This window comes from Eleginops maclovinus, chromosome 20 (assembly GCF_036324505.1).
Source record: "Eleginops maclovinus isolate JMC-PN-2008 ecotype Puerto Natales chromosome 20, JC_Emac_rtc_rv5, whole genome shotgun sequence".
Classification (NCBI taxonomy): Eukaryota; Metazoa; Chordata; class Actinopteri; order Perciformes; family Eleginopidae; genus Eleginops; species Eleginops maclovinus.
Genome location: NC_086368.1, coordinates 10,156,992 through 10,227,686, shown reverse-complemented (window position 1 = coordinate 10,227,686; position 70,695 = coordinate 10,156,992). Strand labels below are relative to the sequence as shown.

General features: G+C 38.7%; 6 protein-coding genes and 1 long non-coding RNA gene across 11 annotated transcripts in view; 4 read left to right on the top strand and 3 right to left on the bottom strand.

Moving 5' to 3' along the window:
* Positions 1–9,585: 9,585 nt before the first annotated feature.
* On the top strand, positions 9,586–20,406 carry slc16a1a (solute carrier family 16 member 1a). Its single transcript, XM_063910032.1, has 5 exons — positions 9,586–9,879; positions 13,687–13,955; positions 16,635–16,778; positions 17,471–18,244; positions 19,498–20,406. Exons 2-5 carry the CDS (start codon positions 13,739–13,741, stop codon positions 19,731–19,733), a joined length of 1,371 nt encoding a protein of 456 aa, XP_063766102.1. The 5' UTR covers positions 9,586–9,879; positions 13,687–13,738; the 3' UTR covers positions 19,734–20,406.
* A 4,904-nt stretch (positions 20,407–25,310) lies between these two features.
* sycp1 (synaptonemal complex protein 1) lies at positions 25,311–35,947 on the top strand. Of its 2 annotated transcripts, XM_063911719.1 has the most exons (34): positions 25,311–25,444; positions 25,814–25,937; positions 26,412–26,496; positions 26,590–26,633; positions 26,738–26,902; positions 27,052–27,119; positions 27,221–27,294; positions 27,413–27,471; positions 27,598–27,664; positions 27,811–27,884; positions 27,957–28,065; positions 28,356–28,450; positions 28,521–28,705; positions 28,843–28,910; positions 28,988–29,049; positions 29,168–29,284; positions 29,391–29,495; positions 29,653–29,756; positions 29,840–29,957; positions 30,072–30,142; positions 30,220–30,301; positions 30,384–30,446; positions 30,531–30,593; positions 30,820–30,936; positions 31,014–31,124; positions 31,689–31,781; positions 31,889–31,963; positions 33,670–33,756; positions 33,839–33,973; positions 34,385–34,426; positions 34,553–34,624; positions 34,704–34,820; positions 34,960–35,025; positions 35,131–35,946. In XM_063911719.1, the coding sequence occupies exons 2-34, from the start codon at positions 25,815–25,817 to the stop codon at positions 35,269–35,271; spliced, it is 3,057 nt and encodes a 1,018-aa protein (XP_063767789.1). In that variant the 5' UTR covers positions 25,311–25,444; position 25,814; the 3' UTR covers positions 35,272–35,946. The 2 variants fall into 2 exon arrangements, with proteins under 2 accessions (XP_063767789.1, XP_063767790.1); XM_063911720.1 differs by lacking the exon at positions 30,531–30,593 and having other exon boundaries at positions 35,131–35,947.
* LOC134883385 (uncharacterized) lies at positions 35,084–37,224 on the bottom strand. Its single transcript, XR_010168268.1, has 4 exons — positions 37,045–37,224; positions 36,278–36,767; positions 36,056–36,199; positions 35,084–35,981 (listed from the first exon to the last, which is right to left on the bottom strand). It is a non-coding gene; the product is annotated as an uncharacterized LOC134883385 (long non-coding RNA).
* Positions 37,225–38,502: 1,278 nt separating this feature from the next.
* slc5a8l (solute carrier family 5 member 8, like) lies at positions 38,503–45,808 on the bottom strand. The gene is made up of 15 exons (XM_063912003.1): positions 44,928–45,808; positions 44,504–44,569; positions 44,257–44,308; positions 43,834–43,901; positions 43,142–43,296; positions 42,471–42,611; positions 42,258–42,387; positions 42,070–42,158; positions 41,658–41,770; positions 40,687–40,754; positions 40,495–40,581; positions 40,216–40,409; positions 39,146–39,255; positions 38,935–39,020; positions 38,503–38,832 (listed from the first exon to the last, which is right to left on the bottom strand). The coding sequence occupies exons 1-15, from the start codon at positions 45,279–45,281 to the stop codon at positions 38,719–38,721; spliced, it is 1,827 nt and encodes a 608-aa protein (XP_063768073.1). The 5' UTR covers positions 45,282–45,808; the 3' UTR covers positions 38,503–38,718.
* A 976-nt stretch (positions 45,809–46,784) lies between these two features.
* Positions 46,785–49,218, top strand: tshba (thyroid stimulating hormone subunit beta a). The gene is made up of 3 exons (XM_063909780.1): positions 46,785–47,126; positions 47,233–47,434; positions 48,070–49,218. The coding sequence occupies exons 1-3, from the start codon at positions 47,083–47,085 to the stop codon at positions 48,346–48,348; spliced, it is 525 nt and encodes a 174-aa protein (XP_063765850.1). The 5' UTR covers positions 46,785–47,082; the 3' UTR covers positions 48,349–49,218.
* A 3,104-nt stretch (positions 49,219–52,322) lies between these two features.
* On the top strand, positions 52,323–57,814 carry slc25a55a (solute carrier family 25 member 55a). 2 transcript variants are annotated; one of them, XM_063909779.1, is made up of 10 exons: positions 52,323–52,473; positions 53,161–53,268; positions 53,595–53,720; positions 54,124–54,179; positions 55,434–55,524; positions 55,619–55,737; positions 55,844–56,036; positions 56,116–56,270; positions 56,549–56,624; positions 56,715–57,814. In XM_063909779.1, exons 2-10 carry the CDS (start codon positions 53,249–53,251, stop codon positions 56,872–56,874), a joined length of 996 nt encoding a protein of 331 aa, XP_063765849.1. In that variant the 5' UTR covers positions 52,323–52,473; positions 53,161–53,248; the 3' UTR covers positions 56,875–57,814. The 2 variants fall into 2 exon arrangements, with proteins under 2 accessions (XP_063765849.1, XP_063765848.1); XM_063909778.1 differs by having other exon boundaries at positions 55,841–56,036.
* An 11,880-nt stretch (positions 57,815–69,694) lies between these two features.
* The window catches only part of tspan2a (tetraspanin 2a), an 11,224-nt gene continuing 10,223 nt past the window's right edge, over positions 69,695–70,695 (bottom strand). For 2 of the 3 annotated variants that reach the window (XM_063909770.1, XM_063909772.1), the window contains one exon: positions 69,695–70,660. In XM_063909770.1, coding sequence (XP_063765840.1) covers positions 70,595–70,660 — 66 coding nt within the window. In that variant the 3' untranslated portion in view covers positions 69,695–70,594. The remainder of the gene's footprint in view (positions 70,661–70,695) is intronic. The other variant, XM_063909771.1, reaches the window with a different exon arrangement.

Below are 70,695 nucleotides of genomic sequence, written 5' to 3'. Positions count from 1 at the left end.
TGGAGTACTCCATTATTACATGTTTTGTGTATAAAATAATTCTATGAATACAATGCATTGTTAAACTACTGTTGAGTATATTTATGGTTAATATGAGCCTCAAACAACTTTATCAATAGAGTACCACCTCAATAATTATAATAATGTAACACCGACCCTTCTAGGAAACAGACCATACTGCGAAACAAGAATGTTTTTCTGTTTACTTCTCTAATTTGAGGACAATTATGAGTAAAGAGCTTTTTCTTTTTATAGAGTCTTTAAAAGATTTGGTCTTGCTAACTTGAATACATGATGGAACTGAATACTTTTTCCACATCTCAGCAGCAGATGTAGTAGTAGCAGTGGAAGCCTCCTTGTCCTGAATGTTTAAAAAACTTTTAGGCTCATATAGTATGTACCGCACATAGAGGACGCCGGCCCTGCCCCACCACCACTCTGCAGCCTTGTCCCTGGAGGCCACCACAGCATTATGAGCTATGAGAACAGCTCCTCTCAAGCCATTTGGCTTCCTGCAGAAAGGTTACCACAAATCCTCCACGCACACAGACTGGAGGAGCTGTGAAGCATGCCTGGCTTTTACAAGAGGGTGGGATTTGTTGATGTTATTGTTGTTTCTTTTCTAAATAAATCCTCAGGCTATAAGCTGTTGTCCCATGCATCTTTACTCTGATGAATATTGCATGGATTCCAACCTGACCGACCTGCCTGCCGCAGCCCTTAATAAAATCACCGCGCAATGGTGAGGTAAATTATGCCCTAACTGCAGTGGCAACAATTAATTATTCATCAGAAGCTTTTCAGATAGCAGAGGCCTGCAATACCTTTCCTGAAAAGGCTTCTGATGTCAACTCATAATTAGCATTCAGAAAAAGTTCTTTAAGGCAGAAGTACAGGATTGTATGTACCTGTCATAGGAACAGATGTACGAAATGCAAATGGTATTGTATTACAGGCTTCTTCACCTCCTCAGAACTTTGCCTTCTCCCTGTTTGTCTCCAAATTACCATTTTTATTATCTGAAATGGGGGAAATTATGATGATGGATGTGGTCGGTTTGCATGCTACCGCTCTTTAGCTAAAGAGGACAGGAACACACATTGTACGAGGAACTGCTGTGTTGATTTATTCGTGGTTTAAATGAAATTACTGTGCTGACCGCTGCAGTGTAGGGAGGAGAGAGTGGGCTGTTCAAATAAAGTGCGTCATGGGAATTTGTTGTATATGTCAGGAATGTGTTTTGTGACAAAAGAAGTATACCTCTGTAAAAAGCCAAGCATAACCTGTGTTGTCCTTTCAAGTATGCAACAAATTGCATTTCAGAAAGAGACTGAGGTAGCGCTTCGGCTGTATAATCCATTATTTTACTCAAGCATACACAGCATTTTTATGTGTCTCCACGGACGAGAAGCTGCATCCTAAATTCCTGTACACACCTCAGTACATTAATTCGAGCGAGGAGTGCTGATGGCTTTTATTTGCAGCCCTTGGTGTCCTGTGTTGCTGAAATCCATGCATACCTGCGCCACACTCCGATGCCCTTTGTCTAACCATGTGAGTGGAAGGTGCAGCTACTTTGCATGGAGCAATTCTAACTCAATTTTGCCAACTTGCTCAAGCGGAAAATGAGAAGAGCTCAGATAAGATGCGAAAGTGCATTGTCGACTGTGTAGTATATCTGCTTTATGATGGCATACACTGAACACCCTGTATAAGCAGGGAAGCGACTGTAAATCGAATCACATTGCATAAATATTCTCCCTTGATCTCCACGGTAATGTGCCCGGCTCATCCGACCATTTTCTGGCTCTGATTCTATTTGTTGTGCTTTCATTAGGTATTAGCCAGTTTATATATAGTTCAGTCTTCAAGCTGACAAAGCTATATAGTCATAAATTCATGGATAAATGGATTTACTTAGCTCAGATAAATTCTTGCGATGCAGCCGTGGCATTGCAGAGACACTAATGGATGCAGCCACAACCAACACCAAACTAGAATGAATGAGTCATTGACCCAAGCAGTCACACAATGATGAGATTTAAATTACAATAATAAGATATAAAGGGGTTTAAAACCGTACATATCTTGGAACTATACACTTAAACACTAAAATAGCTGCTGAATTAAGTAAAACGTGTTCTTGTGTTTGGAGAATTGTCAGGGTGTTCTCCCTTTTTGCCATGCTACAGAATGAAAAGCATTGCCATGAGATTTGCACATTCATCTCATGGTTCCCAGAGGATAACTCCTACCGAGTTGTGTCCCCTGAGCTTTCATCTACTGTACTGCCACAGGTGCGGTTGGTATATCCGTTTTTAGAAACCTGTGATGATAACTATTAGATAGATTGTCTTGAAATTTACTTCACACGTTCATGTTCCCCTCAGCATAATAATGTAATGTCCACTTCTAAGGTTTCTAAGATTAGCAGGAACACAAATCAAAACATGCAGACGTGGTATAAACATAGCAACTGCAAGCTAAAGATAATACAAATTAATACAAAACATAATAATAATAATATTACTACTAATAATAATAACATATGTAAAATCAAAAATAATAATAAAATGTGTTAAACCATTTTTAAGCAAAACTAAATACTTTGTTGCATGCTAAAAATAGTAAAAATATATATATTTATATATAAATATTAAATCATATATATTAAATAAATAAATATCGGAAACAGCAATTATTTAACAAAACTAAATACTTGTAGTTTAAAGATAAATGCTGTTTGACAAAGTGCTAACTCCCAGTTCCTATTTGTTTTAAAGTGTGATAAGCCGAGAATAAAGCTGGCACCTTCAGGGTAATTATTGGCAGTGACCTGCCAATGATATACAAATGGTCAGGGATTAAGGTAACGTGATATATTCCATATTTGTACTTTACGTTAACACTGACCCGGTGTTAAATATTGTAAAGTGGTTTCCATATTTCAGGAGTATAATTAATAAATTGAGCGGCTGCTAGAAATGTAAAGTGATCTGCCAGATGGAAAGATGAGGGGGCAACAAAATCCAGACCCTGGTGATAAGTCTTGCACTATTTCTATTACCTTTATAGGAATAACTTTTTAATATCTAAAACTACTTCATTTGCTTTTTACTTTAGGATTTTTATAGGGATTAAAGGGCTACAATCTACCTATTTTTTGAGGTTTCCAATTTTCTTTTTTGAACATCAACATCGTGTAAAATAAACTTTGTCCACAAGATGTCCCCACCTTAATATAATAATGTAGCTGATGAGCATCCTTATTGGAAGTGAAACAACCCATTTCCTATAAATGAAGTTGGTTCAGTTTCGAACAAATTGCAGGAGGAAGTCCTATAAGTCTCCATCTGCATTAAATGGAGTTGCCACACTGTAAAAACTGCAGAGCATAAGAGCTGGGCTCAGTCTGTTGGCCGTGCAGGAGGAGAGGATAATGAAGGGGAATTCAAATGTTATGCTGGAGTTATGTGCTCATTCCAGCCTTCACTGAAGCTGGGACCCAAGCCAAAGAGTCCCGTGGTGTAACAGTGCTCTTGTCTCTCAAATTTTATCACTCAATAGACCTGCCATCTGGCCAGTCTCAGAGGTGCAGAGAGACTGATCCAAAATAGAAGCAGCAATAGAAAAGGTCACACAGAGTAAAGGCATCTGTAAAATTACTCTCTCTTGGCATCGCAGCGTAACACTGACAGATTTAGTGCGGATCTTTGATGTCGTTTCTATAAAGAGGAGGAAAATGCTTTAGTCGCAAATGGGGGGGTTCCGTTTTATAGCCGGTAATAATAATAACATTAATGCCTGTATCATCTAGATAATAGCCTGTTTCATGTCCTTGATATGTAAAATAATTTAAAGGAACATGAGGAAATTGCCTCTTACAAAAGATTTGATTTGGACCAGAGCCAGAGCGGCAAGGCCACAAATAGCAGGAGATAAATCTGCTGATGCACGTTTTCCTGCATCACAAATCCTCATGATTACCGCAGTCTTCTGTGTTTTGTGTGAACGATTTGCTTGGGCTTGATCAGCGGCTCAGTCATTCAAAAATGGATCCATCCTAACCTATCCCTGTGAAGGCACGCTCGGGCTCCGAAACTCTGATCTATGGTACTGCAGCAGGAATTGACCCTCATCGGATAAACCGCTCCAAATTGCCTCCCTGATATATAGCTGGCCCTTGTTACCGCGCTCCCCCCTGTCAATTTTCCACATTCCCCTCAAGGTCAGCTTTCTGTGCTGTTGGACAAAGTAGCAGAACAGCTCTCCTCTTACTGCCTGCCTTACCTCACAATCAAGCTCTGCAGGCCGCACACCTCCACCCCTCTGCACCAATCACATTTCAGATACATTAATGACAACCCCGCCTTCCTGCATCAACACCGGGGTTAGAGGAACGTGCTGACATTGCTTCAAATCAGAGCGACACAGGGTGTTGAAATACTATTAAAGCCTAAAGGCATTTAACAATCTCTGGAATGCATGTGATGCCCAATATGAGTTTTATAATGGCAATTCACAAAAGAAATCACATTATCTTAATCTCTTCTTATGTCAGTGTAGTGTACAGGGCTGCGGATAGTGATTGCAGCAACATTATGACACTTCAGTGCATCCCTGAACATATTGAGCTAAACAAGGGTGTGTTTTATTGCTTATGAGTTTGTTTGTAACAGAGAGAATGCGTTATTTTGTATCCTTTTGTTGGAAAATGATTTACTATAAAACTAGAATGTGTTTACGTTATTGTTCACAGAAAAGAAAAAAAGCTGATAGTTTCACTGTGGTGTAAAAAGAAGCAGGAAACAGAACTCAGAAGGGGATTTGTTGCCCTCCCAGACTCCCTCAATCTATTGCAGCAGTCCTCGGCTCATTTCCCTCACATGCTTCTTCATCAGACAATAGGACCCCTGTGATGACAGAACATGCCCCGCCACGGTTATTTCATCTGTTTACACAGGAGCTGCTACAGTGTTTGATGTGTGACAAATCTTCACTGGGTTGTGCATCCCCCACAATAGATGAACGTATTCTAACTTAACTTAACTTTATTTCTCTTCCTAGACAAATATTTGTATGTATTTAGATTAGATTAGATTTCAAATTTTTTCAATTAGATGCATCTGTACTGATCCCCATAGGTAAATTGGGTTGAAGGAGCTGCAGGAAATTTGTAATCAATAAGACTGAAGCAAGAACAGACAATATTGAAGATAAAATTTGAAGTAAAAACAAAATATATATTCTACAGATTAAGGAAGGAAGATGGATTTTTTTCAGCTAAATGCAAAGAGGAACTTTTTGTAGTCCGTTCAGTCGTGCATGAGTGCATATTGCTGTCCGTGGTTTTATTTCACTGGTTAACAGTTTTTGCAAAGAAGTGCAGAAAGGCATTTTATAAAGGGGGTAATGGGGCATTACCCCCTTTTATTAGTTATTATATCCAGCTTGCAAGCATGGATATAATAACTTTTTAACACGTTCAAATTTGAATATAAATGATATAAATTGTTCAAATGTTTTCATGTTTGTGTTAATTTGTAAAAAATTGTGAAAAGGGCATCAGATTGCATTTTAAGATTTCCTAATATACCTTATATGTTTGTATGAAATACGAGCCCCTATGCAGGATAGTGCTCTGGAAAACCTTGAAAACCTTGCAGATTTACAGAGCAAGAGAATAAGGAGAAGTAAGTCAGCCCAGAGCTGTAAACTAGTGCACAAGCCCTCGTTTCTGCACAACTTTTAGTGGTGTGAGGTTAACACAGGAAGTAGCCTATTGTGGAGCCTGATACCTGACAGCACAAAGCAGTACTTGAAGTGCTCACTAAGAGAAGAAGCTGTCTGTGTGTGTTTGATGCAGGGGAAGAGGCTTGTAAACAAACTAAAGATTAAAACAAAGTTCGTGTGAACAATGTTTTTATCTGAAACCCCTCAAGATTTTAAGCTTCCGAACTTTTCAATAGTCAGCACTTGGCGCCCATCATCACTAGGTCTAAAAACCTTGCGTGATAACTTCTAATTGTGCTCTGACACGCAACATAGCTTTCAAAGACTCCCCGGAAAATGTTTTGTTATTTGATTAAATACCTCCGTGCATTTGCTAAAGGCCAGGGACAAACCTGTTTGCCGTGACATCAGGATGCACAGTCATCCAGAGCCAAACAACATGGTGCAAATTAGAAAATTAAATTGTGTATTAGCGTTAATGCACTCAGGTGTAATCAGAGAACTCAGATGCACCTCTCACTAAATGTTGACACATTTGGTTGTTATGATGCATGATCATATGGTTGCCCAAAGGTAAACGCAAACGTGTTACAACGGCCCAAAAACATTTCCATTACGAGAAATGTGCAGCAGCTTCGAAATGATGAAAATAAAAGAAACACGAATGTGCCAAAACACCAACTACACGATAGAAATGCAGCATTTACTACAGTGTTTTCCAAATATCTTCAAAAACAAAACGCTGCAAATAAACGACAGCTGCAAGAAGCCTTAAACACAACAAAAACAGGGACACTAAAAAGTGATGCACACAGATGGCCACGGGGATCATACATTTGGCACAGTTAGCCTGTTTTACAAAAGCATTTTGTCAGTATATTTGAGATGACTAGGTTAGCTATGTTAGCTGTCTTAAAACAGATCTGCAATAATATCGGGAAGAGATAATGCGATCACATGGTTAAAATGAGCAAATAAAGCTTACTTTTCAGATGCCTTTCCTACAACAGTGACAGTTGGCCATTTTTTTAATCCCAAAGTCCCGGTCCCATCTGTGTTTCTATTTGCAGCGTTTCATTTGTGCAGCTCTTTTAGTAAATGCATGTTTCGTCAAGTTGGTGAATGTTTCCTAAATGCTGCGCTTTGTCATGTTGGTGATGACGTTTCATTATTTGCATGTGTTTTGGCCCATATGTGTTTGTATATTTGCATCTTTTTTATAAATGCAGCGCGTTTCTCATAAAGGAAGTGTGTTGGACCTTTGTTGCGCATTTTCCCCTGCTGTCCACCATAGGATCGGGTTCATTCTAAGAAATGTCAGGGAAGTTTTTCAAAATTGTTTTGTAATCTATAGAAACTAGAAGCGGCGTTTGATTATGTACTGTTCCCTGTTGATCATTATTTAATTACTAAAATATTACTGATATCCCCAATAAATACTCAACATTATGATGAAAATAAATAACAATATGATTATTAAGCTATCAGCCAGCATATTCATATATTTCCTTAAATCATTAACATCTAAATATATAAACCCGACCTGACAAAGCAGGTTGTTCCTAACTTTTGGTCTTAACTTTAGACATATTAATCAGTGGTTTGGTATTTCAAAACAGTGTTAGTTTAATACCCAGCTATAGTTATGTAGCCTCCAGAGATAAAACTGACTTCATTTTCAGAGTCCAAAAAGTGCGCCATATCTAAGTGTGATGATTCTATCGCCTAGAAGACTCTCAAGGATCTATTAAGTACATTACATCCTTAAGTAGACCATTCAAAAGACTACAGTTCCCTGAACTGCTTTCCTGAGAAAACGATACATTGCTGTCGAGGCCGGAGCTGGATAAACCTTAGTGTCTCAGTGCCTCTGCTGCCTGGCATTGTTCCACGGCAGTAAATGTCTGCCAAAAACTCTCCTCTGTCCTGAGAGAAACACACAGTTTATATGAGTTTGAGCTGGAGCTGTTTTTTATACACTCCACCTGGCAAAGGCGGCAGCCACTACCTGGAATAGATATTTCCCCCTACCTGTATGTTTGAGCTAATTGGCTTCTGCAACACTGTGCCCTCACCCTGACCCTTAATGAAGATCCCACTCGCTTTCGGTTCAGCACACCGCTCACTACCACTTTCATCTGCACCACCATGCCTGAGAAAAAGGTAATTGCAACTGACTTTTGACCTGCTAGTGTCAGTTTGTAGGCCATGGTGCAATAACATTCAGACCAGTCGAAGCAAGAGGTGGTGCAATGTTTATTTGGTTCCTGGTTACTCTGCTGGTGTTGTTTTTGTAAAAATAACTAACCATTATAAGACATCCGCTCTTATAGGGCAGATTTATTTAGTAATAATCTGAGAAAGAGTAGGGGTACATGCTGTGCACTTGATGACGTGGGTATACAGTACAGCCAAGCATTGTGTTTGAGATCAAGGCAGCTCCGTAAGGAACAAAGAACATGTGGAGTGTGTGCTGAATGTCCTAGTTTGATTGAGACAGTATAGCATTTCCTGCAGCTTATTATACTGTATAGAAGCTGTGTTACACATTGCTGAGCTAATCAATTTTAATCCCTCTGACAATGCTGTAAGGTCATTTGTTCCTAACAACCGCGCTACAGACTGAAACAGACCTCAGAACTTTTCCTCCGAGGCAGAGAGACAATATTAAGACATATTTTTTAAAAGGCTGAATGATCTTAGCTTCTGTCTGCACCTCTCGACATGCCCACAACAGTGCTAAACAATTTTTGCCAACTTATTCCACTCTTGATTTGCTTACTTTCTTATTCTTGCAACCGGGTCGCTAACATTATGACCGTACATAAAGATGGACGATGCACTTATGAAAATATTGACATCATTTCGAGCCAGAGTTCATACAGTAGGGATCTGGGGGCTGGTAATGCACTATCTAGGTCCCAAACACACATCAGCCTGCACCTCATGAGCGAAGCAAGACTAACAAACTAGCTGCTACAGCACCACGGTAGCTGTTTGACAATAAAGACACCTCTAACCATAATATCTCTATAATGACATTTAGCTGCAGTTTATGGTATAAGCTGAATGCAAAAATTCTCACAAACATGCATGCTAATAAACACACAGTACAGCTAAGGCTGGTGGGAATTGCTTCCAGTATATGGTAATAGTATAGAGTATAACTGCTTTTGTGCGCAAATATGAATGTTTATATCCCAAATCAATTTCCACTTCACACAGATACCAGCCTAGGAGAAAACACTGAATTAGATGTTGCTCCACTGCATCCTCTGTTTGAATAGCAGTTAAATTTCTTATTGGAGTGGGAAATATGAGGGCAACAACAAACACAACGTAACAAAAAGAAATAATGTTTAGAGGGTGTTGAAAATTTCAAGGCACTTTGCAAGTACACACTGTTTCAATAACCTCCTGTACTCAGGCCTTTCCTCTCCCAAGCTCTGATACAGACTCTCAGACTTAGACTACAATAGCACCTCAGGGAGGTTTTGAAGAAAGGCTCAACAATTTATGCCCCTAAGTGTTTAGAAATCTGTCTTGTAGGTGGACGAGGTTAACAATATGTGCTGTTTAAGTAAACCAGATTTCTTCAAGCTCTTATAAAACAGCTAATGTGCAAAACCAGCAGCTCAGAAGCATCTTATCTCTGAGGGTGCAGACATTATTCGATATCCTCTCAGGTCGCACGTACTATAGGGCCGTGCAGTGAAATGCTCTGACCTTGTGTGTGAGTTCGGCACATGACAGAGGGGTGGAGAAAAAATAATTGTAGGGGCATGGCACTAAGCCTCCCACAGCCAATAAGAACTTCACTGACCTCAACATTTAGCCACATAGTGTCCACACCGTCTATCTGTGTGATCTGGATACTGAATAAATTCAACTTTTCAGCTTCACTTTAGTCATTTTAGATTCTGAGTCTGAGATGCCACTGGCTACTTTTGGACTGTCACAGTGGATTTAGACCCACAGATAACATCTGGAGTATCTGAGAAACATATACAGTTTTTCTTTTACAGTATTTCATAAATATTCAAAGACATTCAGTCCCATTCAATGATGACTGCGGTTTGTTAACGTGCCTCGAAGAGGGGTGTTTATCTTCGGGCTCATCTGGGCCATTCGAGAGCTGCTGCCAAGGTAAGACACTTGACACACACTAAGCACAATAACCATTTAACAGTTATCTCTTTAAAAGTAATTACTTGCATAAGTAGGCTATTTTCAGCTTTATACTCATAAAAGATGTATTGCTTTGTCAATATTATAACAATGCTTTTTGTGTGAGGGTGAGATTTTCCTCTGCAAATATTTAACAAGCAATTCTCATCCATAATTAATCAGACAAATTCACTTGATCCATTAAGTATGAGAAAACCTGGGGTCATAAAAGGCCCAGAGCTTTGCTGAAGGGAGAATGAATGAAAAAGGTTTGCTAGAAGCAATAAGAAGTAATGTTCATTCAACAACCTTTAAGCTACTTCTGTTATAATACTTAACAACCTTAACGTCTATTTAATTGAGTGTAGTGCACTAAAAATGAAAAATATGTATGGATGTTTATAATATATGTATTGTTAGTGAAGTCCAACACTACATACTGAAATTTAAAAGAGTGACCAATGTCAGTCAAATTATTTCCAGAGAAAAATGTATCCTTTTAACAATGACACCAATTATTTCTGCGCAGTTACACCCACCATGCTCTGTGATGGTATGTGCTTTGTCAAGTGGCACTTGACTGCTTTTTTTAGACCTTTACAATGTGGTTTGGCTTAACATCACCGCGTCTGCCCGTTTGTCTACTTATTTTACTTTCCAATACCGGGTTTAAATGAATAGACTGCAGTATTCACTGAATTATTTGATGCTATTCTCTCCAAATTGGAGCGTAGCAATCAATCAATCAGTATGAAATCATTTAGTTTATTTATTATTTTTGTGGTTACGCCGCTTTATCTGTGTCCTGTCTGTATTAGCTACTTCCTGGATTCATCATCTAAACTCATACAATGAATTTATCATTCTTTTAAAACCCAGTGCTGTCTGTGCTGTCAGTTCAGCATACTGTCCTATTTCAGATCCTGTCGCTGAATTTGTCGTGACTTTTCTCAGACAGTGACAATCTTTTAACCAACCCTTCTTGTAAAAGTGTTAACCCTAACAGTGACGAACTAATTTTTTTGCTAAACTCTAATACACGGAGTAGGTATAGCTAAATAACAACAGCCTATTGGGGATTCCAACAAACCTAATGATTTAAAATAAAAAACTTGACATCATGAACTGCGGTTGCAGATTGTTACAGATGTACAGATTACACAAACAAAAAGCATGTTAATTACTTGATGTGTCTGGTACAGAGACAGGCTAGTTGTTTCCCCCAGCATAAGCCTTCATGCTGAGCTAGGCTACACAGATCCCTTTGATTCATGCTCTCTCAAAAAATAATCTGCATAAATCCCCAAAAGTTTTTACTATTTCTTTGACGCTGTCATTACTAGATAGAAGCCGTTACTGAACACTGACCTGAAAGGTTCCTATATGTTGCAAGCATGCTGTCAAATCACCATATTGTGAGATTATTACTTTATTAAACAATAAGCAGTTATACATGTTTTAACTCAGATAACAATTTCACCTCCTCTTGATAATGATGTCTGAGTAAAAGTGTGAAATAACCATATCCATGAATGTGAGGATACATGCAGTCATGTGATTGCAGCTTTAACAAATCGACGAATATGCAAATTAAATTCGTTACACCTAAGTGCTTATTACTTAATTATTTCAAGTCACCCTTAATGTCTATTTGAATAAATGAAAGACATACGTTCTCCAATCTCGCCTTCATTGACTATTGAATATGTAGAATAATGCCGGAGGAACATTTACAGCTCCACAGCTGCAGCTAAAATCCCAGCTCAATAACAAAAGTTCTTTAACTCATTAAATATTCACCACTGGCTGCACTCAACTGGCTTCTCCAATAGGTTTTCAGAGCAGTGAAACAATTCATCAACCAAATCAAGTCCTCCTTTGCTGGAAAACACTATATCATCACCCACTCCAGAGCGTAGCCCTGAGCTATTGAACAGTGTGAACTCAACCAGTATTCATGGTCTGATCGATGTTTTCTCTCTGTAGTCTCCCCAGTGTAAACAATACAGTAAGTTGTTTGACTCTGCAGATGGACTCTTATTCATCATCTCTAAAGTGAGACTGTGGGATGCCAGCAGGTGGGAGCTCAGTGAATACACGCAGAGAACAATTCAAAGCCAAAGAAAGGACAAAAACGGCATCCTTAATCTTATACTCTTTTATCAAGCTGGGAAATATTTTCAGACATATTTGATCTCTTTCTAAATGCGCACCAGTTATCAGGTACTCTGAGGTTTTTATAGGTCAGTGTACAGAGCATGTTCTATATTTGGCAGCACTGTATATGAGGGTGAAACAAGTAAAATGGGTCACTGAAGATGAAACACAAAGGTCAGACGTCATTAAACAAATGCAAAATTACATAACATTAATAGTGTGGTTAAATGTCCACTCAATTGTTTGGCACAAGTTAAAAGATCAAACTGTGCCTATATCTAAAAGGTTAAAAATAGTAACACTGCTGCCCATTTTGTTTTTTTGACACATTGTGTCTTTGTTTGCAAACACAGTCTTCTCTATAGTTTTGAATCCTTTGACATCAGCTGCTCTAAAAAAACTTTTTTTCAAATAAGCAAATGAAAACCTTCAGTTGAACTAGTGTGCGTCATCTGCCAACCCTCAAGGAAACACAACATGTATAATATTGTAGATGGGAGTAAGAGTTGTGTCATTTCATAGGGAAATAGTTAAATACGATTTTGAATGTATATTTACCTAGCTACATATAATTGTCAATCTTCTTAAAAGCTGAGGTTTAAAAAAGGAAAAATTAAGTATGGATTCACTGAACTTTAAAAACAGCAGAAATGAATCACATCTGATACTTTGTACCATCATGGAAAGTTCAAGGAGGCGTTTTGACATGCAGGTGTTGACAATAAAAGCTGATATAATCCCAGCCCGACTGTAGCAACAGTATTAACAAAACTTGCTCATGAAAATACCAAAGTGCATTCAAAGTATTTCTAATGTTACCACATAGGTCAATGGAAAACGTGCTGGTTAAAAAAGTATTTCTGAATTCAGTTATACAACCCGGATCCATATAAACATTTGTATAGAATTGAATTGATAATGATTTTGTGATTGAAATCCTTTTTTCTTGTCAAACTAGATAAATGTTGCTAAAGAGACTTTCTTACCATTTGCAGAGCTCCTAACGATGTGTGGCAAGATCATTTTCTTCTTTATCAGTTATTTTGTTGACGTTTCGGATGTTGAAACAAAAATGTTCCGAGCTGAAAATGTTGACTGTTTCAAAGCAGAGGAAAAAACAACAGGTTTGAAAGGACAGTTCATCCCAGAATAGATCTTTTTCAGCCTGCCATTTGTCCTTTTCATGAATCTAAATACTGTATCAGTCCATAGAGATGTCTGCCTTCTCTCCAATATCCATGGAAGTAGATGGCACTCAAAAATGCCCAAAAATGACATTTGAGAAACTTGACAAATGTGTCTTTCCAGAAATCCTGACCAAGTTTTGTTGTGAGCAGTCTCATGTAGGAACTATTTTCTTCCTACCAAACTATACTTGCCAACTGTATCACCGCGCAGAAGAAAGCATAACATTTCAAAAGGAAGCGCTTCTGCTAACTCTACAGCTCAGCTGAGGAAGACCCTTTTAATGGTTACATTTTTAATGGCATTAGCACAAGACTCTCCTTCATGAGGAACAAGCTAAGTCCCATCCAGTTCCATTATATTTGAGAGAAGGCTGATGAAAGATAAAAAGTACATATATGGTGTCCCTTAAAGTAATATTTGTTTCCATTCTCTCCTGAACAGGTCCTTGTATCTATAAAACGTGTTATATTGAAGAGGAGTTTTGTGAGTGCAAATGGCGCCCACCGTTGGTGGTCCTGAAGGCTACACACCACCTGAGGGGGGCTGGGGATGGATGGTGGTAGTTGGGGCCTTTATCTCTATTGGCTTCTCCTATGCATTCCCCAAGTCCATCACTGTGTTTTTTAAAGAGATCGAGGCGATCTTCGATGTGACCAGCAGCCAGGTGTCCTGGATCTCTTCCATCATGTTAGCCGTCATGTACGGCGGAGGTGAGCTAAAACCCAAAAATACAACCTGCCTAACATGAGTTTGTTAACACTTGACATTTAGCACAACAAGATGATTTATACATGGAATCAATCTCTGGCTCTTAGCACCACAGTAAAAGATTTATACCCGTAGTGTTAAAAGCCGATTCATTTCTCAAGAACAGACTTGCATTGTAGCCTTCAGCGTGTCTGTCCACAAAGAGTTTCAGAATTATAGTGCGGCTTAAATCAAACATTTCATACTGAGATAAAAACTGTAAATCCTCTATTGAATTGTTGTTTATAAAAGTGCAACATTATCTGTCCCTTGAGCAAGTTAATGGGCCGTGTATACCGGCCTATTGTTGTCCCATTGTGCTGTGAGAGCAGGGGGACCGTGGGGGGTAGCTTGTGTTCCTGCGCTGATGAGATGAATGAGGCGCTGGGTGATGTCACACGGGTCAGGTGATGATAAGGCTCTTTTCATGTTCGGGATATTCAACACGGAGCGAACAGAGTTCAAAGGAGCGCTCATCGCCCCTCAAGACCGTCTGCTTTGAAATCAAAACACTGCAGTTCCCTTTTCTTTTGCATCTGATAAACTGGAAAAATGATGACTACAGCATCTTTTTCTATTGTCAAGGAATTTTGAAAAAGTTGCTTTAGTGTGCCTTACTAATCTGAAGTTGTATTACACCATATACAAATACTTTTATATTACATATTCTGTACTGAATGTAAAATCTATTTGCAAAGATCTAAAAGCAATAAAATAAAAGTGGACATGGTGTTTTATTGCTAGGCTAGTATTTCATCCCATGCAAATTGTTAAACATATTACTTTTAAATGTATCTTAACATCATGTATATGTGGCACAACCTTTGTAAAACCAATGGGCCAGATGAAGAAAGCAATATACACATTTCAGCCCAATTTTGTTTGTATCCAACATTTGTTCTCGATTGGACTTCTTTGGATTCATGTTATTTATTTATTTTTTGATATTTTCTCAGGTAAGAGAAATGTTTATAAGCAGCCGAGAAAACTCTTTACAGAATGAGAAAAAACATTTTAGTTTATTCAACATAACCTTGATTTCAATACTGGTGAAGTCTTTGTTCTTAGGGCATCCTTTGTGGCATCTCTCTGATTCGTGTGCATGTGCCAGAGACACCTGCCCTTTATATATTAAATACTGGGTGTTTCCGATGGTAATTATTAAAAAACGCCTCCAATCTACTATCAAGTGGGATAAGTCTGCCGGGTGGGAGCAGATTTTAAACTTTTAAAAACTTTGATGCATCTGATTTCTTATATCTTTCTCTTTGTAGAACATTTAGAGAAAATGGAAACAAATATTGCTGCAAGAAAACCATTGGCTGCTTCTAACTTCCAACTGTTACAGCATTAAATGTTAAATACGTGCAAAACCTCACATCCAAGTTAAACCCTCAATACAGTTACAGTACAACAGAAGTGTATTTAAGGAATAAAGCTGCTTATTGTTCAGCAGCACATTCCCTGCAGTGGTAAAGGGTCACAGGGTTACAATCTGATAATTCTTAATTTCTCTTTTACTTCACAATGGGTTCAGTCACAGTAGACCGAATATGAACATCCATGTGTAACAATGTGAATAATGCAAATGTAAGTAAATAAACTCGGATGAAAGCAAGCTATGCATGGTAATTGAAAGTAAGCAAGGACATGTTTGTCATCACCGCAAGCGGATGACAGCTGAGTCTGTTTTTGTGTTACACATTCTGAGCACATCGGCAGGAGAAGTTCATTAACAACCTACTGTTGCATACCTCTGTACTCCTTCAATTTTTCATTCATTACATTCATAATATTCTACATTGGTTTGTCTCCAACCTTTTATCCTAAGCAACTCTCGCTGCACGGCGGACGGAAAGAACTCATTGTTAGTGTGGAGACTGCCTGCATTACAATTTAAAAACCCTTTGTCTCGCACTGAGCTGGCAAATGGTTCTGGACAACCTCTAAACAAAAACTGTCACTTTCCATTTAGCTTCATTGGATAGTGCAGGGATTTGGCAGGAAGGGAGAAGTGTCTTCCATGTGGGTCCTCATACTCATTTAGGCTGGTGGTTATAAGCTGTAGATGGAGATGGAGACCTGAACCCTGCATGTAATTTACTCATTTGTTTACAAGTCACACCAATTTTGGCCTGAATTGATGTAGAATTCAAGGTGAATGCATATAAATATAACCTGCTAACTAAGGTACCAAAATCTCAAAAAACTGTACTTTAAGAAGGTACCAGTTTACTGTGTTACAGTTTAAAACCCCAAGTCCCTTTACCCACACATCCACTTATACTTAGATTATCTGATAATCATTTAAATGTATTTAGAGCCCATTTCTGAATAATCCACTAACAAATTATCCCCTCTGTCAATTTTCATGAATCCCTGAACCAAATAGATGCTTAATGCATTACAGCCTTCATGTTTTTTCTGACACATCGCATTATTAATGGCATGAGAACACATCTACTGCAGTGCAGCACTGACAAAAATGATTGCAGAAGTTGTTTGATTTTGCTGAGCCATAGCCGTGACACTGGAGCCCTCTTGTGGTTAAATGCAAAACAATTAATTAAAGACCCGATGATGGGAGAAATATACCGATCATTCTGCTTCTAATACGTGCATATTTTTCTTTTCATCCTCAGGTCCTATCAGCAGCATCCTTGTGAATAAATATGGGAGTCGTATTGTCATGATGTCGGGAGGACTCATATCTGGATTGGGCCTCATTGCTGCGTCTTTTTGCAATTCTGTTCAAGCACTATACTTTTTTATTGGTGTGGTGGGAGGTACTTATATCAACTTTCTATATTTTGAAGTTTAACTATGAGTCACCCTTTCTTTTCTCTGTCATACTGCGCACTGTTGCCCCCTAGTGGTACAGAATAAAAACAACCAAGGTATTTCTTGGCAAGACATTTTAAGGCATCAACATTTATTCCCAGCCTTTTATTCTTTCATACCAGCAGCAGATCCAATAAAAGGATTCTTTAAAATGCCCTAGGGTGCGCTCTGAGGTTTACAACTGCTTCTATTTCTATGCAATTTGGGAATAGAATGAGATGCAATATATCATAACCTGAAGTACTCCTTTATTTTAATACTTTTAAAGGTCTCTAACAAACTGCTTTGAAGGAAATGTGTTTCTGTTTTAGATAACCCTTGATATTGCTTGTATGGACTGTGAAGTTCTCTCTTTTTCAATACTATTTCTCCTGTGTTGCTTTTATATATTGTACAGTTTGTGTTCTAACTTGTGAAACTGTTTTAATATCAAACTGTTTTAATACTACCATCCTGACCAGGAGTATCCCTGAAGAAGAAACAATTTATCTCAATGGGATGAACATTGTTCAATGGCGGATACAAATGTTTTTACTTTGAATCTCTCAGCACTGTTGAAAGTTAAAATCCTTCCTTTTCAACTCATATTCATAGAGGTCTAATACATTAACACATATCTTTCTATTAATTCTTTAAGGTTTGGGATTGTCCTTCAACCTCAACCCCTCCCTCACTATGATTGGAAAGTACTTCTACAATAAGCGACCTATTGCTAATGGTATTGCCATGGCAGGCAGCCCCGTCGTTCTCTGCACATTGGCTCCTATAAATACCTGGCTTTTTGAGAAGTTTGGCTGGAGAGGAAGTTTTTTGATCCTGGGTGGACTGCTCTTTAATTGCTGTGTCGCTGGTTCCCTCATGCGGCCTATTGGACCAAAACCGAAACCTCCAGAGAAGAGCACAGAGAAGAGGACTGTAGTGCAGACCATCAACAGTTTCATCGACCTCTCTTTGTTCAAGCACCGCGGCTTCATGCTCTATATTGGAGGAAATGTCATCATGTTTTTCGGTCTCTTTACACCACTTGTGTTCCTCAGTAATTATGCAAAGAGTAAAGACATCCCTAAAGAGAAAGCAGCATTCTTACTGTCTGTGCTGGCTATTGTGGACATGGTGGCCCGGCCCTCAATGGGAGCCTTGGCTAACACTAAGTGGGTTCGACCCAGAATACAGTACTTCTTTGCTGTGTCTGTTCTGTTCAACGGCGTTTGCCACATTTTATCACCATTATCAGTCGACTACAACGGCTTTGTGATTTATTCCATCTTCTTTGGGTTTGCTTTTGGCTGGCTGAGTGCAATTCTGTTTGAGACGTTGATGGACTTGGTGGGAACTAAGCGCTTCTCCAGTGCTGTTGGGCTGGTTACTATCGTGGAGTGTGGGCCTGTGTTGTTGGGACCCCCTTTGCTCGGTGAGTAAATTGACTTCTATATGAACTTGTGCGCCGGCCACATTTACATTTTTTTCTCCTCTTCTGCACATGAATTTTTTAGGGTTTATTAACAATCAGTACAATATAAAAGAAGTTGGAAACAAAAAACAGCATGAAACATACCGAGCATTTCCAACCTTAATAATATCTACTGTATAACCCAGATAACAACAAAGACAGATATAGTTACATACAAAATGCATAAGGGGTGTAGTTCAATCTCTGTTTGGTGAAATGGTTAGAAGGTCTGTTTCTCTCAAGTCATTAGAGAGAATCTTAGTTTCTCAAGTTAAATATTAATATCCAAATAACTTCAAAGGCAGCATTGCACACCCTAGAATCAGCAGAAACACACACAACAAGCATGAAGTAGATCGGTCCAACGGTTGGCAAGATAGTCAAAGCTGAGATACAGTATACACCACATATATTACCACAGAGACGTTTGTCATTATAGTATGTTAACAATGTATAACTTACATAATCTATCAATAATGTCAGGGAAAGAAGCTTGCTCCCTTTGAAGTAGAGTCAAAATTCTGACCAGTAAAGGTGTGAAGGCCAGGGCTTGTTGTGTAACTACAGAATGATGCCAAAGATGATAGATAAAGAATTATGGGCAAAATATCAAAGCATGTGCCTGAGATTGGCACTGAATTTCTGGTAGGGTTGAACGATTTTGTAAAATAATCGAATAGCGATTTTTTTTCCTCAATATTGCAATTGCGATTTAATATGCGATTATTTTTTCAAGGTCCTCTTCTCATGTATTTTTCAACAAACACAAGCAATAAATCAATCGTGATTACAATCGTGAACCTCGTGAGGTAGCAACAGTAGCGAGGCACATTCTGCACAATACCTGACGTTGCACAGCATCTTCCTTTTTAAAGCCAAAATAATTCCACACAACTGACGTGCCGCCCCTCTTTGGTACCAAACTTCCAGCCGTGCACTCTTTTGACGAGCCTGAGGCCATTGTGCGACAGGTGCAAGCGCAGCGTTGACTTCTTTCCCTGCCTCGCGATATTATTGCAAATGCAATTAATCGTTCAGCCCTAATTTCTGGCACAGTCAAAAGCATGATTGTGACATTTGTATGTATCATGGCAAATCCGTCATTAGTATAGGGGATTCTGTTACCAAATTGTATTTATTTAAGTGTTGTTAACTGCAGCCTCATGTTGACAGTGACTAAAAACTATGCAATGCACTTCTTATTCTCTTCACAGGGAAGCTGAAAGACATCTATCATGATTACAAGTACACCTACCAGGGCTGCGGGATCCTCCTCATCGTCTCCAGTGTTATTCTGTTTGCAGGGATGGGACTCAACTATCGACTGCTGGACAAAGAGAAAAAGGAGGAAGAGAGACTGGCCAGAGTGGGAAGTAGAGAACAAAAGTCCATCATGGACAATACTGCCAAGGATATGTCAGAAGATAGTAACAAAGAAGACATTCTCTAATATTGTGTCTTTTCTTATGTTACATTTGAGTTTGGGTTTAATAGTGCCTGTGGGGCAAATATATAGTCTACAACCACCACAGTAAGCCTTACCTGCAATGCAAGTTAAGCTATTTACACAGCTATTAAAGGCCTTTTAACTGAAATAAACAATCCATAGGGACTGTTATATGAATTTGGTATATAATTCAAGTTTGTGCTTATATTGTTAGGATATGAATGTGTTTTTATAAATCCTGAGATGGTATCACTATGAGTTTTCTGTTACTGTTGCAGTACAGACTTCGCAAACATTTTTTGTGAAACTGCCTTATTATAGTCTTACATCACTATTTTTGACACCATCTCTCAAAAACATTGTATAAAGATTTGTTGCGGCCTACAATTATATTCTGGCTCTGCAGTTTTTGAAGGTTTGAAAACCTCTACATATATGGTAAAACGATAACTTTACATATATGTTACAAACAAATATTCATACTATTATCTATTTCAACTTTTATGTTTTGCTTGGTTGAATTTTGATGATGGATGATGGGAAATATCTATTATACTGAGGGCATTAAACCTTGTTGCAACTAGCTATGTTTGCAAATGATAAAAAACAAACTACAACTTCCTGTACATTGAAGAAGTCCAATAAACATTTATCCTTTTACTAGGATAAAAAAGTAGTCTGTTTTTAATGTTTTTCATAAGTCGGAGATGCACTTAATCTATTTTTCTTTGGAACGACACCAATATAATCTAACTAACCTTTATTAAGCAGAGTTGGGGAAAAAGTGTAATTATATAAAATAAGATTTTCTGTATAGTCAATTGTGAAAAATATTTCCACATAATGAATTGATTTTTATTCATGTTCAAGCCATTTTAGAAGAACCATAGTAAAACACAACGCTAAAAAAGGGGCCTAGGCTTAATAGAATATCGCTAAGACAATAATAACCTTTGACATTGTTTTTCGCAGGTTGAACAATGTAATTCAATGTGTTGAATGGATTATACATTGTTGATATTCTTAAAGATACAAATCAGTACAATACTGTAGTTATTCTTAAACATAATAAATTAAATTGAAGCAGCAGAGCTTAAGCTTCATTTAATGAAGGTCTTTTTTTCAATTAAGAAGTCGTTTTTCAGCAATGATCACATTTGTCTATTTTCTCATAAATGTATTGAGCAAAATGAGGGTATGACAGATTAGTGTATCTCTTCACATTCCACAACATATGCCTCATTTGGTTGTTATACAATATAATAAGATGTTTTCAACAAACATATTCTACCTTCAATTGAGTTATGAGTTAACATGATACAACTGCAGTATCACAGCACATAATTTGATTGAGTCTCTCAAGATTTGAGGACTAAACAGTTGCATTGACAGTATACACACACACACACACACACACACACACACACACACACACACACACACACACACACACACACACACACACACACACACACACACACACACACACACACACACACACACACACACACACACACACACACACACACACACACACACACACACACACACACACACACACACACACACACACACACACACACACAATCTAAATGAAGCCCTAAAATTATATTTCCCTGACCTTGAGGACTCAGATCTTGGCTGCACTGCATGCTAAATATCAGGACTTTGTGGAGGAGTGTTGATATTGCTGAAAGCTTCCCTTTCCTTCTGTCTTCTTGTAGCTTTTCTCCACATCTTACGCTTCTGTCGTTTAGCTCTGTCACTCAGATCACTGATAGTTTTCTTTTTCCCTTCCTCAGCATTCCTTTTCCACCTCTCGTGCTCACTCCTGAGATACTTTTCCCTGCTATCTGGGTCTGCATTCCTTCTTGCCCTGTACTCTCTTTGCCTCTCTGCTGCTGTTTTTGTCATTATGATGTCTGAAATTATTAAACATTAAAAAAAACATTAAGAATGATTACAGTAACACCAAAGATTCAACACCTGTCACAACATTTCAACCCTGTTACAATAAAAAATGTGACGGGGTTGAGGTTTTAAGGACATCATCAAGTTATTTAGCAAAACTATTATTTAATTTTTCCTAAACAATCGTGTACTATCATTAATTTATATAACAGAGTTGAATTGTTGAGTTTGACAATCTCAATCTGACAATACAATTATGAAATATAGGTAAGAAAAGATACTGACGTGTTTATTTGCCGCCTTTTCTTCATAAGACTTTTGTGATGTCATTTCCTCAATCCAGATGTCACTTGGACCGATCCATTATTTTAATATGGGGGTAAATGTTATGGTGTGACGGGGTTGAAACAAACTGGGGAACGTGTGTAAATATTGCAATTTCGTAGATAATTCATGTACTTTTTTTCAGCTCGCCCCCCACCACCACCCCGCAGTTAAAGTAGACAAGCACATGATTATATTAGCAGGAACATTTTGGAATAAATGGCCATTTGTATTTGTTGAATATTGAATAATATGTTGAATAATTATATTACAAAGAAAACCAATTCTTTTAAAACTATATATATATGGGTCATTTCAGAATTGCGGTTACATTTGGTGTCCCAGCAAAAACAATGTTAATTATTTTCTCCTAAAAAAATATTTTCAGACCCTGCTTTCAATATTATCACTAAATAGACTGTATGTAAAAAAAAAAACAATGTTTGGAGTACATTTTATGCACAATTTATTTGTTAAATATTCATCAAATGATTCCCACACCCTCCAAAACCATCAAAATTGCCTGTCCCAGGACAGAAATTCACATTTTCAACTTAAAATATTATAAATATTACATAATTCACCAAAATTTGCAGATTTTTTATGATAAATCTATAAATATGTATATAATCAGTTGCACAGAATGTTATTTTCCTCTAATACAGCTGATCTTGATATTTGAAAAATAAAAAATGTACCTGTCCCAGAGCTCTGTCAACTCTGTTATGTCTGGCATAAAACTACATAAAAAAACCCTATAGCATTCAAATAAAACCATGTGACCTGCACCAAGTGATGTCACTTCCTTTTCCTCTCTTCCTTGGAGGGAACAATGATATGTTTATCTTTCTCTCTTAATAATTTGTGCAAAATGTTGAGAACAAACCAAGAGTATATTTATTAAGCGTCAACTCTGTTTGTATGATGTTTTAGTGAATCTCTCCATCATTTCTTAAAAAATATATATATGATGGAAATTCATAAAGTTGAGGTTTTAGTCATGGCATGTGTTGTCTGGTTCTAAGATAGCACATGGAGTTAGACACAAAATGGTGGAAAATGTCAACTCTGTTATCGTCAACTCTGTTACATTTTCATGATAACAGAGTTGACAGCGACTAACAGTCACGTTTTCAGTCACTTTTGACCATTTTGCTGTAGTTAATATATAATTGAGAGTTATTTTTCTGTAAAGGTGAGATGTGTGATGTCGCTTTCCAGGTCATTAAAATGTAATTGAAGATGGTGTCGGCAGCAGAAAGGCAACGGCAGTACAGGGCACGGCGAGAGGCTGACCCTGAAAGGAGGGCAGCGAATTTGAAAAAAGACAGGGAGAGATGGATGAAGAGAAGGGATGCAGGGTCAACTGGCCAAGTGGCTACTCTGACTGAAAGGGGGAAGAGGCAGAAGAGGAAATATTGGAGAACGGCTCAGCAAAGATGCAGAACAAGGAGTTATTTGAAGCAACACCAGAGATTTGAAACACCACCGCAGAGTCCTGAGCTAGACCCTGAGCCAGACCCTCAGCCAGACCCTGACCCAGGGCCATCCAGGTTAGAATGGTTAAGTGAGAGAAGTAACTGCAGAAGCAAGGCCTATCCCATCAAGCAAGGCTATGAGGCTGGGTCCTCCGTAAAATTTGTTCAGTGGACAATTGAGCTGGGAGAAAGGAGGAAGAAAAACAAAGAAAATGAGAAAGAAAGTAAAAAAGAATCACAACCAGTCCGAATGACTGTGAATTTCCTGTTCAGCCTGTCCTCCCTGATAGCACTGAAGAACAACCCATGCCAGTCTCCTCTGATTGCACTGAACAGCAAACAGCAGAAATCAAGTGGGGGAGCAAAGACATGATGACTGGACAATGGTGCGTCATTAAATATGACGACGTTTATCCTGGAACCATTCTTGAGGTCAATGAGACGCATGCAAAAGTCACATGCATGCACAAGGCTGGGAAAAATAGGTTCTACAGGCCAATTCGTGAGGACACTTTATGGTATCCCTTTGATGATGTCCTCAGAATCATCCCACAACCTACCCCAGTGACAGCGCGCCATGTTGAAATAGACAAAGAAATATGGTCTGAAATTGCTGAATATTTTTTTATGCAGGGACTGTTATTTTGTTGCATTGTTATTGATCAAATCAATGAGTTTATAGATGAACAGGATGGTGGCCTACAAGTGGGTTGGGGGTGGAGGGGGTTCGTTATATTGTGATTTTGTGACAATGTAAACAAATTTACAACTTAAAATGTACAACTTTATAGATGTTGCTACCAGTCATGTAAAATGTGTTCACATTTTTTAAAGACAAGTTTTTAAAATTGCAATGTTACTGGTTTGGACTTTAGTTCATGGTGTGTCAACTCTGTTATGTCAACTCTGTTCGAGTTACGTCAACTCTGTTTGTCCTATGTTTTGTTAAAAAAAAAAAGACAATTAAATGCATTTTATTGTCAACAAAAAAACAGAAGATGTGTCATGACTAACTTACTCATTACAGGACATTTCTAAGCATTTGATTAATTTTTAAATCTATAATTATGAGAAAATGAAAGGGCCCTTGGCAACTTTTCAATGAAACGTCTCAGTGTTTTAACTCCTGAAAAAATAATATTAATCCTAGAAAGCTTAAGTTTTAATTAATTGAAATAGGGACAAATGTTCTCTCAGGGAAGACATCATTTAAACATGTATTGCATTTTAGTACAATAAATATTCAACCCACTTTGTCCATAACAGAGTTGACAGATTTTACTCTTAGTTCACCGTTTATCTGTTAAAATATTAAAATTCTTACATGATTAAGCGTGGCAAATACTGGAAGAGTAAAATATAAAGTATTCTCTCTGAGAAATGAAAGAAAAAAAATACAGAAAAAAACTTTTTTTTTTCACTCTTGTCTAAACTCAAAATGTACCCACAATTCTGAATTGACCCATATATATATATATATATATATATATATATATATATATATATATATATATATATATATAATTTGCAACACCCTGTGCGATTAATGCATTGCTTTAAAATACATTTTGTAGTTTCCTTTCATTTAAAATCTTTGAAATAAGCTTGGGGGACTCAAAGATTCTGGGAATCACCCAGTTATTTGCATGTACAATTGACCATGCCTAGTCCTCAATGTTATATTCTTCAAATACAAAATGTGAGATTTTGATATTTTACACAGTCCATAACATTACATACGAAATTACCATTAAAACAGAGATAATATAGAATATGTATGAAATATTACACACCCAGACCAAAAATAAGCGTCTCCTCTGAGTGTGCAGGAATATTATGCTCTTTGTTGTCCGAAGTAACGCTCCTCGAGACGTTACACAAAGTTTGAAATAAACTGTTGAGGTCACGCTACAGGATTATTGCACGCGCCCGCATACGGTGGTCAGATACAAACGGACGTTTTGATGTTAAATGCTTCATACTCATTACAACCAAGTACAGGTAGGTAACTGCCCGGTCGCCGTTTGCCATATTACTGATTAAGTCAACTGTTTTGCCGTATAGTTATTGTATTATTGTTTTGTAAGTATTAACGTCGCTAAAGGTAAGTTATGGTAACTACCTAGCCCCAAGAGTTAGCGCAAAGTACCGTTAAGTTCATAGTTTAACTGAACAAGCTAACTAGCTTACTTAATTTAGCCAACTGAGCTAACGGCTGGGGGAAATAAATAACGTGTATGTGAAATTGCATAATATTATCGTTCTCAAACGTTAGGTACCCCGTTGATATAGAATGAATTTCCTTGAAATGTTCAAGCTAAATGAACTGCATTTTACGTTTAAATATGAACCTATATGGTCTAATTTCAGGATGGAGAGAAACAGGGGGTTTAGCTTCAAACTGTTGGTGCCTTCCAGGGTGAGTAACGGTCAGGTGTCTGCTGTTCGACCGCAGGAAGTCGAGGAGACCTGTGGGGACTTCATGGTGCAGCAGGTAACTGTTCATTCAACTTGCCAAGTGTTAACCGCATTCAAGGCTAAACGTTGATGCTAGCTCAGCACTGGCACAGCCTGTCAGCACAACAATAAGCCAACTTTGTTCAACCAGCAATTAAAGTCTTAAATACACACTGTGTACTCTAGTTGTTCTGTAAAATGTGTCAAATATTTGTAGATGAAGGTTTTTAACCCTATAAACAGAATAGTTCACTTAGATATAAAAAAAATAAAAACGTTATTGTATATGTGCTTGACCTTACCATCTCTCACCTTGAATGAATCACCTTTCACAAGAAATAAAAGCCATGACAGGGTGATGTTCCACTCTCTAAAAGTATGTTTAAATCTGTTAGTGTGAGCCCTGCTATGAGGTCAAAAATATTGCTGCATAACAAAAATTGCACATTATTACATAGAGACAATTTTCTAATAATAAATACAAAAAATAACCAATCATGCTGTTTCCCAGGTTAATATTAAAGGTTTTGAAAAGGAGCAGACTATGCCATTCCCCAATACAAGCATGGATGCACCATCTAAGCCCACCAGAATAGGTATTTCCTAGTTAACAACACTAGCTTCAAAATGTCAGCACAAACATAATTATGTCAAACCTCATAAATATGAACATTGTCTCTTCTCTACAGACTTGCCAAAGATGAAAGCTGTGTCGCCAATGGGAAAAGGCGAGGTAATATTTTCCTGGTAAAGTGAATAGGATGGATCTGGCCTATGCAACAAGTATTTATTCAAAAGAATGTCTATTACCGTACCATCTTTGTGTTTATCCCACAGAATAGTTGCAATCCCGGACAGCTTTACTCAAAGTTGTTTGATGAAGTTGAGAAAGTGAAGTGTTGGAAGGTCAAAGTTGACTCTGACACTGTGCAAAAGGAAAGGAGGCTCCAAGAAAACAAAAGAACAATTGAAACTCAGCGCAAAGCCATCCAGGAATTGCAGGTTTGTGCCTCAGTGACTCTTCTTTATGTGTATGTCTCTCTCTAACACTGTTTTCATTTATATCAAAGGATTATGATGATATAGGAACATTATACTGTAACACCCTTTGATATCTCTATTGTTACGTGTTGTGTGTTCTGTCTTCACAGTTCGGAAATGAAAGTCTCAGTGTAAAGCTGGAGGAACAGATCAGCGAAAATGAGGATTTGAGGAACAAGTATGAGTTTTATTGTAAAAACACTTGCGGCTATTTTTTGCTGAAATGTTTTGTCTCTATAAAATGTTGCTTTAATATCACATTTTTTATTTAAAAAACAGAAACAACGCAACAAGGAATCTGTGTAATATACTCAAAGACACTTTTCAGCGGTCAGCTGAAAAGATGCATTTATGTAAGTAAAAAAGTGTGTTTTCTTCTGAAGGATGTGTCTTAACCAGTCTTAATAATAAGTGTTGAAAAGAAGGACCCATTGCTGCGTATTAGCTTCAATTCCTTTTTACATTTTTTAGTTGAATCAGAAAGAGAAGAAACACATCACCTCTTTATGGAAAACAGTTCAAGTATTCAGGTAAACACCTTTGAATCCATATAACAATAAAGTATGTGTTTTGACGAATAATTTGATGTTAAGCAGTAGACTAAACGGTGGGATTAAATGTGTGATTGTCAGTGTATTTGGAACTTTTTCTTGTAGAAAATGGTTGCAGCATTTGAAAGCCTTCGTGTTCAAGCGGAAGATGATCAACAAGAGATGCAAAAAGGTTTGATCTTATGTTTTCTTTTGCCATGGCCTTTTAATTTCACTACAGTGACACCAAATCTTAACATATCAGTCAGAATAAACTTTGAATGACTTGGGATGTAAGAGGTAATGTCCACCAGCAAGAAAAGTGTGCCTTTATTTCAGTCAAAGAGGCCTTGGTGCAGTTTGAAGATCTAAAAGAGAAGTACCATCAAGAATTTGACATGAAAGAAAAAGAGGTTAGTAAAGGAAATTCAGATCGGTTTATTTAGAACTTATCAAACTCACAGCTTATGGTTTGGCATTCACAGGTCACAGTGCTTCACACTCAAATACAGGATAAGGAAAGTGATCTACAAAAACTCCTGCTGGACCTCCATGAAAACCAGAAGTACTGCAAACAACTTCAAGAAGCAACAGGTAATTGCTCATAGCTTGTATATTTTCAGGTTCAGAATTTAGCAGAAGCAAGTTTTTATGAACTTTGTTTTGTAAACCTTATTTTGTTTACCAAAGCATTTTGTGTTTTACATAAAACAATGTTTTGTTAAGTTCTTGTGAAACAACATTCAATGTTATGTCAACAAGGTTTAGAAGCATCTCAGCAGGTGTAATAAAGTAGAAATGTTTAATGATTCATATGTTTGGATAAAATATAATAACTCCACTGGTAATGAAATCACATCATTAAATATGTGTTTACTTTACAGATGAGCAATGTGAACTGCTCAAGAGCTCAAAAACTGAACAACAGTCCCTGCTTCAGAAGCTGCACACTGCAGGGCAGCGCTGTACTGAAACTGAGGTGAGTGAAGTCTAACCAGGCTCTGTTGTGCGTTGTCAGCTTTGATTAAAAATAGTTTTCCATCCCATAGAAAAAATGTGAAGCTCTTGCTGCAATTCTGGAACAAAGTAAAGAAGAATATACAGAGATGATTCAAAACAAAGACTCAAGCTTGCAGGAACTCAGCAGAGTTAAAAATCAACAAGCAGAGAAGTTGGAGCAGAATCAGACGACCATTCAGGAGCTACAGGGTTCACTAGCCTTAGAGACAGAGAGGTATATATGGAATTAGCGCCTGAAATAGGCATGTTTCCTAACACATGTTTTTTACCTGTGTCATTATGTTCCTGGTGGGACTAAATATATTTACATTTACATTTTGGGAACTAATATTGGAATATCTTATTTCCAAGGGCTAAGGAACTTGAGGATAAACTCATGGCAAACAGTGAGGGACTGGAAAGAAGAAACACACTTTTAGGTAAGCCTCACTGAGTGGCATACATAAATATTTTAATTTGAAGCTTTTGAATGCTGAAAGAATGTTGTACTCTACAGGAGAGAACATGGAGCAGATTACAAAGAAAGAAGGGCAGATCAAAATACTTGAAGATGAACTGGTAGGGTGTATTTCTGTTTTTTAGAAGAGTGTATACCTTGTTTCCTAATCATTCACTGAACCTGCACACTGCAGAAGAGTATTCGAATACACTTACAGTACGCTTTTATTGTTCTCAGGACAAAACCTCTAAATGTGTTGAGTCCATGAAAGAAAAGATTGACGTCACTGAAGTCAAAGTGGAGACACTCACAGCTCAGCTTTCAAGGAAAACCAAAGAAACCCAGCAATACAAGGTGATCCAAACAGATCATTCATCTCAGAAAGAAAAGGGATGTTTATTCTATAGTCTATTGCCTTGTACCTTGAAATGTAAGCCCTATTAAATTTGTGTTGATACAGAGTGATGTAGAGATTGAGAAAGCAGAAAACGATCTACTAAAGGAAGCTTGTGAAGCTGCTGAAAAAGCCCAGAAGGATTTGGAGGAGAAATCCACAGTGACTGAGGTTTTGATATTTTTCATGATCGTGCTGCACTCATCATCTCTTGCTCAATGTGGGGAATTTTTCTGGGAAGTTGTTTTTATTCTGAAAAAAATGCATTGATGTGGGGTACTTCACTCAATTCCTAGCTTCACCACAATATGTTTTTATTTACCCTCAGATCAAAGTGCTGGAGCTGGAGGGACAGTTGTTGACTGAAGGAAAGAAAAATAAAGAACATACCTTCCAGATGGTGCAACTGAGACAAGACCTCCATCAGCATGAGTGAGTTCTTAGTGCATTATATTCAAATATACAATATAAATAAACAATTGTGATTTTGATGCTTGATTTATGTAACCTTCCAGGGATAAGTACAGAGAGCTTTTAGCCAACTTTAATGAGCTGCAGTCTGAGAAGACAGTCATTCAACTGCAGGTTGAGAGCGGATCTTCTAGTGTGAAAGCTATTGAGGAAAACATGAAGGTCTGAATTATCCAATCAAATATGCCAGATCATTTTCATGTATATCAACTGTTGGCATTATTACTGGCTGTATCATATGAAGGACACAGTCTGAGAGTTGTTTTGACTGAACAGGTTAGCGAAAAGAAGGCTGTGAAGCTCACAAAACAAATCCAAAGACTGGAAGAAGAAAACCGAGGTCTACGGTGAGTTGTCACTTTGAAAAAATAAAGTGGTTAGACATTGTGTAGTTGTAAAAATGTTCTATATTTCTGTTATAAAGAGAGGAAGTGAAGTCCATTAAGAGCAAAAGCCAAGAGAAATGTCAAGAAACTGAGACTCTGCAGAAGAAATCTGAAGAAAATGTAAGTATGCCAACAAAACCAAAACCATACGTGTTGTTGTGAAGGCTTTAAAGGAGGATTTGTTTGTGATTTCTGTGAATAGTATAAACATCTGGAGGAGGAAACCGCCGAAAAAGATAAGCAGATCAAGTCTGCTGAAACCAAGGTGATTTAATTTAAATGATTCAACATGGAAAACAGTATTATTATCTATCCTTTTTGAAATGAACAAGAAGTTGTTTGTTTTTAGTTGCGCAGTCTGAGGAAAAAGTTTGAAATAAAACTTAAAGCCCAGGAGGAATACCAGAAAGAGGTTTGTGATTGCTCTGAGACTGAGTACGTGCAATACATGGAATGGAAGTTATTCCAACAGTTGACTTTAAAATAAAATGCTTAAGAAACAAATGTCAAAGGAGAATGCTAAATCCAGTCAACTTGAAATGTTGGTATGGCCATTTTCCCCCTACTCGGTCTAAATGTTGATATAAACAGTTACTAAGTGTAACCCTGCATGAGGTAAAAGATGTTTTTGTCTTAAGATAAACATTCTTCAAGAGGAGGCAGAGAACCTTAAAGCACTGAACCAAGAAAACCGTCGGAAATTGCTTCAGGAATTTGAGTCCAAATCCACCTTGGCAGCAGAGCTTCAGAACGAGGTTGGTATTTAACGTTATGTTTTTTACCACAGATCCTCACAATTAAAAATCAAGAATAAGAACACTTTGTTTAACAGGTACAAAAGCTCAAATCCACAGCAGCAGAGGCCGTCAAGAACAAGGAAGACACAGAGCTCAAGTGTCAACACCAGATAGCAGACATGGTTGCTCTGATGGAGAAACACAAGGTAAGGTCAGCATAACGTATACACCGATCAGCCATATCATTCTGACCTCTGACAGGTGAGGTGAAGAACAGTCATTATCTTGTTACAATGGCACCTGTCAGTGTGGGGGTGGGTATGTTAGGCAGCAATCGAACACTTAGTGCCCAAAGTTGATGTGTTGGAAGCAGTAAAATGGGCAAGCGTAGGATGTGAGCGACTTTGACAAGGGCCAAATTGTCATGGCTCTACGACCGGGTCAGAAGGCCGGGTGAGTGTGCGTCACTTACCTGGGGAAGACATGGCACCAGGGCGGGAACTACGGGAAGAAGGCAAGCTGGCGGAGGCAGTGTGATGCTGCTAGCATCCTGGTGCCAGATACCACAGCACACCTTCAGAGGTCTAGTGGAGTCCATGCCTCGACGGGTCAGTGCTGTTTTGGCCTCAAAAGGGGGACCTACACAATATTGGGAGGTGGTCATAAGGTTATGGCTGATCGGTGTATGTTTTACTGTCTAACAGTGTTGTTTTTCAACATGATTGTCAATCCAAACGCATGTTGAATTGGGAATTGATTTGTATTATTAGAGCCAGTATGACCGGATGGTGGAAGAAAAGGATGCAGAGCTTGAGGAGACAAAGAAGAAAGAGATGCAGGCTGTTGCGCATCTGAAATCCCTGGTATAGTGTTTAAAAAATCATAATTGAATACATAATTGAACAAATACAATAAGATCAACTGTTATTAGATAACAAATGAATTATGTCAAATCTAAATTAAAAATTAGGACTTGGAACTCTCAAAGCACAAGACAGATAATGATCTCCTGAAGCAACAGCTGAAGACAGGAACAGCACAGAAGGTATGTCCCAGTTGGAATCAGGTACATACAGTGGGGCAAAAAAGTATTTAGTCAGCCACCAATTGTGCAAGTTCTCCCATTTAAAAAGATGAGAGAGGCCTGTAATTTTTATCATAGGTATACCTCAACCATGAGAGACAGAATGAGAAAAACAAATCCAGGAAATCACATTGTCTGATTTTTAATGAATTAATTTTCAAATGATTGTGGAAAATAAGTATTTGGTCAATAACAAAAGTTCATCTCAATACTTTGTTGTATACCCTTTGTTGGCAATGACAGAGGTCAAACGTTTTCTGTAAGTCTTCACAAGGTTTTCACACACTGTTGCTGGTATTTTGGCCCATTCCTCCATGCAGATCTCCTCTAAAGCAGTGATGTTTTGGGGCTGTCGCTGGGCAACACGGACTTTCAACTCCCTCCAAAGATTTTCTATGGGGTTGAGATCTGGAGACTGGCTAGGCCACTCCAGGACCTTGAAATGCTTCTTACGAAGCCACTCCTTCGTTGCCCTGGCGGTGTGTTTGGGATCATTGTCATGCTGAAAGACCCAGCCACGCTTCATCTTCAGTGCCCTTGCTGATGGAAGGAGGTTTTCACTCAAAATCTCACGATACATGGCCCCATTCATTCTTTCCTTTACACGGATCAGTCGTCCTGGTCCCTTTGCAGAAAAACAGCCCCAAAGCATGATGTTTCCACCCCCATGCTTCACAGTAGGTATGGTGTTCTTTGGATGCAACTCTGCATTCTTTCTCCTCCAAACACGACGAGTTGAGTTTTTACCAAAAAGTTCTATTTTGGTTTCATCTGACCATATGACATTCTCCCAATCCTCTTCTGGATCATCCAAATGCCCTCTAGCAAACTTCAGACGGGCCTGGACATGTACTGGCTTAAGCAGGGGGACACGTCTGGAACTGCAGGATTTCAGTCCCTGGCGGCGTAGTGTGTTACTGATGGTAGCCTCTGTTACTTTGGTCCCAGCTCTCTGCAGGTCATTCACTAGGTCCCCCCGTGTGATTCTGGGATTTTCGCTCACCGTTCTTGTGATCATTTTGACCCCACGGGGTGAGATCTTGCGTGGAGCCCCAGATCGAGGGAGATTAGCAGTGGTCTTGTATGTCTTCCATTTTCTAATAATTGCTCCCACAGTTGATTTCTTCACACCAAGCTGCTTACCTATTGCAGATTCAGTTTTCCCAGCCTGGTGCAGGTCTACAATTTAGTCTCTGGTCTCCTTTGACAGCTCTTTGGTCTTGGCCATAGTGGAGTTTGGAGTATGACTGTTTGAGGTTGTGGACAGGTGTCTTTTATACTGATAACGAGTTCAAAAAGGTGCCATTAATACAGGTAACGAGTGGAGGACAGAGGAGCCTCTTAAAGAAGAAGTTACAGGTCTGTGAGAGCCAGAAATCTTGCTTGTTTGTAGGTGACCAAATACTTATTTTACCGAGGAATTTACCAATTAATTCATTAAAAATCCTACAATGTGATTTCCTGGATTTTGTTTTCTCATTCTGTCTCTCATAGTTGAGGTATACCTATGATAGAAATTACAGGCCTCTCTCATCTTTTTAAATGGGAGAACTTGCACAATTGGTGGCTGACTAAATACTTTTTTGCCCCACTGTATCTGCTCCCTTTTCTTCACTGAAACAGCTTTTGAGAGAGGGTTCTTTATGAAACCTTTTTAATGCTATTAGGAAAAACTACAGAAGGATCTGGCTGACCTCAAGAACGAAATGTCATCCATGAAAATGACTCCGCTGACAGAAGCAGGGAACAAGCAGGTAAAAATATCCGTTCATCAGCGAATGAGCTAGCACTGTGACGTGGTTCGTTCTCGTGAATACTTGATCTTTAAAATTCCAGGCACCGGGCTTAAACCATACCCAAGAGACTCCAAGAGAGAGCTCTTCAAAGAGAAACACGTTTGACTTCACCAAAAGCAGGAGAACTCCCTCCTTCAGCAACGATGAGGGCAGTTCTGCAATTATGAAGAAAGCTGTGAGTTTAACCTTCCACATTCTTATTTCAAAATGGCTTATTCCAGACATTGTTGAGGTGAGTTAGGAATCAAATCAGGAAGTTGTCTTAACTTAAAAACAATCGCGATATTATGTTTTAACTCACCTGTTAGTCCAATTCAGACCATCTTCCTATCATGGAGGTCAAGTTCTAACCATTCAACAGTGTAGTGCATACTGAAATGATATGTCTCTTGCCATGAATACACAGCCAATACACTTTCAGGGCTGTGTGTTGTATGTTCATGTGTCATTTTCAGTGTGCACAGTATGTCCACAGGGAATCAATGAAAAAGGGGCGGTAAGGCTGTTATGGAATGATACTGCAATACATGTTTTGGTTGTCAAGGAATCAATTTAACTGCGATAACATTTTACATATTTTGTTAAGGAATCCACCAGAACATCCTGTGGAACAACACCAAAGACCCAGGTAGACCACAGAACATCTACATACAAATGTTGACTGGTGATGATAGTACAGATTACAGTCTATGGGATACTTTCTATAACTGTTGCTTTCACAATAACTCAGACTGACCTTGAATTCCCTTTGTAGGAAAGTCGCAATGAAGACCTAAAGACCCCAAGAAGTTTTACAAACAGACTTGGCGGAACATCAAAGATCAAAGTAAGATAGTGTGTTATGCTGACATGTTCAGATATTAATGGCTTCTTCTGACATTTACAATTAGATTTTTAAAATTCAGTCCTACAGAATAAGGACCCCTCCTTCTTCTGAAAAGGCGTCAGGCTGGGAAAAGAGCATCTTGGTGCTGTCCGACAAGTCTGACAGCTCCGACAGCTCCGACAAACATGATCTCCTGGTGAGCTGTATTCTTATTGGTTGCTGGTTGGTTTAAGTACACAGTAAGTGTGTGGTATCATTGTTTTGTGAATTGTGTCTGATAAAAGTGCATGATTGCTGAAAGAGCTGGTTTAGTCTTCCGTTTCCATTCTTGGCAGACCTTTGCCAGTACATCTATACCCAGTGTTGTCGCTCCATTGCGCAAAGTCAACATCTTCAAAAAGGTAAGATGCTTTTTAAAAATAGTTGATGCATTTTATCCGTAGACATAAAAACAAACAATCCCATGTCATTTTTATTCATAAAAAAATGGATCAACGTTTTTTCAGATTCAGAGCCCCCTCACTCAAAAATCACCGGGGAACTCTCTGAAGTTAGCAGCAATGAAAAGGATGCGAGATGCTGGCTGGACGGCTGTTACAGGCTGGGACAAAAAGAAGAAGACATCCAATGACAAGACCTTTGCATAAGTAGTAGAGGACAGACAACCCTACACGTGTTAGTCCGGTTTTGATGTTTCAATTTTGTTATCATTCATTCATAGCATTGTTCAGAATTTTGCAGACTCTATAATTAATAACAAAAGGCCAATTTATTTCTTTACATGCATCAAAGATTTGATAGGTTGATCAGTTAAACAGTGTTGTTATGGAAAAGTGTTCCAGCCGTTCAAGCAAGTTTGTTTGTTAACGTAGATTTAAATGAGCGCAGAATCCGCTCTCGGTTGTAGTTCTGCTGAATGGAAAGACTTATCTTTACTGGGGTCCACATGAAATCAATTTGATCTGCCCACGTTTATATTGTTGTGAGAAATGTAGTTATGTGTTGCTATCGTAATATATTTCAAGTATTTCTGTGTTCTAGTATTGACAGCTTAATGAGTAAAATTGATGTTCAATCAATCAGCATTGTCCTTGTTTCAATGTTCTGCCGATCTTTGTTTCGCTCTCCTCTCGTGAAATATCAGTCCTGAAACTACTAATTTGTGGAAGAGGAAACTTGTTTTGTCCATCCTTTCGAGCTCCAAAACTGCAGGAACTCTGTCCTCAATGAAGGAACTGGAGACGGAATTGAGATTGGTCTGCCGCTGGGTCTGTCGGAACGTTGTCGTATATCGGGTGGCCATCATAGAGTCCTCCAGAAATCACCAGTGTGTCATCGTCTGCCACAAATGCATCTGCTGAGAATCAGGTTAACTGTTAATGATAAATAAAACAGAATATGCTGATGGTGTGAGGAAGGGAAAGTCCTTACCCGTGTTATTGAGAGGTTGATGCGAGTATTGGATTTTATGTTGGCATCTGTGAAACATTAACCCAACCAATGCTAGAGTGAATACTCCGAGTACAACGCTGAAAATAACAGTCATATTTGTTTCTGAAATGTTCAGTCGCAACCCTAACAGGGACAAAAGGAACACATTAAAAACCTACAATGAGCAATTACATCATAAAGAGAAAGCTGAAGCCTGCTTACCCTGTGTGGTTCTGTTCATTGAACCTGACGTTGTGATGACGGTGTGTGATGGATCTGTTGCAATGACTGTAGCAGCCGGCGTGCTCGTGTTACCTGCTGGGGGCTGTGTTGCTGTCTGTGCAGTGGATGTTGTTGTGTGATTGCCAGGTGTTGTGGTTGTTTGTGATGTGGTGTTTGTTAGAGGAGTCATGATGGTGGTTGGCTGAGACGGGTGACCTGTGCTCTCATTTGTCGCTGCTGTAATTCCTGTGTATGTCTCACTGTCTGGGGCTGTGCTGGTAAAAGCAGTTGTGTTTTCAGTCAAATTTGAGATAACAGTTACACGCTCAGCAGGTGAAGGTGCTGCTGTGGTTACGTTTGTCGGGTTTGAGCTAGGGGTTGGTAATGCAGGACTGATAGCAGTGTTATTCTCCGCTTGTACCACAGCGATAGAAATAGCCAGAAGGCAACAAGCCAGGGCAGCAGAGATGGTATCCATGACTATTAAGTCCTGAAATGGAAAACAAAACATGAGCACTTTCAGAAACACTACAATATGTTTCCCGTATCTGATTAATATCTGTGTAATAACAACACCTTAAACATGGTGTTTGACCTTTAATAACTAGGTCGTATGTACTACATTTATACTCCAGGAAATGATCAGACACTTCAAAACACATAATGGCCTCCTAACTCTGATGCTATTTAAATAGAATCCTTTCTACTTACTCTATGTGAAAGCTTAACTCAATTCAAATCTTGATTGAATGTCGGATCAGGCTCACCTTGTTTTGTCGGTATCAGTGAAAACAAAATCACTTCACTGGCAGCGAGTCTGCCTCCATGTAACAAGTGACTCCACTTCCTGTAAACCTTGTGCAGCTTGTGTGGATTTTCTGGCACAGCGGCAGGTGAAAGGGGGCAGGTCAGTTCTTTGTAAACTTCCTCCATTGTATGTTGCCAAGGAGACAAATGACACGTTTATTATCCAGACCAAAGCTCACTTGTCTTTTCCTTATTGCTAAGTTCAAACACAGTTTACAGCCCTGAGTGGAATGGAAACTGCATTTACTACGGTACATTTAGATTTCTGTGTTTTACTGTCCTGTATTCTTTCTTCACATACAGAGCTCATACACTCACTGGGTTTCTCGGTATGCTTTTGTACAAGTGTTGCTTGAATGTTTAAAGAGTGGAGTTAGTGACAAATTCATATAGGTAGTGACTAAAAAAGTTCAACATTCCCATATAAAAATGATCAGCCACTTAACAAATACTTCAAACCCATTGTAAGAGCCAATTAAGCACACAGTCATATTTGGGGGAAATGTTTATGTTGGCTTGACATATTACATGGTGCTAAATTCCATTTATACTATTATTTTTGTAGAGTTTCGTATATAGTGATATAGGTGGATTATGCTAAGGTTATGTTTCTGTTTACTACTTTTTGATGTAAAATGCTAGGTTTCCTATTTCCAACATGGTATTAGGGCCTTGAACGCAGCTTTCAGGACACATGAGAAAAAAGAGTTTTAGGAGCTATGCTAGGCTAGTTGGATGCTGGAAGTCTGCAAGATAGGATCGCAACAAGTTTTTGACCGTGTTTACTGTTTCGTGTTATATCAAACTTCAAGTCGGTGTTGGACCGAACGACATGTATTTGTGGATGAAAATCACCTGCAGTGACGCTGTGTTTTATTTTGAATAAACCCTCGTTCAAGTTTACCTGTCTCCCGTGACTACATTGGGTCTTCACAAAAGGTTTGGAATTAATTGGAACACGAGTCAGAACCAAGATACATTGCAGACTAAGTGGCCTAGGAACTTTGGACAATATTAAAACGGCCACTACACCCATTGTCTCTAAAATACTGCCATGTCATCATACATTTAGTAAAATATCAAACAGTATTTCATTGTGCCTTTGTCAGCAGGAAATGATAGAGGACAATGTGCAGGTAGAGAACATAACGCTAGCAGACACCATGACAGAGAACAATTGAACAAAGGGCAACGAAAGTAAAGTTACCACATCAGTGTTTAACAGGAAATGAGAGCAGCTCTGTTCTGATGAAATGTCCTGGTTCAGCTCAAGTGTTATTGTATCTGCCCAAATGTTGCACAACGTTCTATCATTAAAATCACCTCAGTAGGGTAGCAGCATCCAAAGAAAAGATTTGGAATTTGATTTATACTCTTAAAGCTCAATTTAAGACGAGTTGTCAAGCTCTTTTTTAAAGTAAAATATACATAATGTTTTATTGAAATTCAAGAAACATGTTTAAAACACATCTTTCATATCAACATAAATATGTACATAACGGTAATGGACAATTGTTTCTATAAATGTAATGCACAAAGGATCTAGCAGCAAAACAATTAAGTCATTAACATGTTTATAAAAATAATTATATTCAAATCTCTCCATGAAGTAAATAGGAATGAATACAGCAGCGTCACAGTTTGGTGGCTTTTTCAGGATCTTTGCTTTTCATTGCAACGTCTGTGAATGTCTGGTTGTCAGCCCCCATATTGAAGTCTGTGGCAGACTTTTCTGGGACTTCTGATACCTGTAGTGGAGTGAGAGCAAACTATTACCACATGACAAAATATACATGTCTATATTTAATATATTTGTTACTTGTTATATAACACAAGGGTTAGTCTCCTACCTCTGATTTACCACAGCAGCTGAAGCAAAACAGGTCGCTTGCCTTCACAAACAGATCAGGGTTCTTGTGTTCTTGCTTACAGCCACCTAAACACAAATGGAAACATATTCCCACAACAGTTCTTATTGTAGATTTACATTATACTGTTAAATATTTCACCAACATAAGAAATGATGTGTATTTGGAGGAGATGGTAAAGGAGACGTCTCACCTGTGGCCAAGCTCACCAGCAGGCCAATCACCATTGTGGTAAGCACACCCAGAAGAGAGAAGTAGAGGTAGGACAGGGAGTACCAGGAGTCTGCCAGAGGCGGCCTCACACTGACACACGGAGGAAACCATTTCATTATGTCGTCATGTTATTCTGCATTCGTTTTCACAATATTATCGCCACTTTTTTTCTGATGACATACTGTATGAACCTCGATTGCAACTATTGTTTATCCTTATTATCGATTATTTGTTTTATAATTAGTTTTGTCCAACCGACACATTTTTATTCAGTAAACAGCAATAATATAAAAGCAGAAAAACATCTGCAAATGATCACTTTAATAAACTGGAACATGAGAATAGTTGCTATTTTTAAAATGCCCTTAGGAATTAATAGCTTATTCAAATAGTTGATTTTCAAACAGTTTTCCTATAAATAAAGCAAGTATCTGCTGCTCAAGTTCACATATAAATGTAGACTGAGGTTCTTTGGATATTGTCTCTATCAATGTAACAGAGGAGAAATTTACATTCTGCATTTGACCCATCTCAGTGTTAGGAGCAGTGGCCTGCCATTGTGTACGGCCCGGGGAGAAAGTGTGGGGAACGGTGCCTTGCTCAGGTAGCACTTTCTTCTCTTTTTTTGGGAACTCGAACCGGTGACCTTCCGGTTCCCAAGCCAAGTCCATATGGGCTTCACCGCCACGTCACCACATATGCATATTGTATTTACAAATGTATTCGGAAATACATCTTCACCCTGTATAAAAATCTATTTCTGAAATGTCAGTGTAATGACATTTATAAATATAGTGATACAGCATTGTAAAGTTCAAGCATTCCCTCTGTGAGCATTCATCCTTGGTAACAGCTAAATATATATATATAGGTTTTAAAGTTTTTACTTCTGGTAATAAACTGGAAAATGGAAGTGTTTGTGGGTCAGATATGAAGCCTGGAATCATTTCTATAAGTTGTATACATTTGCTCAATTAATATGCTTATGTTCCTATCGACTCATATCATGTGAGTGGCAGCAGATGCCCCTGTGTGTCATCAATAACTCACTCGGGCTGTGAGGTCAGAGTCACGGGACTGGTCCACGGAGCTTGGGTTGTGAAGTTTTGACTCATTGTGTTGTTGCAGCCCACAGTGGTGACTGGGAGAGGGTTTGTCCTTTCAGCTGTCGGGGGGTAAATCTGGCCTCCAACCCCCACCCACAGAGTCAACACCAGACCAATGATCATTCCCACGAGCCCTCCCTGCAAAGCAAACATGGCTGCAGTCAAATACTTCCTGGATGCGTCACAATTCAAAAGGAATGCTCGCGTAAAGGGAAATACTCACTATTGAATTTGATGTGCGGAATAGCATGCCTAATAGGTAAAGACCAAGAAGAGGCCCGCTGATCATGCCAAATATGGACAGAGCTGCCTGTGAACAGTAAACTTTTAGAAGGCTTGTAGTTCATGATGTTCAGCTCTTGGTGGGGCAGTAGAGCAATGCATGAAAGCAGTAGTGTTGGTGCAAGGTGTTCACCTGCAAAATGCTTCCCATGGCTGATGCAACTCCAGCCATCCCAATACACACGGCACCAAAGAAAACACCTGGGAGATGTTCAAATCAACATTACTGAGATGAAAGAAAGGATCTAAACTGCTTTCAAAGGCAGAGACTAATGTTTTGTGGATTTTGGTTGTAATGTATTTTGAATGTTGTCTTGGATTTCCAGGGTATCTGTTCTTGAAAAGTCATAAGCATTGAATGTAGTTAATAAATGTCAGTTCTCAGGCATTAATTATATATTCAAAACAATTGTGCATATGATTGGGGGCTGTCAGGAGACGCTACACATAAAGAATTACATTAGGAAGGAAACACATGGACCTGTGAAGGGCAAGTTTGCGCAAAATGAATATGTGTACTTAATCCATTAATCTTTTTTTAACACTTGGTAATGCAACTTGTAGTAAATATATCCTATGTGTAACTAATAAAGGGTTTAACTTCACAGTAACTACTTGGATAAATAATGGAAACCACAACTTTGATCCTCCCAAGCTTACCTACATGTTTCAACCGGTTCAGATTATTTCCAGCTAATTTACCTGATGAAACGCATTAACCACTGTTAGCACACTGATGTGCTTTGCAAAATCTGCTTGTAGAAACTTTTCACAAATAAGGATTTAATGTATTTTATTACCGTATTTCTGTTCATGTTGTAACTTGAACAGTGGAACTGGCAAAACGGATATGTCTTTTGAAGAATAACATGATAAGATAATGGTTCCCTTTAGTAACTACTGGTATCTTTTGAGCTTCATGGAGTCAGACTATAAGATAATAACTGTGGTATTTATGGTCAGGACTGACTCTAATCCCCTTACATAATGAGATGTGTAAGGTTGTAAAGAACAGTTTTCTTCAGAAAAAATGTCCCTTAGTGGTAGTTAACACATTATTACACTTTTGCAGATTGTGCAAATGTGAGCGTATTTTTAACTTACTGAGACCCATGTTCATCCAGGAAACGTGCTTCTCTGTGAGGTTTTTGAACACTGGAAGAATAAAGTCTTCCATAGTGACAGCAACAAGAGCATTAATGCTGGAAGACACCGTGCTGAAAAATATACAAAAGTTATCGTTTAGCCTTTCTGAACAGAAGAGGATGACTTGCGCATATAGATGGAAATTTAGATTACAGGTAGGATTAGTCTCAAGTAGCATGCAGATGGTCGTTTCGTGCGTCATGTGTGGATAAAATGACTTGAACACAACAATGACTGGTTCATTCGTCAGGAAGAAACATAACCCAGGTACTGCCAGCTCATATTTACTCACCATTGCATCTTATCTACAAGATCATTTCCTTATTCCTTAGAAAGTATTAAAAATGTCCATGTTTTTCTCAGATCTCACCTAAGGGTACCACTGTATGCAGCAGCCACAAACAATCCAGGAATTCCCGGGTAGGCAGCCAGGATATCCATAACAAGGTACGGCAGCATCTGGTTTCCAAAGAAGAACCATTTTACAGTTAACAATAATGCTTTGTGACACACAGCATGATGACCATGAGATGATGAGACAATAGCAGCTGTGGTTACCTGGTCAGATGTGCCTATATCACTGTTTTCAAGTGGGTCACAGTTCTTGTAAACTGAGTACATGGTGAGGCCAGAAAACACAGCCAGACTCACAGTTAGCCACAGGCCAACCATGTTCACATACAAAGACCTGGGATGTTAAAGAAGATGCGTCAGTGCACAAACCTTTGCTCACATCTAACAATGTACTGTTTGCATTGCAGTGACGCTCACATCTTGGCATGTCTCAAGGTTTTGCAGGAGATGTAGCGTTGCACCTGGGACTGGTTGATCGAGTAGATGGACACCCACATGACGCTGCCACCGATGACGATAGTCCAGAAAGTATGTCGCTTCAGAGGGTTGGGGTCAAAGCTGTGATAAAAGTCAATAATTTGTAAGGATTGATTATTTGGGGACATCAACAACACAAACATCTGTTAATGCGAGGTCTTTGAAAAGGATACTGAAAAAAAGTTGAATTTAATTAAATGTATTATGTCAACAAATGTCCGTAATTGTATTAGTTTAGTTGAAGGTAATAATATTAAGTTGAAGCAAAACGTATGAGGTTCATCTTTATATTATTGCTTTCCTCTAACCTAATTTAACTGTGTCTCATTTGTTGACATAAAACACTTATGTCAACGTTACAGTTTTTTCAGTGAATAAACAGAAATGATTGATATTTAATTATGTGCACAACATTTTCCAGTGAACCTTCCATTCTTTTACACATGCAGTCAGTCACAGGAAGCAATTAACAGAAAGTTAATCTCATTTGTTTTTCCATCACTTCAGTCTAGTTGATCTGATTATGCCAGCCCCACCCATCTGACATCATAATCCGTTTAAAACCAACCAACAACAAATACTATCCGACACAACTCTGCTGGCGTACTTACTCAAACGCCTCTAGTCGGCCTCCTTTGCTGGCATCTTCCCAAATATTCGTCAAGCCTCCCTGCAGAACGGCTCCTCGGGCTATAACCGCCACAAAACCTGCCAGCATGATCACCATCTGCATTACGTCCGTCCAGATCACTGCTTTCAGACCGCCCTGAAACAAATCCAAGTTACTGTCAGTTTATTATTTCCAACTAATGTTATAGATCTAGTTGAGGCTCGCTGTGATGTTCAAACTTGTACAATTATAAATAAGCTTTGGAAATGTTAGTGTCACAAGCAGTTGTCTAACATATGTATATATTACCAAGTTGTTGTTTTTATACACCCCCCCCCTTTTTTCTACGCTCTTATCTTATTATGTTATATGTTCTTGTTTATATTTGCACTGTGGGACTGCCAGAAACGGTATTTCAATTTTCTGTATGTATAACACATGTGCAAACTTTGACAATAATGTGGACTTTGAACTTCGACTTTGAGATCTGACGGTTTTATGAACCGCTCACTTAGTTAGGTGTGTAAAATCAGTAAAAAATAAATAAAATAATCACAACAAGTTTAGTTTAAACTTTGGAAATAGAAACGCGATTTTAGACTATGTTTGTAAATGATACTCTTCTTGTTTATTGTTGGTACGCAGAACATTAATTCATTACAATAAGTATTCAATTAAATGCAGAATACTAACCAAAGTGCAGTAGACGATGCACACTGCTCCTGTGGCCACCAGCACTCCCCATAGATCAAGCCCTGTGACTGAGTAACCACAAAAATACTCCATTATGATTTCAAAACAAACAAATTGAGACATAAATAACACCATGACACATTTGAGTGAATTCGAGGATATTCATAACCTCCCTGAAATGTTGCAATTATCCTTGTTTTTTTTAACTTGATTATAGCTATGAATCTTTCCTTTATTTAAAAGGAAACACAAACTCACTCTGTGTTAAAATTAAACATGAGACCAGGAAACATCTCTCCTATCTATCAGTAAACAGTACAAACTCTGTTATCAGGCCAAATCAGATCTAGACTAACACAGGTTACCTCCGGACGACTGAAGAACCTTTTAATCATAGCTGTTGCAGCCCATTTATGGACTTACTTTGATTCAACGCGAGAGCTGGCGCGTAGATGACCATGCCGGTGTACAGGACCTGAAAAAAAGTGCTCCCATTAGCTGATTAGGTGGAAACACGTCAACTGTGATTCATATTCATCTTGAAATGGGTATATCAATTCAACATGAAGTAAAACAGGTGCTTTTCACCATGTTACATTAACCATGTTATTTTGAATGATCTAATTACAAAAAAATCAATGAATACGTTTTAAAAGCATGATTTAGTTACCGTCTGAACAATGTACATTGACGTCCCAATCAAACGAATGGGCCGGCTGAAACGAAGCTCCAGGTACTAGAAATGGAAGGAAAAAAGACAGTCACACTTCAGTAAGCTGTGATTTGGTTTAAACAAATACATCCATATTTGCACAATATTCAAAGTGTTTTTCTTTTTTTTTTCAACTCCAGTGTCCGCCCAATTTTCTGGGGAAATGCTTTTATAGCAGTTGGATTGTATACAGCAATGGATAGCAGTAAAACCCTTTAATCTAACTACAGCCATGTTGCGAAATAGAATGCATCCACATCTTGTAAAAGTATTGTACTCCCGCCCATCAATAAAGCATGCATGCTCCAATAATTCTTATATTCCAAGGTATTTTGTGCCAGCTTTTATGATATTATAATCATTTACTGTGACATATCCGTACCTCATAGGCACTGGTGATTCCCAGTCTGTAGAAAAGTGGGACAAAGACCTCAGCGGTGATGGCAGACATGATGGCATAGGAGAAGCCGAACAGCCAGAATGCAGTTCCAAAGCGGTAGGCTTCAGCCGGTGTGCCGATGACCGTGATGCCAGACATAAAGCTGGCAGTGAGCGACATGGCAACAGGCACAGCTGTCATTTGTCGTCCACCGAGCAAGAACTCAGAACTGCTGGTCTCCTTGCGGCTTCGGATGGCCTGGAAAAGGCCAATGCCGGCTGCAGCCAAAATAGTTCCCGCAAACACCACATAATCCCACACAGAGAAAGTGGCCACTGGACCACCTGTACCAGCCATAGTTAGTTTAGCAGCTCTCTGAACTCTTGTTACGCAGCCTTCTGTATTATTTATTGTTTCTCACGTTGAAGGATCTTACATTTAATTTAGCCTGAATTTTTCGTTAATTCCAGTACAGAAATAGAAGGCAGAGAAAGCCAGCATTTCACACACTGTGAGACGGGTCTAAATAAACTGCACACATCCTAAAACAGTCTCTTCAAATCTTCAACAAAGAAGAGAAAAATCCTGTCTTCGAGGTGTTAGTCTTACGCTGTTTTCTGCTTTGCCAATCCAACTGTCAAAGTCTCCAGCTGATAGTAGAGGAATAAGACGCTTTAACCACTGTGCATTTCCTGCAGGTGTCTTGGCCACTGTGAAGTTTTCTACAGACCATAAAGATTAGCTTACTTTAGTTAATAATCCATCAAGGACACATGGTACTGAAGTCAGCCTTCCAGTGATTGTAAAAGGTGGTGCTCCTGGGGTTTGTGCTGACACCAAACAAGATTCTTTATGTTGTCAAGACGTCTCCATTCACTGTCGGGACTTTAAACGACTGCAGGTTACTCTGTAGATATTGCTTATTTGACTATTTTCCGAAGGCAGGGCAGGTCGAACCTCTATCATTGGTCACTTTGGCTTATCTAATCACCATTGCTTAATTTGCTCGTCTGCATTTTATTTTTGGCTATTACTAGTTGTGCACATCATTGCGAACTCAAGACCACAGAGTGACAACTACCTTTAAAAATATCGCAGATAAGAAGGAAACAATTTATGTAATCTCTTCACCTTCATGTTAGTACAACAGATATTAAGTGTCATTTCTTTTAATATTAGTAATCTATTGAATAGCGATTTTGTGGTTGATTTCATGCAAGCAACTCTTGATGAGCTCATCAGTTCCAGTCAGATCTTAGAAAGTTAATGGGAAATGGTGCATACTGTTAATGTTTGTAAAGGTAAATGAGGGCTGGGGAGAAGAAAATGGGTGGCCAAAATGGACTGAAACTGAACGTTTTACAACACAGCCAAGGAATTAAATGAAATCCTATTGAACTTTAACTGACGAGGAGATAAAAAACAAACACAAGATTGACATAAAAGAATGTATCAGAGAGACTTTGACTATCCTTGACAATCATTAAACAAAAATATGGATAAGGAAATCCATGCAGATCTGGCTCAAGTGGTCGTACTGACTTGTCAGTAGCTTCAAGTCTCTATCTATTTGACGTTTAGAGATAAACTGCAACGTCTACTGCTGCAGTTTTCAATTTACTTACTGTACTATAAGAAAAGATAAGATAAACCTGCTCTGAATGTTTTACCCGTGTTTGTGAAAGTCTTGTATACATTTTGCTGACTGGTGTGGGTTTTTATAGCCAACAGTGCTTGAAGCATCATTGCCACATGCACATTGACAGAAGTGCTCAGAAGTGTTATGTAGTTCAAAAAGTCTTTTTTTCTATAGTTAATTTTTATCCAAATGAGAGACAGATTAGGTTTGTTTTGGAAAAACAACTAAAACTTGGGTTAAAATTTAAAAGCTCTTTACAAAGTATGCATTCTTTCAAGAAAGTATGCTTTTAGGCAATTTGAGACATCTAGTGGACAGCGTTACTGCCCAGGCTTGAGTCAATTACATCACTTTGCTTTGTTTCTACATAAACTTTGTTCATTAAAAATAATTATTAATTCATGTCATCCACCTAATGGACTAAACACTGAGCCTGCCTGTTCGTCACAGATAGAAGATAAGTGCTACCTTGGATACAGGAGGTTTATAACGAGTTTGCATAAATACTGTTCATGAGGGATGTTCAGACAATCATCCCACAGGTCCCCACATCTCTGGAGCAGGTGACTCTCACACGCAAAAAGGAACTAACAATCATGAAGATACTAAACTTTGTGTCCTTGCTGTTCTGGTTGATCATTTGTGTCTTTATGTTTCCTTTCCATGCAGTTCCCAAGTTGATTTGGGAAAGAAAATCCCTTTGCTTGACATGGAGACTGCAGTGTTCACCTGCTGGCTCCTTTTCCTGATGTTCAGCCCAGCTGTTCCCATGTGTTTACCCACAGACTTCACCATGTATGTGGAAAGGCCGGAGTGTGACTACTGTGTGGCGATCAACACAACCATCTGCATGGGATTTTGCTACTCAAAGGTATGTATTCATTTCTTCAGCTGGAAAAAAGAAAAATGTCCTAAAGGAAAGTAATTGATATAAAGGTAAAAGAACTTCACCATTAATAAAAATTCTAAACTGTGATTGGTTTAAAGTTGTAAATCCACTTAAAGACATTTTTAAAAAACACATTTCTGTTTGATCATTAAACCGTGTAGAAAGTACCTTTTAAAAATATTTCAGAAAATAGAAATCACCTTACCCTAAGAATCAAATGAACTACAAACAGATTTAATTATATTTATATTTCATTATGTTATTTAATATGTTTAAAATGTACATTTAAATGTATTAAATGTGCAAAATCCTGAAGGGAAGGAACAGTCAAACATAGGTGATCTTTGAGAAAAGAAAGTAACATTTAACAAACAAACTTGTCACATTATTTATTTACCAAGAACAGTTCACAATAATCAACACTTCAGTTTCAACCTCAATATAAATCTGTCTGTTGGCTATTGATCTAGGGGCCTAAGGGGGCCTTGGCCTCACCCGTGACATAGAGACAGTCCCGGCTGGAGTAGTCCCACTTTGAGATAAAAATCTACATAAAAGTTGTGTGTTCTAAAGGCATTGTATTGTAAGATAATGAATGTGTTTGTGTACGTAAGCAGGACAGCAACCTGAGGGACCCATTCCGCACACGCTTCATGATCCAGCGAGGCTGTACCTATGACAAGGTGGAATACCGTGCAGCCATACTGCCCGGCTGCCCCGTCGACTCAAACCCCGTCTTTACCTACCCCGTGGCCCTCAGCTGCCACTGTGGGGACTGCAGGACCGACAGAGATGAGTGTGCACACAGGGCCAGCGCTGGCGGAGCTCGCTGTACCAAACCAGTAAGACGTCTCTACCCATACCCTGGCCAGAGCAACTACATAATCCCTTTCTGATTCTCCTGTTATCAGCTTATCTCTTCTTATTGTTAAAACGACCTAGCAGCTGTATGAGTCATGAATGTTTTCAGATGAAACAAACATCATCCTTTAGTTTGTGATGGATACGGAGTTATCAACACTGTCTGTACCTATTGTACCCAACTGTTTATTGTGTCTTTGCTGCCAAGCCTGCCTGTGCTGCAGCCCTGCTACTCACTTTACAATGCGGGGTTGATCCTGGCGCATATTTTAGTCAGCGTCATTATTTATCCCCCTGTACCCTTGTGAGTGTGTGTGTGTGTTTGCGTGTGTTTGCGTGCGTGTGTGTGTGTGTGCGTGTGTGTGTGTGTGTGTGTGTGTGTGTGTTTGCGTGCGTGTGTGCGTGTGTACGTGCGTGCGTGTGTGACTCCCAGACGTATTATGTTTACTCTGAGAGGGATACTTTGAATTTAACTCAATTAAAGCTGACATCTCTAAATAGCTCTCTGACTAAGCTGTGTTTGACTTAATCACATCCTGTTCAGAACCCTACTGTAGCTTTCCGTCTTCTACATAACAATCACAAGGCCATGACACTCCACAATGTCACCTCAGGATACTATATTTGCCACATCAGTCATTCTGAAGGCACATGATTGTTAACTCCCCTCTTCTAACTAAAATGATTATCAGTGAGCCTGTTGATCCACACATATAAGGCAGAAGATTTATTACCAATCTCCAAAATTACAGTATGACAGTAGTCTTTATCTGTTGAGTAGATTGTCTAATCCCAGTACAGCGTCTATGTGTAGTTTCCCATCCTCACAGGGAATTCTGGAGGGAGACAGCTGAAGCTTATTAATAGCACAGCAGTTCAAAGTTGAGATTCTCGGTGAAGTCCATCATGTCGAACCCTGTGACATTGCTCTTTCATCACCTTAGTTGATATTCTCTCACTTTTGTATTTTACAGCATTTCCCAAGTGAGTGAGAATTTCATTTGCATATTTAAGTTTTACTTTGTTGACTTAAGAACCCTCTTGCATATGGCTCAGACTCTAACTGTATGAATCTGAGCATTATAAGTGTTATTCATTGGTGCTGGCACTCTTGCAGCTTTTCACATTTTGAGATATTTAATAAAATATAAAACAGGAAGCTGGTGAACTGAAGGCCAAAAACACAGATTTTAAAGGAATGGCAGAAAGGTCATTTCTGTTTCACTTTCATCCGTGAACAAAAGTTATCCATCTGCATTGCTCCCTATTTCAAGCTATGACTCGCTTATCCCTAACACAATTCATAAAGTTAGAAACCTTGGGGCAGAAGTGGAACAAACCACATGTGGTCTAGTTAAGTGTGGGTAAGAATGAATGTAAACCAGTTTTCTATGCTGAGCCCTGTAGCCCATAACCTTGAGGTTACAGGTTGACCTTGATAGTCTGCTGACAAAATAGCCATTCGTTGATTTATGGTGCATTGTTTATGTCTTTGTTTATCAGTTTCAATATTGCTTCTTTTCCTATAACCAACATCTGTTAAAATCTGCTTACATTTTATTCTTGCTCGTATCTTCAGCACAGTAAATATATCAATCTGTAGCATTTTAAACTTTTTTTATTTAAAAAGAGTTCCATAAGGTTCATCCTATGAATGTGAAAAAAAATGTTGTTCAATGAATCTATATGATCCAGCAGGGCTTTACTCATAAACTTATATAAGTTAGATGGTTGATTATACTGTACACCTTTTACAAAAAGTTGACCTGACATAACTCTAAAATCATCAGACTGGAAAAAGCAGTGGATGAATTGGAATTTGCTTCCATCAGCAATCCAGGAGAAACAGGCCATGTGACGCACATACCGAACACTCTTTCACTCAGACAAACCATACAGTTTTGTTTGTATTGTGTTTATTCAACTAGAACAAATGTGAACTTTTTTTTAGTCTAGACAAAAATATCTCAGTGGCTATTGAATGGATTAAGATTGTTTTGGTACACGCATTCATGTTCCCTTCAGGATGAACTGTAACAAAATTGATGATACTATATTGTTTCCATTAGCACGTAGATCAAGTCAGAATTTCAACTTTTGCAATAGTTTAATTGATGACCCAATGCCTGGAAAACATACAACACTCCCATCATCTGCAGCTGTAGCTCGTGTTCACTGCTAATAGGCAAATGATAGCATGCTGACATGCTAAACTGTGAGCATTTAGCTCCTTAAACCACTGTGTGCAAGTACACCTTAACAAAGCTATAGTATGGCATACAATTTTAGATGTTTACTGTGCCTTCATAACACATTTACATAACTGATGGATGACTTTTATCATAAAGTTACTTCCTTCCTGTGAGATTACACACACACACACACACACACACACACACACACACACACACACACACACACACACACACACACACACACACACACACACACACACACACACACACACACACTCACTCACTCACACAAAGATGGAGGGATGCTCTTTAGAACAAAAGTATTAGTAGTGCAACGTTTATTGTTACATTTAGTAATTGTTTTTTATCTAAATAAAATACATAACAACAAGTGAAGGAGCGTTCCCATTCTTCACTAGCAATCTTCTCAGATTAGTTTTATTGAACTTAATCATACACCCTAAACTTCCTAAAAAAAATGTCCAAAACCATATACAAATCAGCTATGTTAGTGTAAGAAGGCTGTCAATGAGAGTAGCTTAATTACCCAACCTACAGATGTAGCACACACTGTTGCAACATTTCTTGCTATCAGTCATACATTGGTATGTTTCTTCTTTACCTTGCACACCAACATCTGAGATAAACCAGTTGACATTTAAACAAGAGCCCTCTTGCCTTTAGCATAATTTGACTAGGGCACAACCGGTTTGTGGGTGCGGTGCATTTGGATCATCTGCAACTAAAACCTATTCTGTAGAATGTACTAGATGCTCTGCAACAAAACGCTGGAAAAATCCCTTTGAGTAATTCAATACACATTTTTTCCTGGTTTAACCTTCTCTTTTTGTGCTAAACCTTCTTGTTCTAGCCTGACATGAACAGGTTGAGTCAAAAAATATGTAAATAAGTTGGTACCTGCCAGAGCCTATAAAACATGACTTTGCAGATTCTTTGGGTTCCCTGCCAATGTCTTATACACAAAAGCAAACTTGTGAGTTTAGGGTCTTGATTAAGGACACCTTAACAGAGCTGCCCAATTCCCTTATACACTAATGTGATTAACGCTATGTCTCAGTTGTTCCCCACACCATGTCTGTCTTCCTTAAGGAAAATGTTTTTTTATTGTATGCATTATATTATAATGATTGTTACTAATGCATTGACATGAAGGCAGGGTAAAACTGCATGGAGCTCATTGTAACTGTTGCATACTGTTGGGTAATTCCTTGTAACAATGTGCTGTATTTTTTAATATGGTTTGTATGTAAACATATATATATATATATTTAGCTGGTTATAACAACTCTGTCTGTCAGAAGTATGTAGTTGGACAAAAAAAAGAAGCATATTTTACATTAATGTGTTTAGTTACTTTAAACCCACAATAGGATCAATTAGAATAATGTAATTAGGATTATTCTAGATAACCAGGTAGTCACAACCCAAATCAAGTTTACCAGAATGTTCCAGAATGATCTTAATGCCAGGATGATGATCTTAACACACAGACAATGGGACCTTGACCAGGAACAGGATAATCTTAACCTTAAAATCCTTCAGTATACCGAGCTGACTTTCGGGATAACTTATCCAAAAGAGTTATCCTGATTAAATAGCTGCTAAGCGTTTTTTTCCCTTCTACTTTTAACAATATTAATTCAGAAAAATGTTTTCCGAACAATGGTTTCTTTTATCTTCTCTACCCCTTAACTCAGACGAGAAGCATGATTGGTGCATTAGTGGATTGAGTTTTACATCTTCCAATGAAAATAGAGATGGTTTAATAATACTAGCCAATCAGCTCCAGGTTTGCATACTTTTGAGTCCGCCCCCGTCCAGAGCTCAATGGAAATTTCCACTCTCTCGGCTCAAAGCTATATATCGTCAGACCGCCGACTCACACGGAAGCAGGAGTTAACAGCTCGAAACAATCTTACAAAAACCATCCTAGACAATCTTTTGGTGAGTAAACACTTTTGAGTTACGTTTAAATTGAGAAGATTATGCCTTTAAGCGTCATTTATTCGTTTACAATAGCCGAATTTTGGCATTAAGTCCCGGAATTGTTCTGAAAGGTTGTCTCCCCATCCAACCGTTAGCTAACGTTTAGAAACAGCTAACGTATTAAATAAATAGCTCTGTAAACGTTATGAGTCGAACCTGAATGAAAATTGCTTTTCTTTTTTATTTCTATCTTTAACTCTACCTTGCTGCTATACAATTTACAATTACTTGGCATAGTGTTTGCAGATTTATCTTTTCAGGGGGAAAAAATTGTGAATCCCAAGAAAGTCATATTTGCATTATTGGCTGCGCTTTTGAGTTGATTTGCACGGACATTATTCCGATAAAACTCAGTTTACAACGAATACATTCAAACTGTTTAGTGTTGCATGAAATTCACTAGTATGTAAGATCAGGTTGAATAATGACTGGAATGGTCATGTCCGTATATGGTGTTCCGGTATGCGTGTTTGTGCACGCCCACGGGATGTAGTACTCGTATTACAAGTAGCGGAGCTGCTGCTTCACGGTCTCGTGACTTTGAGGTAGATAAGCTAAAGCTGGCTGCTGTGTGTGGGATAAGCTCTGCGTCTTCTGTGGAACCTGTTCATATCTAAAGTAACTCCTCACGTTTTATCTCTCCAGGACTCTTATTTATTGATTTGACTGAAGAACATTTGGCTCTACATCACTACCTTTTACACTTCTATCTTTGCCTTTTTTGAAAATCATCATGGCTCAGCAGCAAAACAGGTACGTTTCATACACGTATTTACATTTGTGACCAATTAACCATTTGAGTAATTTTCCAGAGACCAACATTTCAGCTTTTTTTTTTTAGAACTTAGTTTTACTTAACAAGATATTAAACTGCTATGGTTTAAGAAATTGTGAAGGAAATCACAGTTTTTAAAAATAAGACTTCTATTTAACTGTACACTGCAATTAAAGAGAAAAGTATTACATTTAAAAACTATTCCAGCCATCATCTTGGGTCTACTTTTATTTTATTTTTCTCAGTTTTTAATTGCAGTAAATGCGATTTCCAACATAATAATGTTGTGTTCTCTTTTTTTCAGTCTCCCAGCCAAGCTCATTAACGGTGGTATTGCTGGCATTGTTGGGGTTACTTGTGTCTTTCCCATTGACTTGGCAAAGACCAGACTACAGAATCAGAGACCAGGTCAGCAGGTCTACAAGAGCATGTAAGTATTTCCATCTTACACTACAACGCTCTTTTGGCGCTATATCTACTAGGTCCATGTATAATCGGTACTATTTTTGCTAATCCTTCAATGACATCATGATGAATTATTAGATTTATGGGATTTCCTTACTCGATGGACAATGACAAATATGAATCTTCCTTTGTCTCCAATGAGGCGTTCAAATGCCTTTGGGTGGAAATGTACACTGCCCATTTTACCCTCCCATTTAGCATGTAGGCTAATGTGCATGTCGATGTTACATGTTGTAAATATATAAGAGTGATCAATAGCAGGTTCATTTGTTTTTTCGAATAAGTAAGCATCCGTACAATTATCTTTTACACTTCTACTTTATATGATTTGGAGTAATAATATTTTCCTCTGCTCTCTATTTCTGCAGGATGGACTGCCTTGTCAAGACAGTTCGATCAGAGGGCTTTTTTGGCATGTACAGAGGTAAGAGTTATGCACCTTTTGAATTTAATGAAGCAGTAAGCTGAAACATGTAGCAGAGGATTAGATGTAGGAGAGAGTAAACTGTGTTTATGCTCGTTGAACATCATAACTATTGAGGGTTCATAAACAGTGTATTTTAAGTGCATGGGTTGCTTGATTTACTTAAAATTACAGTTGTTAGTAAAATAATGGGATAAGTTATAAAAGTGAGGTGGCCAAAGCTGCTCTCATTTAGAGTGGTTTTGCCACTTTGAGATGTTTTTAATAGCATTCATGCAGTAAGTAGGAGAACACACTGTTTAATCATAAGTTCATACATTTTAATGTCAAAAAGAAGTAAGATCCTGTGGACATAGTTAAATGTGAGGAAAATTGAGAGCTTTTTAGTCTGGTTCTCTGCTTGTGTGAGGAATGCTGTTTGTTTGCATCTGTGTTTTTCATATTGCAGACTTGGGTCCCCCTGGGATATTGAAGGCTAGCCGATAAGGCGCAGCCACGCTGGAGGCAAATCATATAATGGTTCTTACATTATTGCTCTATCTAAAACTATAGGCACATGTTTTTGTTTTGCCATCTGTTTGTTCTGTATTTGGACTTCTTGTCAATAACTACTTGGTTGTCTCTCTTCACTGTCAACTTGTTGTAGATCCTCATTTTGTCTATGAAGTGTGTCCTTGCAGTCTTTGGTTGACTCTAATCTGTGGTGGACTAAAGTTTGAGATGGTCAACAGTCTCACAGATCAGTTTTTTCTGTTTGCTGAAAGTCTGCATACACAGTGCATTGCCATATGAGGATTTAGTCTGTCAACATCTCTTCTTGTCTCTTGTTTGTTGTTTGTCATTAACCTCCTTACTTGTTGTCTTTCAATCGAAACACAGATTATCATTTTTAAGGTTTTCTCTTTTTGAAGGGGCCTTTCTTTTATCATAAACTGACTCTGTACTTCATAGACTTGGTGTTTGCATCTTCCTCTGGATATTCATCACCCTCTTCATTTCTTCTCTTCTCTTTTGTGTTTTGCTTGTTTCTCTTTCCTTTTGAAACTTGTGTATTGAATGTTATTTCTTTTGTCTTAACCCCTCCATGATTATACCTGAAGCTACTTTAAATTGTGCATTTCTCTGTGTAGATTTGCTATGCGATGGACTAATTAAATTCCTATGATGTTAAAGATAGTTTCAGGGAAATGTTGTCCTAACTGAATGAATTCCTTATTGTGACTTCAATGCTAACTGTGGGTGTTTTTATTTCAGGTGCCGCTGTAAACTTGACCCTGGTCACCCCTGAGAAGGCAATCAAGCTGGCTGCTAATGACTTTTTCAGGCAACACCTCTCCAAAAATGGGTAAGCAAAGTCATGAAGTCATCAGAACATAGTTTAAGCAGAAATATTAAGCATACCATTGATTTACATTCTTTGTTTTCCTGGGTGTGAACAGAAAAGGGCTGACAGTGTTCAAAGAGATGCTGGCTGGCTGTGGTGCAGGCATGTGCCAGGTGATCGTCACCACCCCCATGGAAATGCTCAAGATACAGCTACAGGACGCAGGCAGACTCGGTGAGAAGAGTAAATCGTTGATATTGAATTATAATCTGAATGTGCATTTTACTCAAATACTGCCAGTGTGTGTGTATTAACATATTTTGTCTTCTGTCCAAAGCAGCCCAGCACCAGAAGCCCATCATGATGTCCACCACCAAGCTCGTGGCCACCAACACCGTGCTCAGCCGCTCCTTTAACTCGTGCACGGTGTCCTCAGCACCGCGTGCGGTTTCCGCCACACAGATCGCAAAGGAGCTGCTCCACAAACACGGCATCCAGGGGCTCTACAGAGGGCTGGGGGCCACCCTGATCAGGTGAGACTCCTATTCATGGAAACTAGTTAGACCAGTTGCATGGTTTCAGTGTGAAACAACTATTTGTTATTTCTTTCAGGGATGTTCCCTTTTCTATTGTTTACTTCCCGTTGTTTGCTAACCTGAACCGCCTGGGAAAACCGAGTCCTGGGGAGACGTCGCCGTTCTACTGGGCCTTCATGTCGGGGTGTGTGGCAGGATCCACTGCTGCTGTGGCTGTTAACCCATGTGATGGTGAGTTATCAGAGCCATGCCAGCCATGACTTGATACGAGAAATGTTTCAGATGTTACCAACACCAGTGAAATTCCACTACTCTTGCTGGTTTTTGTTAGGAAGTTTAACGGGTCATAATTCCAACTCTTACCTATTTATAGTACTGTGAAAACATCTCCTTTGAAGAACTATAAGTAGTCATGTCTGAACTTGAATGCACCACGATGCTAATCTTCATAATCTCCGTTCTGATATTTCTAAAGGCTAACGTTAGCATTTTCATTCTTTTTTTTCTAGTGGTGAAGACTAGACTGCAATCACTGAACAAAGGGTCCAGTGAGGAGACCTACAGTGGAGTGGTTGATTGTGTGAGGTAAGACCGAAAAGTCATTCATTGTTACAAAATCCCCCTTCTTTTTTTGAGTACCTGTTTACATAAAGTCTTCCCTCTGGCTCTCCACAGTAAAATAATGCGGAAGGAGGGACCCTCAGCCTTCCTGAAAGGTGCTGGCTGTCGGGCTCTGGTGATCGCGCCTCTCTTTGGCATCGCACAGGTCATGTACTTTGCTGGAGTTGGAGAATACATCCTGGACAACACTCCTCTAAACCTCCTGTCGGTGTGAGCATATCAACTTGAGCGTAGGACCTTCTGAGCGTAGATGGTGGAACCACTGGCAGCTACATACCATCAGTTTACAGCGGAGTCTCTCCTGCAGATGGGGAGATTTATGAAGACCTATGATTCATCTTCTGCTGTGTTGCACTTAAACACTTTTGTGACTTTTTCAGGAGGCTATAGCCAATGTTTGCACTTAAAGCTTTTAGCCTTACCGGGCTGGGGGATGCAGAGTTGCAGTGTTATTCTTTCTGTCTCCGAGACAGTCCTGTTTCCCTCTGTGAGGGAGGGGAGCTCACTCCATCAAATACACATCCTATTTTTGTATTTTCTTCCATGCTTTCTATCACTTTGCATATTTTTTGTGTACTTTATGTGTATGCTAGTTTTATTTTTGAATTCCTGAATGCAGCAGCTTGCAGTACTTTATGTTTTCCTTTTCCACTGCTGTCTCATGTTGCAAAGGCTATACACTGGGGACTCATGGAGCCCATTTTAATGCAAAGGGATCTTTATAATTAACACACATTTCCAGCAAGAAGTGTTGTAAGTGTTTTAATCTCACTGATCATGAACCTTCCTACTGACATGGGACCATATGGCTTTCCAATCCATAACATGTCCTGTTAAATACTTGATCTTAGCCCTAAAGTTGTGAAGTAGTGTGACCTGCAATAACTTGAGATGCATTCATGCATATTATATATGTATCTGTCCACATAACTTCAGTTAAGACATTTTTCATATGGATACCAGAAACTTCAAATGTGTTTTTTTGGTTTATGCCTTAACAAAGCAGAAAGACATTTAATTCTGAAAAGAAAAAAATGCCAGATAAAAGCATTATTACTGTGACTCAGCTTGTGAACTATGACTGTTACCATATTTTGTGTTTGTCCTTTTTGTACATACCATATATCAACATTAACATTTTAAATACACTCAAACTGTGTTCATTGATTTATTTGACTGGAGGGAAACGATTGTTTATTTATATATATATTTATAGGGGTGCAAAATAACTTCTATGATACACCCAGTGTTGACACTCAATGTGAGGTTTGTCGCTTTCTGTATCCAACTGGAGATAGCAGGTCATTCTCCAGGAAAGGTTGAATTTGGGAAAAATATTTCTGATGAAAATTATTCCTTCTAATACACTTGAAACTTCTTTAATATCAATATATAACATCTAAACTTGACTAATCCAAACCAGGTCCAGCTTAATTCATTTTTATTATTTTTTAAAATTTCAATAAATAATTCATGTTGTTTTTTTTGTCATTGGTGTTACCTACAATGCAAACAATACTGCATATTTGTAAAAAATATTTTTTCCCTAAAACTTGAATATTCCATTAAAAGAAAACACTTGGAACAATAAAACAAAAAAAATTATTTGATTTAACCTATGAAACTTAATTTAAAAAAGTGCAGAATCAGCATTATGGACATCCATTTCACTTGCGCCTTCAATGTTTTCGTTATAAAACAAAAATCAGTTGAAGAATATGCATATAAGTTTTTGGATACTTAAACATACCACCTCATGAATAAATAAATGATGAAAAAGAAAATGTTGGTGATCAATAACAATAATCCATGTGTACCAGGCGATCACTGAAAAAAACATTAAGTAACACCAGTGACGTGCCATAACACCAATGACATGCAATAACATCAAATAACAATGACTACTTTTTTGGAAATAAACTCATTTTTATTTCATAAACTAATTTATAAAGTCATTTCATAAACTCATTTCATTTCAGAAACTTATTTCATTTTCATTTCTTACAATCATTTCATAAACTCATTTTCATAAAAAAAAAAATAATTCATAAACTCATTTAAAATCATTTCATAAACACACGTTCATTTCATAAACTCATTTAAAATCATTTCATAAACACACGTTCATTTCATAAACTCATTTCATAACGCTCATTTTCATTTCCTAAACTCATTTCATGAACTCATTTGCATATCATAAACTCATTTCCTGAACTTGATAAACTCTTTTCTCCATTCCTCACTTCAACATCCCAGCTCTTCCTTGATGAACGCCCAAATCTTTTCATCCAACTCAATGTACCTCTTGTTGGCAGCGACTGGCTCTGGCATGAGGCACATTATTTGATGATCTTCGTACCAGTTCACATCCTCAATTGGAGATGGCCAGTAGAACTTATTCAGGTCATACCTGCCTGACCTGTGCATGCATTTGATCTGGATATTATGGTTCTCCACCATCAGGATAATGCCAGGATATGGCTGCCCATCATAATTTACAATGCACCACTGCCCGCAGTGATGGCTCTCAATCACATTTGGCCTGTGTGATTGTAGCTCTGACTGGGCTTTCTGTGTGGGTGGAACATATCCAATTGCGATATCTTGCAGACTGAAACATGGGCAGTCCCACACATTCTCGCCTGCCTGGCAGAAGCAACTTACATCCCTGTATTTCATGTTTCCAGGGGTCAAACTCAAAACCTGGTGGATCTTCATTGTCCCCTTAATTGCTGAAAGAGGAACCTGCTGCATTCTCTTTGCCCTCTCCTCCACATCTTCTTGGGTTGGGGTCAAGACTGCCTGGACTACCCTCATTCGCTGCCTGCATCTGGCTTGGTACACACGCCATGCCTTTCGCTGAGCTCTCCTCTCTCTTTCACTTAACTCTCCTACATTCTTCCTTTTTTTGTTGACGATATCACTGACATAACCCTCACGCCGTTTCTTCAAGTACTCTGCCCTACGTACAGGGTCTGTATCTCTCCGCTGCCTGTATAGTTTCTGCTTTTCAGCAGCACTCAATTTGGCCATACCTGAAATATTGAAAAGTACAATAGCAAAACAAAATAACTATACAATAACTATACAATACAAATAACTATAAAATAATTAAACTGTTTTGGTAAAGTTTTTTTCTCCACTTGATGTTTTTGTTGGACCTTTTATACAGGAATGTCATTGGTGTTACCAGTTTAGCCAGGAATAGTAACACCAATGACAGTAACACCAATGACAGTTTGGGGGAAAAACTACAATTAAAACAAAATGGCTGCTGTGTGTGAGACCACATGCTTTCAGTGTTATCAAAAACTTAAATTTATTTGATGTATTCAAGTTTTATTTTAATTTTTCTCAACCCCATGGCTATAAACTGAGTAACACCAATGACGGGCTTCACAGCTTCATACACAAATCTAGAAGAAATCATGACATTTTTTAAAAAATGAAGCAAGACATCTGACTTACCTCATGTGCTTGACCACTTGACCACAGGAAATTACCTCTTGACCCGAAGGAAGTCCAAAGAAGTGACATGCAAATTTCAAAATAAAGTGTTTTGTGTAGCGATAACACCAATGACATAATTTTGGGTGACAGATATTTATTTGATATTATTAATAATATTTAACTATTTCTTAGATTTATATGTCCTAGTCATTGTATGTAATGTTAATGAACATATACATTTGATTAATTTAATTAAAAAATGTATTTTTAAATGAAATTATACACTTCCACTTCCATGTATTGTAATTGTGACAGCGATTCTATGAATGTGCCATTTTAAATAAGTTGATAAAATTAAATATTAATCATTAGACCAATAGAGTTTATTTTTACATTACCAAAACAGTCTTTATTAATTGAATATATATAATGTATGTGATTATCAGGACAACTTTGGCAGTTTTGGAGTCTACAAAAGTGTGTGACAGCAATATCCACCGTTTTTGAATTTGAGCTGTTCGAATTCTCTAGATGATAGGAAAGGAGCTTTGAAACTAGGGTGACCAGATTTGAGGTGGCGAAAAAGAGGACACTTGCGATTGTTGGGGGGTGGGGGGAAGCGCCAGTCAATTTAAGTACACGCTTAATGGTCCCAACAGTGAAAACCGGGCGTTTTCATGAATTTATAAAACCCCCCGCTTGCGATCATAGGCGCCGATACCGTGGGTGCTTCGGGGCCCGAGCACCCACGGAGATTGCCGAGCACCCACGGAGATTTAACCGCACACACGGAGATTGTCGAGGGTCGGGCTTTAAACTTTTTAGAGCACCCACCGGCAGAAACATAAATCGGCGCCTATGCTTGCGATTGTTGGGGGGTGGGGGGAAGCGCCAGTCAATTTTTAATGGTCCCAACAGTGAAAACCGGGCGTTTTCATGAATTTATAAAACCCCCCCGGACGCTCCGGACAGGACGTAAAAAGAGGACATGTCCGGGCAAAAGAGGACGTTTGGTCACCCTATTTGAAACATCCTTTATAACCTCCTTTAGCTTAGGGAACACTGGACCTTCCTTTACGATAGGAAAGGAGAAAAGTCTGTCCCACAATGCATTGCGGCCGCAACGTTTGTCGTGACACAACATTCGGCCTTTACGGAAACAGCCGATCGTAACCGAGAAATGCCTTTCATGAAGGTTACGGTGCTTATTAAGCAGTTTAAAACTTATGCCATAACTTGCTTTAGTGCTTTGTGTTGAACGTTCAACAATGTATTAATCAAAAGGAGAAATATGAACGTTACTGTTACTGAAATGATCAAATAGTCATAATTTCTCAGTGTTTACTCTGCTGTGTGGGGTTTCTTAAACGTTTTAAAACATGTTTTAATGGTGATATACAAAGTGATAGGTTAATGCATAACAAGTTTATTATAAATACATTTGTATTTATTTTAAAATATTTCATATACTCACACGTATTGGGATTCATGTGGATTAACCCTTCTCTTGCGTTCGGTCATACCCCCCTTCCCATACTATTTTCGGTCAAAATCGACCGGTGTGATTTGCATAGTGATATCTCGGAACCCCTTATCCAATTTTGATGGTTGGCATCTCATTTGAACAGTCAAAGCAAGTAGAATCAAGGGGTGGCCGACAGAATGACACCATGGGGGAATTTCATGTTATAATTTTGCAGTTAATTCAAAGATAGTGTTTACTGTACATTACTATTATAAAAATGCTTGCCATGTAGGCTGTGTTTACTGGAGATGGAAATGCTTTAGTTAGTGTTGTAGCTGAGATTATTCCCGTTCCAATGATGTATGGGATGTATTGATTTGATACAAGTAAGTCAGTCTTTCATTGTGTGTGTTGCTTCAGTAGGCCTATATGGTATTTACTCATACCCAAACATTTGCTATGGCGGTCAGTTCTGACCGAAAACATCATAGGTGTTTCACTGTTCAATAAATCACTCAGAATTCATTGCAAGTGGAGATCATGAATTGCAGGCTATATTTTCAGAGGCCTAGTGTGGAGGAATACATAAAGTCTTGAGGCAATTGGATGAAAAACACAATATTTATGATTAAAAAAACACTCACAGTCACTCGATCAGATTTGACCCTAAACGCAAGAGAAAGGTTAATACGTGTGGACCGGAGGGTGAGGGTGACAAGCGTTTCCCCATCCTTTTTTATTTCAATTCCAACCTTTGCAATCAAGAATATATGTCTCTCTGTTGTCCACGTTCATAAAGCATAAAACAACACCATCAGAGCACGGTGAAAAGCAGATGCGCTTTCAGTAGTCCGCTTTATAGAAACTAGTTCCCCACAGCAGACGCACATTGGTAACGTCCCTCATCATAAATACGTGGTATAGTGTAAGTGTATGGGGAGCCGTTCGTAAAGCGGCTCACGCTGTAAATAACAGCAACATTGTCACATTTAGCTTCAAACAATGTTTAAAAAATTGGTGTGAATTTTTGAGTCACCCTTTTGCACATTTACAACAATATTTGTCAACTTAGAGATATTTTAAATATTTAAATCCAAATGTTAAATCTAAATGCTAAATCTAAATGTTAAATCTAAATCTAAATCTAAATGTTAAATCTAAATCTAAATGTTAAATCTAAATGTTTCGGGTGAAACTACATATTTAGCTAATATGCAAATTCAAATGCCGGTAATAGGAAGTACCAAAACAAAAGCTCGAGGAGGTCAGTGTTTATAGTGGCAAATAACGAATAAAACTCACCTTATCTGGGGAAATTGACTCTTGGACATGGACTATCGTGATAATAACTACCTAACATAACAAACACGGTTGGAGAAACTTTATTTGAAGAGTACTGTGAGTTTTTAGTGTCACTTTTATGAAGGGTGCCGGAATTATGACCTGTAGCCACTACAGCCAGCCACAAGGGGGCTCACTCACCATGACTGATCTGTCATCCTACACCCGCGCTCCTCCACCCGGTACACTGTACTGTCGGCCGTGGTCGCGCCGCAAACATGACTGAATCTTTAGCTGAGAACATCGGCAGAGCCGTTCTGGCGGCAATACAGAATATGTCGACAGCGACGGCAACCGCCACAGGCTACCTCGGTAAGTATGCTTTTGAAATCACGTATCATTGGATGCTTGTCAAGGCTAACTTAACTAAACTAGCTAACGGTAGCCAGTAGAGATTTGCTACTAGCGCCAATACACTTTATGTGTAGCACATGTTTCTATAAACAGTAAAACTCACACCGGTAAGTGACGCCGTGGGACGAACTCATGAGCTGAAAAACAATGTGTGTAAATGTGAGTTAAAGATTTCGTGAAGATGTTCTGAGCAGCAAAGCATAAATTATATCATTTAGCGTCACAGCTGTCCTTTGTCAATCACATCCGTGGTTTTTGACTGCTGGGCGTATAAACATTAAAAACACATGAAAGATAATGCTGCTAATATTTTGCTAATGTCTCTTCAGGCTCCCACCAGATACTATAGAGCTCCTGCAGATGATGTCATATATGCTGGTCACGTGACGAGATACGACAGGGGCAGCCATTTTGGCAGTCATCGCGGCAGTAAATTGACAGGCACTGGCAGACTGTCAAGGATGGTGGATAACTGCTGTGCACCAGGTTGCACAAATAGGCGTGGGAAAAAGAAAGGTGTATCGTATTATCGCATTCCTAAAGACGCGGAGAGGAGGGAGAAGTGGATTGGAGCGATTAAAAGAGCCAGGAGCCTTCAGAAAAAGACTGAAAGATGGGACCCCCCGGCCGTTGGCTTTCGCTTATGCAGTGATCACTTCATATCAGGTGGGTGAAGGAATACAGTACAATGCTACAAAAAGTTTCTGGTCAGCTTAATTAAATTTAATTAGTTTAATTTAAGAAGTAGCACCCAGTTATTATAGCTAACGGACACTGTGATGTCCCTTTTTAACTCAACAAGTGTGGCTCTGGCGCAGCCTAGCCAGTTAGCAAGTTAGCTTGTACCACCACCACCCATGGCTTTAGTTGACTTTCATTAAGCCTTTGGGAGTGATTAACCTATATGAAATTCCAAAACAGATAAATAAAGGTAAAAAACGCCAGCCACTTTGGTTGAGTACGATCAAAAATACAAACTAGCAAGTTACAGATGCACTGCAGTAGCTATCCAAGCTAAAAAACATGCTAACGTGACACTTCCGTAGCTAGCCAAGCTAATAAACAAACAATGCTAACGTGACACTGCCTATCAAACTGGAATAATTTAATACTTACCCTTGCAGTGATGATGCCGAAGTTTTTGGATGTAAGACTCCACAGTTGAATGTTGTTTACGAAGCCGGACTGACACCATTTGTAAGCCTCCAAGCTTTTGTACGCTCTGAGGGAGTCTCCTGAGTACACTGATGGAAAGCTTACAAGATAGCTGTGGATGTCTGCGTAGCGCAAGTCGGGTACATCGTCTTCAGAGCAGGAGGTTATGCTCTTGAAAAGCACACCGGGTGAATTATATGGGTCGCTTATATTTAATCTCTCTAATTTTGTACTATAAAGCCGAATTTCACTTGAATTAAAATGAGAAGTATACTCGCTCGGTAAGAAAACACTGGCACCGGTGGTCATGTTGACTGCCAAAATGGTGGCTCCCAACCAAAAGTCACGTGACCGCAGGAGCTCTTACATCTGGGCCAGCCACACCCACCACCTCCACTGGGACGTCATACCGCTCGGTATACTTTCATACTCATGTAACCTAGCTGGCTGTTTGTTTTCTGTGTGGTGTAATGTTTCCGTGTTGGTTCCAATCATGGTGGCATATTTTACACAACACTAACATGTGACAAGATAATAACGTCTTTGGTATTTTGTTTGTATTTTAAAACTCCTCAGGGTTCCAGCTCAAGCGCTACCATACCTTTACTAGCAACAGACCTTGCTCCAGTGACCTGTCGGTCAGTAAGTACTCATTAATATTCATGTTCATATTTGTTTGATTTACTTCTCATTTACCTCTCAGTAACCTCTCATCTTTTGATTGTCCATTTTATTTAGTTAAACATTCCTTAAATAAACGTACAGTACAATCTATAATTCTCTTCAGTCAGAAAGATAATGAGTGGATGTGAATGCTCATCTGTTATAATGTCTATAATTCTCTCTTGAATAACCCTTGTTTGTTATAGAAACATGCCAAATGTCATATTCTTTGCTGTGTTCTAGAATGACTACCAAGGAAGACATCAGATTTCCAAAGAGGAGCTTGAAAATGTTCTTTCACTGAAAACCACCTTTACAGAAGCGGCATCTATTCTTTCAATCTCGAGGCCAATTTTCTACAAGTTACTGCAAGACTATAATATCCCAACGTCAAAATTTAAGAGCATCAGTGATCAACAATTGGATCTTGAAGTGTCACAAATAAAAACTGAACACCCAAATGTTGGAGAAGTGATGCTTATGGGGCATCTCCGCTCCAAAAACATTGTGGTTCAAAGACAACGTGTAAGAGATTCACTGCGAAGGATGGACCCAATTGGTGTCTTAGCCAGGAGAAGAAAAGCAATAGTTTGGCGAGTATACTCTGTCCCACATCCAAATTTCATATGGCATGTAGACGGAAATCATAAGTTGATTAGGTGGACATTGGTTGTTCATGGTGCCATAGACGGATGTGATTGTCAAAACACAAAAAAGCAGGAAAATGTAGAAACAAAGAGAGATACATTTTATGCTTTTTTACAGTACGCACACTGGTACCTTATTAACATTAAATGAAATGTCTTTGTGACTGCCTCTGTCCTCCATCAGCATAACTCTCTCTAGCCGAGCAGAGAACAGTTTTATCTTGTGAGTAAAGGCCAGGGGGGGGGTTGCTAGCGTGATTCCAGCCCTACAATAGCGATCGCAAATTATCGCGTTGAAAAAAACAAAACAAATTAGGAATCTATTCGTGGCGCTCGATGGTGATTCTGTGGCGCCGCGCCACACAATGGTCTATGTGTGGGAAAGCCCGGACCTCCGTGTAACAATAGTATTGTTATGTAGTGTTTGTTTCAACACAGACTTGTTAGAGTGTGACACCTATGAACGGTAGCTGGACAGAGTTTGTTATACTAGGTTGTGAACCAGTGACGGATTTAAATAAACAGTGTAAGCAAACTGGAATATGCTTTAATCGTCCATTCTGTGTCGGGTAGAGACAGGGCAGAATGAAACATGGTGGCAGCGGAAACTTAAAGAGGACGGAGCTGAAAAACGGACTTCTACGGTGCAGCTAACTAGCTAATGTTAGCGGACCGGCTAACAAGAAAATCGCGGGAGTTGAAGAGAACGCTCCAGTCAGTCGGCAGTGAAAAATGGAAGGTTTGAAACCTCCACCGACATTGTGTTTGGACACCAGCAACATAGCGAAGGCTTGGAAATCACGGAAGGAGGAGTTTACACTATACATGGATCTTTCCATGCCTGAGGCGGCAGAGGATGTAAGAGTGAAACTGTTCTACTACGTGATCGGAGAGACCGGTAGGGAACTTTATGAAACTTTGATGAGCGATGTGACTTCTCCCAGGAGGAAACTCAGTGTACTGATTGGAAAATTTGATGAACATTGCAACCCTAAGGTAAATGAGACAGTAGAAAGGTATCGTTTTTTTCATGAGAAATCAAGGACGGGATGAAAACATTGATACATATGTAACTGATCTCAGAGTGTTAGCCAGCACATGTAACTTTGGAGACATAAAGGACTAAAGACAAGCCCAGCTCAGAGACTGCTGTGTAGGAGAACCAGAACCCTACTACCAACAAGGGATAGTCTTCTGCAGCCAGAGGTAAAACAAACAACACGAGAACTGATTGACAGGCAAAGGAGACAAGCCAAATACTTCAACAGGACAGCCAAGGACATGGATACACTGAAACGGGGAGACCGTGTTAGAATACAGCCTTTTGATCCCCACACAGTCTGGAGAAAGGCTACGGTGGTGAATCCTGTGGACCACAGGTCCTATGCAGTACAGCTGGACACTGGAGGTGTTCTTCGGAGGAATCGACGTCACCTAAGATGGGACCAGGGCACAGCACCCAGTGTGGCGAACCACACAGTGACTGAAGAAACTCACACAACACCAGAGACTGTTGCAACCCCTGACAGAGTCGTGGGTGACACACAACAGACTGTAACTACCAAATCTGGTCAAGCAGCTGTTAGGCCAGGGTACCTGAAGGACTATGCAGGCTGAACTGTGGTATAAGGACACTGAAAATAATAAAAGGGAAAAAAAAAAGGAGTAAATGTTGGAAAGCATTGTTAAATGTTATTTGTACAATATTGTTTTGAGATGTCACAGGGAGAAGATTTATTTTCAACATTGATCAGGAACACATTTTTATTTGGTCATGTGTTTATTGTTAGCAGAAGATACAAATAAAGTGACATGGTTTAGGTTTACAGTTAGGTGGTGTTAGTGAAGTAAGACTGTTGAATAATATATCACACTACAAAAGGAAAAGAAAAAGGATGTAACAATAGTATTGTTATGTAGTGTTTGTTTCAACACGGACTTGTTAGAGTGTGACACCTATGAACGGTAGCTGGACAGAGTTTGTTATACTAGGTTGTGAACCAGTGACGGATTTAAATAAACAGTGTAAGCAAACTGGAATATGCTTTAATCCTCCATTCTGTGTCGGGTAGAGACAGGGCAGAATGAAACACTCCGTTAGCTGTGACACTAAATGATATAATTTATGCTTTGCTGCTCAGAACATCTTCACGTAATCTTTAACTCACATTTACACACATTGTTTTTCAGCTCACGAGTTCGTCCCACGGCGTCACTTACCGGTGTGAGTTTTACTGTTTATAGAAACATATGTGCTACACATAAAGTGCATTGGCGCTAGTAGCAAATCTCTACTGGCTACCGTTAGCTAGTTTAGTTAAGTTAGCCTTGACAAGCATCCAATGATACGTGATTTGGAAAGCATACTTACCGAGGTGGCCTGTGGCGGTTGCCGTCGCTGTCGACATATTCTGTATTGCCGCCAGAACGGCTCTGCAGATGTTCTCAGTTAAAGATTCAGTCATGTTTGCGGCGCGACCACGGCCGACAGTACAGTGTACCGGGTGGAGGAGCGCGGGTGTAGGATGACAGATCAGTCATGGTGAGTGAGCCCCCTTGTGGCTGGCTGTAGTGGCTACAGGTCATAAGTCCGGCACACTTCATAAAAGTGACACTAAAAACTCACAGTACTCTTCAAATAAAGTTTCTCCAACCGTGTTTGTTATTTTAGGTAGTTATTATCACGATAATCCATGTCCAAGAGTCAATTTCCCCAGATAAGGTGAGTTTTATTCGTTATTTGCCACTATAAACACACTGACCTCCTCGAGCTTTTATTTTGGTACTTCCTGTTACCGGCATTTGAATTTGCATATTGGCTAAATATTTAGTTTCACCCGAAACATTTAGATTTAGATTTAGATTTTACATTTAAATGTAACATTTAAATTTAGATTTAGATTTAGCATTTAGATTTAACATTTAACATTTGGATTTAAATATTTAAAATATCGCTAAGTTGACAAATATTGTTGTAAATGTGCAAAAGAATGACTCTCAAAAATTCACACCAGTTTTTTAAACATTGTTTGAAGCTAAATGTGACAAAATGTTGCTGTTATTTTCAGCGTGAGCCGCTTTACAAACGGCTCCCCATATAAGTGCAGTCGGATTCTCAAAGCACCGCACTCTCTTTTCCTAAGTCCTTTTGAGTTCTCCTATTCACTATTCCTTAACCCCGTTACGTTTCACTCAAAGGTCAATGAATAGTAGGAATAGACGATAGGAGCTGATTTAATGACTATTCGACCGTACCCCTGGTTTAAACTGAGATAACGCCATGCAGCCCCTCTAACAAAGGCTGGAACAAAACCTTTTAATGTGACAAACATAGCTTCAATAGTCATAATACTAAGCAATGCTAAAGGAGAAACACCAGAGGCTTTTAAGAGAGCTGCTAATCTGGTCATATTCTTCATATAAAATATGATTTTACATGCACACCTTGATGAAATGGAAGATGATTAGGAGAAGACTCAATGCCAACTTAGTTTAAAAAGGTGGCATTTTATTTTTCTTAAAGTGTGGGCTATGCATTGTTATGCTAAAATGTGTGAATAGATACACTCAGATGATTGCTAACAAGTATCATGTATGATTTTCTAACCTGGCAAGAGCGGAGGGATGGGGTGGTGTGGGAAAGGGACTATTTTTTTCTCTTTCTTTTTGTATTCTAATTCACATACAGTATTTTGTACCTGCATGTGTAGGTCTGTAAGGGCTACTAGAAAACCGCAAAGAGTTGGTCACAAAAAAAAGGATTTTTGGTACGAAATATATATAAATGGCAGCCTAACTAATGCATTTTAGTAAGTATCAAGGCCTCTTGAATATAATATTTTGTCACACTAATGTAATGTGTCAAGAGGCCCTATTGTTGAGGGTGGTTTATTTGTTTTCAGCATCATTTAACCGTTAAGCATTGTGCTGCATTGAGAAAAAACTTGCATTTCAGGCACTTTAAAGGCAGAAAACCACTCATTTTATTAAAAGCACCCAGTATTTATTTATATTTATTACGGATAACAATATGGCATAAACTATATTATTCTATAATTCACAAGGCACACCAACACAATTTACATCCAAAATAATTCACACAAAATGCAAACTAGCTCACTGTTACAGTTCACACGCGTTCCAGAAGAGCTCCATCTCTGTTACTCAGGACCTTTTGGATACGTTTGGAGATTCGCAGAAAGGCAGTTTATCATCAGACCTTCCCTAACCCATTGAATATCATATCTTCACTTCCTCCTTTGTGCTTTAAAGTAGAAATACTTGAGAGTGGTGGCAGGGGACTAAATATGCAAATTTAGTGACAAGATAGGCACGTCGTGGAACTTTACTCGGGAAAGGTAGGCTAGTCCTCAAAACATATAAGCACACAGTAGTATTGGTTACATAAAAAGGGCACAATAAATAATGTTAACAGCAATTGCATAAAATAGCTGTCCATATTTACAGCAGTCACAACATTCTTGTGTCTGAAAAGGCTTTTTGTAGTGCGTCATGTAACAAAAAGATGTTAAAACTCCGGGATGTCTCAGAGTCGTGCCAAAAGCTAAACTTGTTTTACAGGAAAAAAAAGAAAACACATCTTTTTCACTCAGTGCTGGTGGAGGTGAGGTGTGCAGGTTGCGATCCAGCGTATTGTGTTGAATTTTTGGCCCGTGGACAACTGGGATGTATTGTATTCTCTCTTTGTGATATTCACTGACCTCCCCCACCAGATCCCTATGGACTAGAGAAATTACATGAAATGTAACTTTGGGGTTTTCCATCTTTATGCAGATGTCTTGATGAGCAAGAGATCAGTGAGGCTGTAGTTGGCTCGCTGGTTGGGTGGGACTCACCATCTAAATAACCTCCCTGTTGTTTCTGATGGCACAACACAGAACCATGCTGAAGATCATCCCTATGACCTGAAATCAGACACATTTTTGGGAAATGTTAAAAC

Coding starts and splice junctions, on each gene's coding strand:
- slc16a1a (XM_063910032.1), top strand. CDS start 13,739: ATGGCGCCCACCGTTGGTGGTCCTGAAGGCTACACACCACCTGAGGGG. Junction 16,779..17,470: donor TTTTATTGGTGTGGTGGGAG/GTACTTATATCA, acceptor TAATTCTTTAAG/GTTTGGGATTGTCCTTCAAC. Junction 18,245..19,497: donor GTTGGGACCCCCTTTGCTCG/GTGAGTAAATTG, acceptor TTCTCTTCACAG/GGAAGCTGAAAGACATCTAT.
- sycp1 (XM_063911719.1), top strand. CDS start 25,815: ATGGAGAGAAACAGGGGGTTTAGCTTCAAACTGTTGGTGCCTTCCAGG. Junction 30,594..30,819: donor AGGAGGAATACCAGAAAGAG/GTTTGTGATTGC, acceptor TTTTGTCTTAAG/ATAAACATTCTTCAAGAGGA. Junction 31,964..33,669: donor AGACAGGAACAGCACAGAAG/GTATGTCCCAGT, acceptor TAATGCTATTAG/GAAAAACTACAGAAGGATCT.
- slc5a8l (XM_063912003.1), bottom strand. CDS start 45,281: ATGGCTGGTACAGGTGGTCCAGTGGCCACTTTCTCTGTGTGGGATTAT. Junction 42,612..43,141: donor GGCCGACTAGAGGCGTTTGA/GTAAGTACGCCA, acceptor CTTTTATCACAG/CTTTGACCCCAACCCTCTGA. Junction 40,582..40,686: donor CCATGGGAAGCATTTTGCAG/GTGAACACCTTG, acceptor TACTGTTCACAG/GCAGCTCTGTCCATATTTGG.
- tshba (XM_063909780.1), top strand. CDS start 47,083: ATGTTCAGACAATCATCCCACAGGTCCCCACATCTCTGGAGCAG. Junction 47,127..47,232: donor TCCCCACATCTCTGGAGCAG/GTGACTCTCACA, acceptor CTTTCCATGCAG/TTCCCAAGTTGATTTGGGAA. Junction 47,435..48,069: donor TGGGATTTTGCTACTCAAAG/GTATGTATTCAT, acceptor GTACGTAAGCAG/GACAGCAACCTGAGGGACCC.
- slc25a55a (XM_063909778.1), top strand. CDS start 53,249: ATGGCTCAGCAGCAAAACAG. Junction 53,721..54,123: donor CAGCAGGTCTACAAGAGCAT/GTAAGTATTTCC, acceptor CTATTTCTGCAG/GATGGACTGCCTTGTCAAGA. Junction 55,738..55,840: donor ACAGGACGCAGGCAGACTCG/GTGAGAAGAGTA, acceptor TTCTGTCCAAAG/CAGCCCAGCACCAGAAGCCC.